General features: G+C 38.6%; 2 protein-coding genes across 3 annotated transcripts; both read left to right on the forward strand.

The window, feature by feature from the left end:
- The first annotated feature begins 48,580 nt into the window (after nucleotides 1-48,580).
- Nucleotides 48,581-50,949, forward strand: LOC122873385. 2 transcript variants are annotated; one of them, XM_044190034.1, is made up of 5 exons: nucleotides 48,581-48,702; nucleotides 48,885-49,277; nucleotides 49,986-50,126; nucleotides 50,207-50,268; nucleotides 50,350-50,949. In XM_044190034.1, exons 1-5 carry the CDS (start codon nucleotides 48,666-48,668, stop codon nucleotides 50,467-50,469), a joined length of 753 nt encoding a protein of 250 aa, XP_044045969.1. In that variant the 5' UTR covers nucleotides 48,581-48,665; the 3' UTR covers nucleotides 50,470-50,949. The 2 variants fall into 2 exon arrangements, with proteins under 2 accessions (XP_044045969.1, XP_044045970.1); XM_044190035.1 differs by having other exon boundaries at nucleotides 50,213-50,268.
- A 4,636-nt stretch (nucleotides 50,950-55,585) lies between these two features.
- LOC122873426 lies at nucleotides 55,586-60,647 on the forward strand. Its single transcript, XM_044190112.1, has 5 exons — nucleotides 55,586-55,648; nucleotides 55,799-56,203; nucleotides 56,675-56,812; nucleotides 57,379-57,440; nucleotides 57,883-60,647. The coding sequence occupies exons 1-5, from the start codon at nucleotides 55,612-55,614 to the stop codon at nucleotides 58,000-58,002; spliced, it is 762 nt and encodes a 253-aa protein (XP_044046047.1). The 5' UTR covers nucleotides 55,586-55,611; the 3' UTR covers nucleotides 58,003-60,647.
- The last annotated feature ends 9,309 nt before the right edge of the window (nucleotides 60,648-69,956 follow it).

A 69,956-nucleotide genomic window follows, 5' to 3' on the forward strand; every position in this document is an offset into this window, starting at 1 on the left:
AAGTGTTTATACACAAAGGCAAACAAGTACTTTCACATCACAGACTCACACACAGATGCACACATCCAAACACACTGCCCCCTCACTCTGCAGGATGACAGATGTACTTTCCCCTTACCCCTGTCTCTCTCTCTCTCTCTCTTAGCTCCCCCACACACACACACACACACACACACACACACACACACACACACACACACACACACATACACACACACACACACACACACACACACATCCCCTGTTAAGGGCTCAGCAGGTACAGTGGCATCTGTACGCCCAACCTGACTCATGGATATTTCATGTTGTGGAGCAACATTGAACCACACCACACAGTTGTAGGTAGGCAGACCAAAGCTGCACAGCTGGAGTCACACCCATGCTGTGCTGATCCACAGTGTACATATATTGGGCTTGCCTGTGTGTTAGCTGCTAGAATTGAGTCATCTGCTCTGCCCTTCCCTGCAGTATACCACTGCACTATACACTACGCCATGACTATAGCCTAGGGGTAGAAGGCTGATGTGAGGAGGAAGGAGTGGGGTTTAGAAATGGTTATGCAGCGGTAAGACAGAAATAAAAGCCGAAGGTGGTAGTGTGATGAGCGCTCCACCAACCAAGGCGCTGAGAAATGAATGAATGAATGATGAAATTCAATTAATTTATGATGCTCCAAGGAGAAATTGATCTTGCAGCACAGCATTTATTTATTTCCAATATATGACATGTACTGTACATACAAACATGAAGCACACATTGAGAGGCACGAGAGGCATGAAGATGAAAGATGGAGATTCGGGAGACAGGGTTTGCATAGACAGGTCAAAAGGGGGAAAAAACAGACCAAGAAATAGATATTAAAACATATTCACCTCTTAATCTTTCTTCTCTTGTTTCCTCAATCCATGGACAAGACCCTGGGAAAAAGAGAGGGAAAGAGATACACGTCTTCTGTCTACCACTTCACATTAAATGGGAGCAGACATGGCCAGTCAAATCCAGATAGCCCCGGGGAGAGAGATTGGTGCAGTGTTTGGGAGACTTTTATTAAATATAGCCACACTGCCATATAGCTATTTGACTGCACTTAAAATAGACCCTCCACTCGCTACTGCAGTGCTCTCACTGGAAATGGGATATTATGAAAGTGTGTGGACCACAAAGCACTAGCGATATTTAAATACTAGTGTTCTATCATAACCTCAGAGACACTGTATGTAGGCAATTTGGAGCAATATAGAAAATAGTATAGTGATTTGATGATAACAAATGATGCATATGAAGTGGAGATTCAGTCCAGGAGTTTATCATAGATGTTATTGCTGGTCATAACCAGCCCTCTTTCATGAAGATTGTATGTGTCAGTTTTCCTTCAGACCTGGTGTGATAACCTTAATTCAGGGCTAAAAGGTTGTGCATAGTCATAGGTATCAATATCCTCATTCAGTATTGATCAGATACTGACCATTGAAGTTGTAGGCTTCCCTCTGATTGTGTTTGAGTGTGTATATGATTGAGGTGAAGGTTTTTTTTTAAACATAGTTTGCATTGGAATGTAAGTACACATTACATAACATAATATAATATATAACATACACTCAATACTGTACCTTTTAGATACTTTACTGGAATATTTAATGCAACTTCATACCTCCACTACATTTCAGAGGCAAACATTATGCTTTTCACTCCGTTGCATTTTTTTGACAGCTTTAGTTACTAGTTACTTTGACAGTATATATTTTACATACAAAACATACTATCAGAAAGTTTTAGATTTAACAACCGAGCAGTATATAAATTAGGGCTGCCCCCTAAATGTCGATGATTCGAATCATTAGTCGAGAAGTGCCCCAAGCCGAATCTCATTTTGCCAGTCGAATCACTGCACTTTTTTTTAGCTGTGTCATTGTAGACAGAACAACGCAGGACTGTAAACGTGTACCGTGTCTTGTCTCAGAATTACCTAAATACAAAACTAACTGTAATGGAAATAGAGAAGGGTGACGGAAACATAAAGCAGCGCGACTCGTTTCTGTTTGCTGGTCTGACACCAATGCTCTCAGCTCCAGTGCTGAATGCAGCAAAGGCAGCTGAACTACTTTTGACCCAGACACTGGCACAACCTCCTCTACTGCCGTACAGTGTGATTGACTCTTCAGCTGACTGACAGTGCTGTCAGGAGCCATGCAGGAGCGATGCTCTGTGATGTGCTAGGATTTTATAACTGAACTGTGACTGGGACACACACTTTTTATCTTTTCTCTGACTGTGTGAAAATGGGATATTTTCATATCACAAATGATGATCAAAGGCATTAAAACATCAGTCTTGTTGGTAAAAACCTGAGACATGTAACTGTTTCATGAGTTTAGTGTGGGGTGTTGTGCTGAACTGGACTGTAAGTGGGCGCAGGCCGTGAATAATATATTTCTCATAATTGTAGGTGTATTGAAGACAAAACATTAGTAATTAAATTGAGTATTTGTAAAAATGGAAATCTACAGATAAGAAAAAGCAGGAGTGTTAGTACATTGTGACATCACTTTTTGGTGTGGTTACAGGTGCAATAAAGCACACTTTGACCAAACCAAACCACTCCTACCATGATGATGCTGGGTGCAATCAGAGGTTCAACACACTGGAAACTTTCATCCAGAGAGGGCAGTGAAAGGCTGCTTTTCAGCCTGTTGTTATGTTACTCTTGAAGTACATTTTTCCGACAGTAATTCCATACTTTTACAGTAACATTTGGAATACAGGACTTTTACTTGTAATGTAATATTTTTACATTGTGGTACTTAAACTGTGGACCAACACCAGCAATACTATAAAGAATAAATTTATTGTGAGATCAACTTTTCGGCTTGTAGCCTTCATGCTGTTTTGACTTCTTCAGGCTTTATCCCTTCTCCTTGCACCTGACGTAAGTGAAGTAGTGCAAGAAATCCCTACAGTATACTTTTACTCAAGTAAAGAATCTGACTACTTCTTTCACATTGTTATGTGCATGCTTATTTAGTCCAGCACTTCAACAATAGGTTATTGAGTATGTATTTAATATATTTGAAATAAGCTAAATGTCCTCAGTGTGAACTTACATAATGTCAGGGAAGTTATTTTTTTAAGAACATCTTTTGATGGAGAGTCGAGACACTGAAAGCATAACAAACAACGCCATCAAAGAACTGACTTTTTAGGGAAACAAGCAAAAGAGAAGAACAGCCAAAGTATCTAAATGTGCTATTCTGTTATTTTTTAATATTGAAGGCAGTGCATGATGGGCCACCCTGGCTTGCTGAAGGGGATAAAACATAAATAACATAAATAAAAGCACTTACAATGCAATTTTGTTGTATTCCCAGAAAGCTACCTGCTATACCTTTTCTTGCTATCCCAGATCTTGACTTACAACATAGAGTTCAGAAGTTCATTAGTATCCATATACAGAGACAGCTCACACAGGGAACATAAGACAACTACTCTGGCTCCTGGAAAAATAAACCAAGGGCATAAAATAAGTCAAGTCACTTACCAACTCATGTGAAAGCACGACAGCACTCACGCTTGTGTCAAAGAAGCACTACTTCAACCAGCAGAAAGTAGAAAGCTGACATATACAAAAAAATATCCTCTTTATATTCCATGCATAAATATGCCATGCGTATAAATCTGCCCTGTATGGACTACATTTACAAGAACACCCCTACATTGTGTGTGGGCTGGGAAATGAGTGTCTCATTTCCAAGCTAGCTGACAATAACACTCAGATGGGCTCAAACACCGAAGGCAGTGATATAGCTCTTCATTACACATATATATAGTACAGTGTGTGATGCACAGCAAATCCATTTAGAGAGGCACTTTGATACAGATGACCATAGTCGAGCGCCTGTTTGGGTGGGCCATACATCAGCTAAGAGATAAAGCTCCTTTCTCACTCCTAAAGAAAAGCTGACAATAGCAAGCTTGATAGAAGTCACAGCTTCAATCGAGGGATGGATGACAATAACATCACTGTGTGTGTAGGTGGGAGATGTGTGTATGGGTGTGTGTAGGAGGGTTGCCATTTGTCAAAGCTATGGGTTAATGGCACAGTCATAGTGGCAGCAAAAATCTCACACATGCATCACCTATAACCTTTATAAGAACAGGCGGATGACACATCAAACATGCAAAAAAAGAAACACACAAACAGATTCAGATGTTGAACAATTCCATATAGTTTTGTACTTAAAAAATAGAACAAACAAATGGTATTTCTCAATGTCAGAAAGTCATCACTGTTTTTTTTTATCAAATTATTTACTCTGGAGTTGAGTATTGCTCACTAGATATGATGGCATCCATCCTCATTTTCTGGGCACATTTTCTGATCCACAGCTATTAGTGGCATAGTGAAACAAGGCTCAGCTGTGAAAAAAAGCTCAAATACACATTTTATGAAAAAGTTGACTTTCCATCTGTTGTTAATGGCGTGGCTCCAGAATGCATCTCAACATTGGCATCCCAAATTGTCAACGTGGCTCTGTTGATTCCAGTGTTGAAAGATGCTAGGTTTTGCAAATATTGGTTAAACTGTTCAATGTCAAAGGAGAAACATGTAAATTGTTGTTATAGTGGTGCAATTTGTATAACCAACCTCCAGCAATTCAGCACTATAAGTGAGGCATTAAAACACCCGACTTCCCACAACTACAGTAGGCATGACACTGAAATGGTTTGCAATTTCAATAAATACTTTAGCTGAGCATAATGTAAAACAGGCTACAAGACATATACAGAGACATATGCAGAGACACACACAAACACAGTCACATGTCAGTTTGGCTCTGATGAATAAAAAAACCCCTCATCAAATGGAGGGAGACATGTCTCATTGGTTAAATGAGCTTTCACAGGTGGTGCACACCAAGGTCTACAAACACAAACACAGACACAAGGACGTGATAACATACTCTAACTAATACTCTAACACACTCACTAATACACATACACAGAGACACTGTAGAGCAATCAGTGATGGTTCAGTCATAGCTCATGCACTCCTAGTTTCTCAGCCAGCCACTGTGGAGATGGCTTTCAATTACTCACTGGAATTATAACTCTTGCTCCATTCTTTTTTCACTCCTTCTCTCTAAAACACCCATTCACTCTGTCCTTTCCTCTTTACTTGCTGACCTCTCGTCTCCTCCCCTCCTACCAAATCCTCCGTCATCGCCTCATCTCTCTTTCCCCATCTTTCAACTCCCTTCTCTCTAAATCCCTCGTTCCCTCTGTCACCTTAACCTGTCTCTGCCCTTCTCTTGCTCTGCCAATCCTCTATTCCCTGTCCCTGTCATTGCAGTGCTGTGAATTTGCATTTAAACACTGTGCCTATTCACTGGGTTACAATAACACCGTCGCTCCCCTGATCTAGTCTGAACAGAACAGCAAACAACCACCCAAAAAAAAAAAAAACACCAAAGAGACGGCATGCACGGCGCATGCGCACACACACATGCAAACACAAAGGCGGGGGAACACACACAGTTTGGCTTTGATTAAATGTGTAAACAGTGATGTAAAAGTGAAACGAGGGAAGAACGATGACAGGCCGGAAGCATTGAGGACACACACATACACAAAGACACAAAGACACATTGAAACATGTGGCGTTTTGCTCAGTGTAGTTGGTAAACAGTGATGTGCATCTGAAAGGGATAGAGTGTCAGCGAGGTGTCAGCACAGCACGGCCGACACGTCAGTCAAAGCAAACAACGGCCCTGAGCAGTGTTAGTGTGTGTGTTGGGTGTGTGAGAGAGGGTATAAGCATGTGTGTGTATGTCCCTGAGCTGTCCCCTTAGGAAGGGATGCCAGTCAGCAGCTAAGCAAAGGAGGAGAGCAAATGAAATATTGATCACTGATAAGACATGAAGTACCGTGTTGACAGCTCTTCTCTGTTTGTGTGTGTTTATGATCTTCTTCAACACACAAATCTGGATAACAAATGTTCATGAGTCATAAATGTAGTCAGTGATAAACAAATGTGACAGGATGCCGAAGGTCTCATGTCTTGGTCATTGTAACACCTGCAGGGATACTAAGGCAAAGTGCCTCATTAGGCTATTGTTTGACAGGAAAGCAGATGTACATTTGCAAGTTAATACGACTGACTTGTTAAGGAATCGTAAACAAGATCAGTTAGCATGAGTTTATTTTGCATTAGATTTGCAAGAGCCTGACTGATACTGGATTTTTGAGGCTGATACCGATTTTGATGTCTTAAAGTACAAAAAAACCCAATAACAATATATCTGTCAATATTTGATTTTTAAACAGTAACACATAAAATAAACACAATTTTAATTACCCCTTAAATTTGGTTATTAAATAACCAAGATGTATACTGAGGAGGACATTTTACAGTTAAAAAATACAGTTTTCAGTGCTCTGTGGTTTATAAACTATGTAAAGGTGACATTGTTTCTAAATTACCTTGAAATAAATACTTGATATTTCTGTACTGCAATTTATTGTTACTCATTAGCCGACACTTACACCGATATTGATATGCTGACAAGACTAGAGTCTCCATGTTAATGGCTCAGTGTAAATGCTAACATCAGCATGATAACATGTTCACAGTGACAATGCTAACATGGTGATGTTTAGCAAATATAATGTCTGCCAAGTTCACCACATTAGTTTAGCATGTTAGCATGCTAACATTTGCTAATTGGCACTAAGCACAAAGTACAGCTGAGGCTGAGAATGTCATTAGTTTTGCAGGCTTCAGCAAGTATCAGAAAAATTAAAACTTTGACCTGATGATGGCGCTAGATGAAATGTTAAGGGATCACCAAAGTTATTACAATTCATCCTGAGGGGGACATGAATGACTGTACCAAATTTCATGGCAATCCATCCAATTCTTGTTGAGATTTCACTCAAAATCTCAAATCTACAAATGTGAACCTCACGGTGGCGCTAGAGTAGTCAGGGGATCACCAAAGTCAATATCATCTGGGAACCAAAAAGGTTTGTACAATATTTTGTCGCAATCCATCTGGTAAATGTTGACCTTCTGGTGGCACTAGAGGAAAAGTCAGGGGATCACCAAAGACAGTAGGCTTCAAACTCTGGGGACCATGTATATGTTTACTAAATTTCATGGCATGCCATTCAGTTGTTGAGACATTTCAGTTGGAACCAAAGTGGTGGACCGACCAACCAACTGATAGACTGACAGAACAATTGCCATTCATAGAGCACATACCAACTAAATGAACGATTAAGTATGCCATTACCAGCAGACTGTTCACACAAGTATACTTAAGCAATACGTCTTCTCTGCATCACATGACTGTATTGATCACAACATTACTGGTCTGAGCTACCGTTGTATGAAAATTGTTGATAACAAATGTAAATCAACATTACCTCTTCCACTCACTGTAATATTTTCCAGCATTATTTTAAGGCAAAATAAAGAAAAAGGGTTATTGTTTGTGGTTCACATTTGATTTAAAGAAGAATTAAGGTAAAATAACTATTAAGATCAAAGATGGACTGGGCAGTGTTAGCAGCTACCATCGGTATGCTTTACTGAAAAGAATAAGAGGAGGCTGCTGAGCTGAGGAGGCGACTGCAAGTGAGAAGAGCCAGGAGGAGGAGGATGGAACGGCATTGTGCTATCTTAGTGTTTGTCTCTGGCAATGTACGTTATCTTGTAAAGTTTACCTAAAGCAGTGCTTAACTAAAAAGAATAATTACGATACAGTAGATAGAAATGTTGCTGAAGCTGTCTGCTGTGTTGGCTGCAGTGGTCTGTGTGACCGTGAGGCAAGAGGGGTCTGTAAGCGTGACTGGCTGGTTGGCTGGCTAGCTAGCTCCGCAGGCGCTCGTGGAGCTTCTCAACTCAAAAAACGTTGGTGAGGATTTTCAATTCGCCATCAATTTTCATAAACTGCCAATATTCAGAATCTACACAGTTGATTCTCACCTCAAAAATTCTCAGAAGTGAATTTAGTGATAAAATAGCATATGAAAATTGTAAAAAAAAACAAAAAAACAAAACTACAGTGTGGAGAACCATCTGCTGGGCAGTCGGTTGGGCAGTCTGAAGAGACACAATGCAATGTGGGGCCATTGAGTATGTGCAATAAGCTCACAGTGTATACTCAGAAATTCTTGCTAATCTAGTATACATCTGGGCATTTCTCACATACACAAAATCCACACATTGTGCAGTTGGAATGCACTACATACTCAATTTGATGTCATACTTAGTATGAATAGTATGTTAGTATGCAATTCCAAACACAGCCAATGTATTAGTTCAGCTTGTACAGTATTCCTTACCACATGATGGAATCAGGAAATTTTTCTTTGTGCTTAAACACATACTCATAAAAACATATTTCCACATAAAACATTTCCACATAAAAAATCTATATTTTAGGCTCTCAACTACTACAAAGCAATCAAAGCCTTGACCTTTAAAGCTCTAAGACCTTCCAAATTCTTCCATCGGAATCTCATTGACCTATTATTTATTGATGTAAATATTCTAAATTAATTAAATGTGGTCTTAGTATTGAAGGGTAAATACGGTAAAACAGAGACAATCTATACTTCTGCATTGGCTCCAGCTGTCCCTCAAGGAAAGGTGACTACCCGTCAGCACTACACGCACACATTCATGTACTGCACATATGCACACATGCAGCTGCGTACACATTGGGATGTAGAAGTTTAAGGAATAAAGTAAAGTAGCAGTTTAAAAATAGTTAGCATAGGCAGCACAGTGTTATGGAACTCTCTGCACTCTGTCTTCTCATCATCACTTCCAGAGGTTAAAGATAGTGTGTGTCAGTTTGTGTGTGTGTACATGTGCATGTGGGTATGCATGTGTGTGTGTGTGTGTGTGTGTGTGTGTGTGTGTGTACAGCCCTCTCACCCAGCTAGCTCATCATCACTTTCAGAGGTTGAAGAGACATTTTGTGAGTGTTTGTGTATGTGTGTGAGACGCAGCTCTGCTCTGTATTCATGTCTCGTGCTGATTGTGCTCTGAGTGAATCTTGCTCCAGCCTGCTGGGTAGAGAGAGAGAGAGTGAGGAGGAAGAGAGAGGACAGAGCAGAGAGGGAAGGAAGGATTAGAGGGGGTGCAGGAGGATTGGAAAAGTGCGTGTGCTGGGGATTTTTCTCCCCCCTCGATCAGGTGCAATGCGGAGAAGGTGTTAAGATCTGCTGAATTTGCTTACCCATAAGCCTTAGCAGGCCGCTGCGAATAGGTCACTGCTAGGAGCAGGAAGGGTAGTTATTGAGAATGATGCCAGATGAAGAAAAAAAAACTTCTAGTTCTTTTAAACCTTTTCATCAGATACAAGCCTATAGGGTGTTTGGAGCGATAACAATTAACAGCTTATGAAGCTGGTAATACTTAGGACAGTACAAACATCTCTGTCTCTTACACATATTAAATCACTGGCAGTCATTTTAAATGTTCCCCTGCAAGCATTTATCTTGTTTGAACCCTTCACAATTTCAAAACTGGATAGTTAAAAAGTGAGTCTTGGTAACTTGCAGTTACAGGTCTAAACTGTATGGTTTCCTGTAGTGCATACAACTGTCCTATATATGAGAAAAACGTTGTTGCATTTGGTGATAGATGATAACCGACAGAATTAAATGTCTCAATTAACAAAATGATTAATGATTACCATTTTTATTTAATAACTGACAGGGAAAACAAGAGACAGCATGTCCTACACCTGACAGTGTGGACTGGACAATGCCGAATTAACATAAAATAAACAAATGTAATCATTTTTTCAAGGCTGTTAACTTAAAGTTAGTAGCTTCGTAGCCCAGTGCCATCAGACTGTATCATGGTTAGGCATCTCTATTTCTATATTATGTCAGGTGGAGAGCTTTTCAGCAGCATTCAGTGCTGTCACTGGTGGCTTTATTACTTCAATAGCACTGAAAGAAAATGGTAGTCTCCTTTGTATATCTTCCAGCCATCTGTGGGAGCAGTGGCGGCACTGCTGCAGAACAGTTCTCTAGCCGGTGAACTAAAAAGACATGGTTTGCATTGATTTTAATCGAAGAGACCTTTCTGGTCGAAGTCATATTTTTTACTTTGCGTTACTTTGTACCCACCTAACATTGTTTTTTCCTTCCTTGTAGGTCACCAAGAAGATTGCCTACCATCTGGTGAATTCTTCCTGTAATCCTAAAAGAACTTGTATGAGCCCCTCCGTGACTAACTTGTCCAAGTTCCAGGAGATAGCGATACAGGACTGTGGTCTAGTTTCCATTCAAATGTAGCACATATTTTACTTCTGTTATGTGAATATTATAAATTGAGCGCATCAAGCTAGCTGGTGGCGCTAATTCTCCAATTGGGTGCCATTAAACTATTGCACAAGAAGAGGGCACAACGAGATGATGTAAATAAAAGAGCGGCAGTCAAACTTCAAATGAATGACAATAATGTGGACAACCTGATGGAAATATGACATTTAGGCTTCAGTCTCCTCATCGCCCCACACAGATCTGATATTTTCCTCTGTCCAATTTTTCATTTTGCTTTTATTAATACACCAATTTTTCCACCTAAGCCACCTTTTTTGTGATATTTTGACTTTTTTAAAAAAATTTCCACTCAGGTTTTTTTTTGTGTCCGTAAATTGAAGATGAAACAGGTGAATGGAAATGCACTTACTAATACGTTGTATGGCGGTCGTGGTTTAGAGCTAGCTTCTTGGTGGATAGAAGCTTAATGGGCTTGAATATTCAGCAGTCACCAGAAACTTCTAAAACCTCCATTCATATATTCAAGATTTTAATTGTCTAAGATATGATGAGATATCTAGATTGGAGGAAGCTTGGATCTGTATAACCTACTTTTTAGTGCTGTAACTGGTATTGTTTCTTGGCATTTGCCTCATTTTAAATGTTAACTGTCATTCTAAAAAAGTCTTAAAAAATTGCATTGAAAAAGGCCAAAGTACATTTTGAAAAGTAAGTGTCTCCAATGGCTACAGTACTTTACATCTAAACACATGCACTCACACAAATCAAACTCATGCCTGCACATGCAAGCTTGACTCAGAGAAGAAAAAGTCTCAAACTGAGAAATAAAATGTCTCAAACAGGTTTCAGAATGAAAAAATCCAGAGACTGACCTTGTCTCACTAGGTGAAATTCAACCACTGTGTACCACACATTGTTCTGTCTGTTCTGAATAAACTCTTCTCTAACAAGAATCACCGATGCCATATATCAGTCAGCTAAACAGCCAGATTCACACAGACGGTGGACTCCAATCCATTTCTCAAGCAGCTGTATCTCATTGGTTCATTCATCAAAGCCCGCTTCCTGTCCTCCGTCTCCCACCGGAACCAATTTGTCCATAACCCCTTGAATTCTGGCACCCTCGCCCCCAGTGCGCTTCCTACATAATTAGTCTGTACCAGGCATTACCGTCACAGTGACAAAAACACGACCTTATCCAGGATGGTCTGTAATTCTGGTCTGCACTGAAGGAAGCACAGAGGGAGATGGGAGCCACACAAAGGGAGATGATAAGGTATGAGCAAAAAATGAGTGAAAGATTAAAAATTTGTTATAATTAGGTTGTGCTGTTAAGGGACCAAGAAGAATGAGTGAGATGGAGAAAAAAATTAAAAGAAAGACAAGACAGGGCAGAATTAAAAAGGAAAAGGACAAAAAACATAATGAAACTGTGAACTGTGTTGTCGTGTGGAACAGTGAATGGAACAGCACGTAAAAGGTACATACTAATAAAAGGGACAGATAGGCAGACAAAAAGACAAAAGAATATGAAACAAAATGTTCATGAAACAACACAGTTGTGTGGGAACAAAACTCAAGACAGATGAGTCTCATCTCCTGAAAGTTTGTGAAACAGGTACACGGTCGGTGCAGAAAATGTGGGAAATATATCGTCCCAGTATGGAGGGATTTGTCTGAAGAAACTGAGACCATAAAAAGGTAAAAGAGGTAACAGTAAAACAGAAATACTTGGATTGTAAGTTGTCGGGGGATCGATTTGCTGTTTCGTTTGCCTTTAAATGTGACAACCAGAGTTTAATTCCCTACTCAAGATGTCTACTTTAAGGAAAAACTTAATTAGAACTTACATTTCTATGTCTATATGCAAAGCATCACATGGTTCTAGAAATTTTTTCACTCATTCAAATGCATTTATTCAACCACATGTAGTCTATATATCACCATGCAGATGTTATGGTAAATGGACTGTACTTGTACAGCGCTTTTCTAGCACTTCACACTACATCACATTCACCCCATTCACACACATTCATACACTGATGGCAGATGCTAACTGCTCATCAGTCCAAAGAAACTAGCTAATCATTCACACACACTCACACACCGAAGGCGCAGCCCTGGGGTGAAATTTGGGGTTCAGCGTCTTGCCCAAGGACACTTCACCATGTGGACTGGGGGAAGCAACTGCAGACCTTCCAATTGATGGAGGACCCACTCTACCACCAAGCCACAGCCGCCCCAAATTTCTAAGTTTATACTTTAAGTTACACACACACAGTGTATATAGTAATAGTTTCACACAGGACACTAACCCTGATCTCCTGGGTGTAAGTCCTGTGTTTAACCCATTCATCCTCCATGACCTCATGATGTTAGTGGGCTTTACTGAGATAAACTGAGCCAGGATCATTCAATCACCTCCTCTCTGGCTTGTTTTTACTTAACCATGACTAAAACATTTATAAGTTACCCTGTGGAATTTTTGGTGCTATGGAGCAATGTTTTTTTTATGATATTTGTGTTTCTTGCTCACATTGTCCTCCCAAGAAAAATGAGAGCAGCATCATTACATCAAGTCCTCTACCAGCCATGGGAATTATAAATCTTGCACGTTGGGAACAAAGGAGGAAATAGCATGATGTTATTACAGAGCCACCAAGTCCACAGAGGGAGGATAGAGGTTTGGTTGGATTTGCCGACAAAACATTGGACTTCAATACAGGAGAGAGCTGTTCATTTTAAGATTTTTACCAACAGTCGACATTGGTTTCTTTTAACTCTGACCATGATTGTTCTCTAAGTACTTATTCTAACCCAAACTAGCTTCCCCTAACCCCAACGGAGTCCTTTTTGCACCTAAACCTTACCAAACCTGAACCATAGCACTTTTAGATCAGAAAATGGTTTTATTCTTGAAACTGTGATTTGTAATGGTTTTGGAAGGCACTGACAAACTTGCAAGTTGATAGGAGAGACAGATCAGACAATGCCTATATGTGTCGTTCTGGAGGGCAGTATCGAACAATGTATTTTGTTGTTTAATTTTAGGACTTGTTTTTACTCTAACGTGCATGAGAATGTGGGTAATACAGGGAGCGGTAATACAAATTAAAAATATGTGACAGTAATGCACCAAGAAAAAAAGCAATGTTCTAGCAAAAGGTTTGGAGGACAAAGACTGCTAGCCAGTGGAAACATTAATATTACACTTAGGACTTATATATACACAGAGCATTTTGGCAAGCAACATTGAATATAAACCTGTGTTTGTTTACAAGAAATCTCCACACTGTACCTTTAATGTCAAGAGAAGCTGCTTTAATTGCCAATCCTTAACCATTATGTAACTTTTTGATTTCAAGAACAGGAAAAACAACATGTCCAAATCATTTGTGCATTGACACATTAAAGGAGGGAAAGCAGACAGTCAATTATACTATATGGACAGTATATATACATAGAGAGAGAGAAACATCAGGGGAAACAACAGAGAGAGATGACAGGCAGATAGAGATGACAGGTGACAGATAGATCATCATAAACATGCACAGAGACAGCCAGGAAAAGAGAGAGAGATACTTACTCATATAGAAACAATTGACAGTATGTGTTATGCAAAGTGTTTGAGGACAGAGTCTGGTGTTAAAATAAGCAGAGTGCTGTACTGGCGGGGCGTGGATTACTGAGGTGAGATCTTGCCCTCCATGATTGCCAGTTGCTCACAAAGAAGTACCGCTTCCGTCCACAATGACAGTAATGACAGGATGGCGCTGAGCAACACCTACCTACCCTCTTATTAAAACCAGCACATTCTCTTTGTCATGGGCTTAAGGTGACACACATGTACACACATATGAGCACATATACATTCTGTAAGTGTGGGCAAAATGCATCCTGCAGCATCATTACGCTTCTCTAAACATCAGTGAAATAAAACTCTAATAAGAAATGAGGGTGGAAAAGGTTAATAACCACCCTTATTAATTTTGGATTAAATACGCTCTAATGAAATCACAGAGCTGTGCTCAATAAACTGTTAAATGTTGCACTTCAGAAGAAGTATGCCACCGCCTTCTGATCTCTTCTTGCAGGTGTTGTGTTATCTGCTGGTGGAGGGCTTTTATTTTGTTTATTTCTTGATTTATTTTTTGTGAAAATGAAGGGTGATTGTCATGTAACCTGAAAGCTGTTAAGCCATTGGTTGATGAAGCTGTTTAATTCCTGTTTAGTGAACTTGAGTTGACTTATTGCCATGGTGACTCACAAAAAAAGCTAAAGTAAAGGTTTTGTGGAAAGGTTTTCAACAACACAAAGTTGTGTCCATCTGCGTGATTGTGTTTATGTGTGTGCCTCACTTGGGATGACTGAGTTTGATTGCGTAAAGTCTATTACTGTGAGACACATTTTGTTGAAAATGCCACCGAGACAGTTTGAAGATCAGTGTTGTCCAATAAATATTTACACAACGTCATTAACAACTCATTTTGTGTAACAACAACAGACTGAATCAGACCCAAATGTTAATGAGTTATGACTGGACCTTTTACCTCGACTTGTCCTTGAAGAGAGCATGCGAGAAGGATGCAGACTAAACGACATTCTCCTGTTATTACAACACTGCTGTGGCTATTTATGGCCTGAGTTTGTTTTCATTATAGATAAAAGTGAAGTATGGCCCAAAAAATCATAAAAAAATTATTCTGGATGCTTTAGCATAATTAATATTTCCATGTATAATCGATCCATATTAGTAGTAAATGGCTCACAGAGTTGTAGACTGATGAGGGAAAAGGAGAGAGAACATTAGATGGATGGAGGTACAGCCTGTGACATTAGATGATCTTAAATGAGCCAGCACCAGAATAAGGCGGGGCCGGGGGCAAGTTATCGGTTTATCAAACCTTTCGTACTTTTTGAACAAAATGTTTCATTCAGTTCACACACTCTGCTGCATTTGCTCTCATCATCATATCTGTTTTGCTTGGTATTCCTGCCTTCATGATGTTGTAGGATCTACCTCCATTATGAATTTGTCATAGCAGTCCTGTGAAAACCATGTATCTCCAAAACCTAAACTTAATTAAAAACTAATTTGGAGACACATGGTTTTGATTGGACAGCGATGTTTTATTGTATGATCTAAGAAAATAGAGGAGATTAAAACTGACTTGAATAAGTTCTGAATGACAAAGACTTAGAAAACTTATTTTCTTTGCTGATAAAATATAACAACTTTTTGTAACTTGTTTATCTTACTGGGCTAACAGAGCCAATTCTTGACATAGTACACTGTAAAAACCTACATTTCTATTTACATTTTCTTAGTTGAAAGAGTCCGTAATGCATTTGACACAAAGAACTATAGCTGCTGTTGGAGCCACTTTGCACCAGAGTGAAAATAAAGACATTAGTTCCTAGTGCCCTTGTTAAACTCTAAATTTATGGGGACTGAATTGGATACTAACCTTCATCATGGTTTGCATTGTTGTCATTACAGTATTATTGAAAAAAAAACAACAACTGTGACTTAATTCAGCATGTATTAAATACACACAGCACACAAAGTTTCCATCATGTCTGTTTTCTTCAAACTATAAAAAAGGAGTCTCTGCAGTTTTAACTCTCAAACAAAGCATGCTGGGAAGTCTGCAAATATGCTGATCATGTTTGATGAGTTCTCTCAGCAGTAATAAAAGGTTACAAGTCAGAAGAACTTATCTGAAAATATCTGAAAATGAAAACTATAAATTTTAAATTGAATTAACTTGAAATGAACAGAATAATTATAAAACTTATATATTTACATGATAAAAGATTAAATGATTCCATTAAATTAATTTAGGATGTTTTACAGACTACAGGCAAATGCTAGGGGCACAGGGTACTGTACTGCAGGGTGCATAATTTACACACTGCTGGTACATTGTGGGCACATTTGTTAATTATTTTAATCCTCTAACACGTCACCAGAATCTGACAGTAATTGACCTTCTGTGCTTTTCTATACACCTAGAAGATGTTCTACACAGATTCCAGGTTTATGCAGTAAGATGATTTGGAGTACAGCCGTTGTACTCAGGATGTGTCCTGAGCTTCATCAAAACCTCTGCCGTGTTAGCAGCAAGTAGAGGCATAATTGTTTTTACATGTAAAAGACTAACTGAATGCAACTTTTTCAGTCAATTAGGTAAAAAAAATATAGACAGTAATAATGGAAACAATTTTTTGTCTTACAAATTTCCTGTACTGAAACCCTATCTGCACAGATACTGTATACAGTAATTGTCTTGCCTTGACTTGTCTGGCAAAGGCACTGACCATAATTTCAATGTCATCTGAAATGCAAATTCAACATTGTCTATGGTTGAAAGCATATTTGGGGCCCTGTGTAATAAATTTAAGGTGGTCTATATTCAACACGTCCTCATACCTAAACGACAGAATAGCTCGATTTTCAATGACTCCCAAAATGAGATATACAACTGTTCGGCAAAACGACATATGACGTTGGAAATTACCAGTGACAGGCGTACCGCTTAGATAGCTTACGTAAGTCACATGACATTAGACACGTGGTTAATGTTGTGAAACTGCTGCAGTTTGGTGAGGTTTGTGCAACATTCATGTAAGTCACATATGTAACATTATTTAACTTAAAACTTTACATAAGTCATTGTTGACTTGGTTTCACACAGGACACGAACACTGGTCTCCTGTGTTTGTTTGACCCATCCACCAACCCCAACCACCTCAAATATGGACTTTGTCACTTGACTTCCTTCTTTTCTCCCATCTTAATTCCTACGGCCACTAGAGGTTGCAGCCTAACAATAAATGTAAATATGGTTCGCAATAACCTGCTTGCGCATTCCACCTATACAGACGTTTTTCTGGTGAGGAACGACAAAAAGTTAAAGATAAAATTTTGGGGTGCTTTATGTTTATATTTGAGTTACTGTATATTTGTCAGCAGGCAGACACAGGACACAGAGGTAAGTACAATGACGAGGGAGTTTATTGTAAAACAAGACAGAATACTGGGTAAAGCAAATACAGTGGAGACGAGGGGCTGGAACTATGAGTCTTATCTGATTATGAGTAGTTTGTTCAGTCCACTGGAGGAGACGGGAAACAGGAGAGCCAGGAGTCGAAGACACACACAAAGGTTGAGTGGAGTCCAAAGTCCTTGGGGAATCTTCAGGAGCCACTGCAGTCAGGTTGAATCTCATAGTAGGTTTGAGACCAGACAGTGAGTGAACCAGGGGAGTGTGACTTTATAGTGTGGGGTTGGTGATTGGTGGCAGGTGTGTGATCAGTACTCTGGACTCTCCTCTCAGCTCACTGTCTTTTAAAGGTGAATCAGAGGGGCTGTTGTGATTGCATTACTGAGGCCAACTCTTACTTCGCTGGCTGTTATGAGCAATATTTGAATCTTTAATAATATTATAACTGTATATAATAAATTATTTAATAAATATGTTTTTTGGCCTAGGATGATGCCCCTCTGCTTATCTGCTCAAAATAACAGATACATTTCCCTTTAAAAGAAATGCAATAGAAGAGCCCTAGCAACAACACACCTGTCTCTCCTACTTGCTGTGGTCTCTGTCGCTGAAAGCAGAGGCTCCACATTTGCCTTTTCGGTCTCTAAGCTAGTCACTTGTGAAAATAGAACAAGAGCTGCAGTGTTAACTTCAGTGTCTTGTTCACCTGGTGTGAAGTTGTCTTACAGTGACACATACACCCAGGCTCTGACAATAACATTTTTAAATGTCGTTCAAATAATGTCAAACCATTTGTTCTGTGCGATTCAGTTTGATTCAACAGTGTTTTTAAGAAAGAAATGGTGCTACCATCTCTCAAATGTTAAACAATTTGGTGTTTAACATAAACTTTACTGTTTAAATTGAAGAATTTAGTTTACTGAGACTAATGTTGTTCACTGAAACTGAAACTGAAACTTTTAAAGTGATAAATCTGGTATTGATTCTTGTGGTTGATTCTATTCATGATAATATAGCATTAGATAAGATATACTCATCCTAATCTGAGATAACACAAATTTAATTAATGTTGATAGCTCTACCACAGAAAGTGCTGTCTAGTGTAAAATATGTCACAATAACATGAAGATTGTCATGAACCTAGAAAGCTAGATGCTCATTCTCAGTCTGTATCTGTTTCTTTCCCTCTCTCCCTATATTTTTCTCTTCATAAGATGACATTCTGTATGTAAAGTAGGCACTCACTTGGCAGCAAACTGTCAATCTAACTAATTCAAACAGACCCAGTCGTCATACTTAAAGGTACCCTGTGGAGTTTTTGACCTCTAGTAGAGCTATGGTTCTACTCTAGTAGAGTGGGCCCACGTTTAGTTTGTCTCGTGCACTCACACGAGGACACACATGCACGGCTAACAGTCCAGCCCGTGGGTTCACACTTTTCCACTGATCTACAGGTGGCGGTAATGTGCCAAGATACACATCAGTGCGCCACCAAAGGCAGTGAAGAAGAAGACTGTTAGCAAGTAAACATGAATGTAAACAATGCAGTAAAATTGGCTTTGCAAATGTTTTATGAGGAAGGAAATGCACTCAGCATGTTTGCAACACCTGAAGGATTCACACAATGCGTTTTGGTGAGAAACCTTGAATGTAAATATAACTTTTGTTTGTTTACAAGAAAACTCCACAGGGCACCTTTAGAGGCAAAATCCACAAATGCTAGTTTTGTCAAGAACTCATATTTACCTGACTGTACCTAGGACAAATAATCTTGTGTTCAGAGTATTTTTTTTCTCTCACTTCATTACTTTGTGATGACTTTTATCTGATATGCTTCTCTTAAGATGTTTCCCATTATGAACAAGAAGACGATAACAGAGACAGTGGATTTGTGACAAATTTGAGCTGAGATCTTAGATTGAGATAAATGTTTTAATACTTTTTGGATGTTTGTCCTTCATTTGATAGTTAGGATGTGAGGAACAGGGTAGGAGAGATATGAACCAAAGATATGGTGTGTATTTATATATGTAATTATTTATTTTTTTAAATGAAAGAGTGAAGCGAAACAAATTGGCAATTTAGTTTAGATTATCAGGCTATTAGCACACCAGCACATCAAAACCACCAAAAATGCTCAAAGGTTTTATTTAATCTAAATGTACCATCTCTGCTGGCTTTTGTCTTTGCAGCAGTATTTCCTGATACACTGAAGAAGGATTAAAATGTCTGTTGACCATGATCGAATGCAGAGCAAATGAATGATTGTCTTATACTGAATGCAGTGTCCTGTACTACCCCAGAATGCCGCTAGACAATACATCAAATGTTTAAATTTATTGAAGATGCTTGTGCTATACATCATGATAAGCTATATGGCTTATCATCATATATAACTACTATCTACACCCCTGCCTGTGGTTGTGATTCTCTCTCTTTCTCAAGTTCAGTACAAGAGGAAAATTCCCCTGTTCTCATTTTAGTGTTAAAACATGCACATTGAACAGTTTCTAGGAATAGTAAAAGGTGTAAATGTAAGATCTCTTTTTGGATTGTGTTTTCTTATAGACTGTTAAATCAGAGCTCACTGGACTTGTGAGGACCCTGGTTGACTACATTTATTCCCAAACCTCCTACCTAATCTTTAAAGTGTGTTTTTGTAAGCGTCTGCCAATTATCTTGGTGGCTCCTTTCCTTTCTGCTTATTTCTGTTGGTGTGTGGATGAAGATATCAAGGCTTGTTTTGTTTCAAAGGAAGGTATGGGGAAAAAATGAATGGCATTCATTTTTGTGCTGTTTGAAAAACAACTTCCACAGACTTGAAAATTGCTCTTGCTTGGTAATCCATCACAATGAACAGGGCACCTTAATTTGGTTTTGTTATAGTTGCTGTGTCATTGGGAATGAAGTTTTTTTCATATTTCTTCACACCTACGCTGTGCTTACTGTCAATCACTTGACAGCCACAGGAAGAAATGGAAGTCTCCACCAGAAAATAATCCCTCAAAAATGTCACCTTTTAAACTTGGTGTCAACTCCTTATCTTTTTATTTGGGGCAGTTGGCTTAGGTAGGACAATCAGTATGTTTTGATAGCCTAAAATATGTTTTTTAAATACATGCTGAATTAAAAAAAGAAAACAGATTAGGAAGATATAAGCTATTATTCAAAGTGATGGTTATATTGTGCTTTTCTACTAGATGCCAAAACATAACACCGAACTTGACCTTAACTCAATGTTTTGTTCACTAAAAGTTCTTCCTGCTTTGGAAATACTTGCCACATACTGTCACTCAGTAGGCGATTTGAGGGGGGACGAGGGGGGGTGCCATCATCCTTGTTGGCAAAATGACCAAAATCCATCCCCTATGCTTTGTCTTGTAGTGGCGCTTCACATTGCCACTTTTAATAATCGCCACGATCTTGGAACATATGAGACATACTGGATTTGAACTGCCTGTAGGAAGACTGAACATGTAAGAGTCTGTCCATTCATGATTAAAAGCTTTGTTTCCGCTGTCTACTTTTCTCTTTTTAGAGCACGCCGTGTGATATTATTTCTCCGACTTGTCTTGTCTCTACTCTCCCTGTGTGCGTACCTCATAGGGGTAGATGAATCGATACCAAACTATTTGATCTACAGATACTACATCTTGTTTTGAATATCGATTCTAGCGTCAATAGGATCGATACCAAAAAAGGGATCCGTTTTTCTCTTGTATTTCATCAAAGAGTAGAACTGTCTGTGCAAACAACGTTCAGTTGTCATGAATACATCTTAGTGCATGGAATCTTTGCTTGTCCTCTGCTGTTGTCGTGATGTGTGCACTCTAACAACATACACGCTGCGCACCTGCAGTGTGCCCTGACTAGTCTAATCTGACACATAATTGCAATGATAGCTGAATGAAAGACGATCATTGTTTGGAGCTATTACACAGCTGTGAATGAAAACGTTGCTAACTGCAATTTATGTATCAAACCCAGCTCTCACAGGTGGCAGGTAGAAATTCTACCACTCAGCTAACCTTACAATTATTGATATCGGTGATTCTGGCCCTGTATTACTTGGCATTAGATCGAAACCAAATTTTGTGGTATTGCCAACCCCTAGTACCTCACTCACTGACTTGACTTGCGTGTGCCGTAAAGCCTAGAAAAGATGTGCTGATTAAAATAGAAACGCTCCGTCAAAATTGAATCATTCCCAACAATTGACTGATATTCTCTACAGCAGACGGGGGGGAAGAGAAAGTGCAGCAGCAGCATGACAGGGGCCGGGTCAGAAAATAACAGAGCTTGGACCAAAAGTGCCCTTGAATGCTCATAAACTTTTTTTTTCTCACTTGTTATTTTTTCAAATAAAACAAATCTTTGTGCGGCAAATTGACTGTTTATTTGACAATATAACTTAATAATTATACATTATTTTTAGAGTTTAGTAAATGCCCCTAAAAATCAGTTAAAGGGGCAAAAAATACTTTTTTAATGGGGGGGGGGCAATACCATTAGGCCATCCCCCCCGTTGAATGAACAAATCGCCTACTGCTGTCACTCAGCATGTGTAACCGATCTACAGGCATCATTGTATGCTCTCATTGTTCTATGAGTTGAATCCCCCCAAAAAATGTTAATTTCGTTACATCCTCAGGGAATATGGTCTTCATTAAAATAGAAATGCAAGTAAACACACACAGAGGCAAAAACTTGTACTGTATATACTATATGTGGGCAAAAAGGTAAACAACAGAAAACATTTATATATAGTATTTGGGTGAATGGTTGTGTCAAACACACGCTCATAAACACACACATAGACAGATTTTCTACCTCCCACTGGAACTTCCCTAAACATACCAAATTTTTAGCTCTGACAATACTTTCTCTCCACCGACACAAAAGGTTGATGACACCGCGGCTGACTCAGCCAGACGGTAGAAATCTTCATTGTGCTAATTAGATCCTCCGCTGTCTGTTTAAAGACTTTTATCTCTCCCACATCTCCATGCCCATCTAATCTGGCCTTATCTGCAGGATCCATCTCAAGGTGATTGCTGAGATAGTTTCTGCCACGGAGTTAAAAGGAACACTATTGTCTGAGTGAGCAGAAATAGTATCTCATTTCCCCTCAGTCAAACTTGTCCAAAGTCAGGCTTTGCATTAGTGTTTGCGTGTGCAAGTGTGTGTGTGTGTGTGCATATGGGTCTTTTTGAATGTGTGTGTGTATTGTCGCCATCACCCTGGGGAAAATTCTCTGAATTGGTACGAAATGTCATTTTGTCACTACAGGCCATCATGCAGCAAACAAAACCAGACACTCACATGGAGGCGCACACATTAAAGTTAAATAAAAACACAGCTGGCTTGTTCAAACCCCAGACAATTGGTTTTGTTGCAGGATAAACATTTTTATTCAATGCCGGTACCAGCTGTGTTCAGGCCGTTGTCATAGTGTTTATATACTTTTCTCTTCACATTTGGTTTGTTACATTAGGAGCACCTCAGGGACTCAAACTCCTGCTTTCTGTTCAAGCAAACATTTCTGTGAAAAAGGCTCCAGATGACTTGGATGAGGCAGTTTGACTGTGTGTTGACACTCCATTTCAGACAGCTGAACACATGAGACAAGCTCAAAAGCGGCCATGGATCGCCTGTTTGTAGGCGAGGGAAAGATGCCTGCAGCTTTATTTGTGGCCAACATTTTGGCAGGAACAACACATATAAAATCTGCCTGCTGCTACATCATCACCACTGGCACTTCAGGTAGCAAGTTCATAATCATTACATTACCTCAATCAAGTTCTGCAAAGTGGCTGGTAGTGATCTGAATACTCAATGTGATCTGGACTCCCTGTAGGAGTCGAAACGAAATATGTCTTTACTTCCTTGGTGTAAAACATGTAGAACAAAAATTAGGCTGTGTTTAGACTCAATTTGAGTCTCTACAATTCTCACACAAGATTGATAGACTCACATGTCTTTCCGGGGGGGAAATAAAAACAAGACGAGATAGCAAATGTTGTTAATTCAACACTGAGTTATTATTAGAAAGGTTGCTATATGGTTGACCTAATATCAACTCAAAATAAAACATTTCTACAGCAGTCACAGGTTATAAAAAAAAAACTACTTCTACTACTGCCATCTTTCCTGGCAAATGAAGGTATTAATTTATTTTAAATTAAATGAGGACTGGGGTGCCACCACTTTAGGGGGTGTGGGACACATGTACTTTAAATAAAGCACTTCCTCACTATGATCCTTGTTTGGTTTTAGATGACAAAGAAAACAAACTAATTTATATGTAAAGATATGTAAAGATTTATATGAAAAGATCTAAAAGTCACTTTTTGAGGGAAATGGTAGAGAGGGGAAGAATTAAAATGAAGAATGAAAAAATGCTATATTCAACTGCTCCAAATGCCCAACTGCTTTTTTTAAAAAGATTTTTTATTTCTTCTTCAGGACCAGAGTGGTGGACCGAGATTTTTATTGCTAGCGTGGCTAAAAATAACAAACTTTGGACAGAGTTATACACAGTGATGCATCTTCTCAAAAACTCCCAAGCTGTCTGTTACATTTAATGTGTTTTTATGTTGTTATTGCTTAAATTCACAATGCAGTTATTTTTGCATCTGTGGGCAAAGATACACAGACCATTTAAGACAAATATCTCACATTTGGCTGTGAAGTTTCCATTACCCACTATCAATCTGTGTTTATGATGCCCCAGCCCCATGTGCACTGAATGCAGGACATTACATTGACATGGTGGCATCTGTCTGTGTATAAAGACATGAACACAGTAGCTCAAGAGCGATACAGAATAGATGGAAATAGAAACTTCACCACTGCCTGCATCAATTGATCTTATTAGATTTTGAAGCACCTAGTAGCATAAATTTGCATGTTAGTCAGTTTAATTGATTTATTGAAACTACTATGTCTCCACAGGGTTCCCATTCAGGTTGCATGTGAGTTTGTTAACATATTAATATGTGCTAATTAATGCTTTAACTTGATTAATGGCCTCAGCAGAACTGACTATCTTTACTACACTATATCATAGCAATTATTGCAGGATATACTATATTCTAGACTTTTAATATTTAAACACCTGCTGCAGAAATGTTTCTTCAGATGTGTCTCTATTATGAATGCATTCCCGTGAGCGTGATATGTACATATATTTTCTTGCACCTGGCTCCATGAGGCAGTTCACAGTTACACAGAGGTAACTACATAAAGAGAACTTTACTTTTCTTTCCACAACACTACTTCTTATCTTTCTGCAAGCCTTTTAATGATAAAACTGCCATCTGAGATGTATTCAATGCCGCTGCCATCTGAGATCCCCATTACCAATCTGTAAAGCATTTTGAATGCAAAATGTGAGGAATAGTATGCTGTCAAAGACCTGCCATTGTACACAGTGGTTAATAATAAAGTGCACTGCAGTTTTATTTATTGACTTTAGGTTTGGGTAAGGTATATAGTGTATAATGTCAATATTGATTAAAAAAAAGTAAGAGTGTAAGTTTATAGTTTACAGTTATATACTGTATATAGACAATATATTTTATCCATAATGAACAAGAACACACAAGCACAAGACAATAGCCAGCCTGAATTGTTTGGTGGAGTGGGCACACACACATACACACACATTACCAAAACACCAGACTATTACAGTGGTGCCCCGAACACCCTGGGAAAGAGACGGATCTAAAGTGAGTTTATCACACAGATTTAAACATTAATATCAAAAGCACAGTTGTGAGTCTAAGTATACAATACACACACACACACACTTACACAAACACATGCACACAAAGACACACACATGTCACAGCTTTTGAAACATTCAGGGTTTAATTATTAAGAACCAACACATTTTATTATATAATTTTCTTCCTCTCTCCTACTTTACTTTGATATGGCATTCTAAAATGACAATATACTTGCAGAGTAAGCAGATATCGTGACAAATTCAAAGACTGTGGTTGTGTGGGAACGTCAGAATCAGAATCAGAAATACTTTATTGATCCCCTAGGGGAAACTCTTTTGTTACAGCAGCTCACTATCACGTTAGTGCACACAGGGATAGAAGTTCTAAGCAAATCTGAATATAATACACTATAATACAGGTAAGATAAATTAAGTACAAAGTGGATATAAGTATAAAATTAAAATAAGTGTAAAGTACAAAGTGGATTTACCGGTTGATGATAAGTATGTACGGTCTAATAATACAATGTAATAATACAAGTAATAAGTAATAGTGGATGTACTATCAAGTTAAGTGTAGCTTATTAAGATGATTATGAGACGGTGGATATTGCACAGCAGTAACAGAAGTATGAATAAATATCAATAAATAGTGAATTTTAAACTGAAAAGAGTATATTGCACAGCAGTATTAACACAGAATATTGCACAATTATTATTATTTCAAGTATTGCAGTGATGTTAATGATCAATGTCCAGTTCATTGACTTAGGATATAGACTATAGACTAACACTTAGAGGGAGGAGTTAAAGAGTTTGATGGCCACAGGCAGGAATGACTTCCTGTGGCGCTCTGTGGTGCTTTTTGGGGGGATGAGTCTTCCGCTGAAGGTACTCCTTTGTTTGACCAGCACGTCATGGAGTGGGTGGGAGATGCTGTCCAAGATGGCATGTAGTTTGGCCAGCATCCTCCTCTCTGACACCACCGACAGAGTGTCCAGCTCCACCCCCACAATGTCACTGGTCTTACGGATACAGCATACAGGATAGCACTGGCCACCACAGACTCATAAAACATCCTCAGCATTGTCTGGCAGATGTTGAAGGACCTCAGCCTTCTCAGAAAATAGAGGCCGCTCTGGTCCTTCCTGTAAAGAAAGAGAACGTGCACATGTGCATGCGTGCTTTGCAATGAGTTCTAGTGTTTTTCAACGTATCTTTAGCAACACCATTTTACAAACAAGTTTATAATATCTTGCAATTTAAATACTTTGAATAAAGACAACCACTGTGGCTCAGGATGTACAGCAGGTTGTATCTCTGGGTTGGCCGTTCGATGTCCGCATGTCGAAGTGTCCTTTGTGTGCTAGTCGTGCTTTATAAGTTCAGTCCATTTACCATTTGCTGTTGCTACAGTAACTGCTGTCATTATTTAACTTAATTTCTCAAGTTTTGGCTTTGAGTTTATCCAATTTAGAATGTTTACTTCTGTTAATTAATTCTAAGTTAAAGTAAAAGCCAGTTCAGACCAAAGATTTGCGACAAGACGAGTTGAAACTGCAACATTCTGAAATCTGCCAGTTTACACCAATGCGACTAGACGAGACGGTGTATCGTCTCCAGAGCAATGACTCTCTGTACTTCCTTTCTTAAAATATGAATGAGGATAGCAATAGTGAATTACTTGCTACAGTTGCATTTCTAGTATTGATGAAACATTGGCGAAAACAAACAAACAAAAAAAAATACAGATATGACCGGTACTCAGACAAATTGATGAGGTGATCCTCTCTTTCCTCCATCCAAAACTCGGCCATTTTGACCAGCTGACAGTTTAGTGACTTGACCAGCTGACTTTGCTACGAGCTGACTGGCTATTGAAACAGGTGACATGCCTTACGTTCTTAAACCAGGCGCAGGCGACACCATCAGCTGGCTTGAGTCAAGCTGAGACGGGCCGGTTTACACCACTGCAACTTTTCCCTGCAACGTTCTAAAATGGTTTCGTCTTGTCATGAATCTTTGGTCGGAACTGGCCAGTCTTTAAGCTTTATTCACTTTAAATTTTCAGTTTATAAATGAGCTTGGTTTCCTTTTTTTTTTTTTTCATTTTATGATTTATTGTATATTATAAGTTTCATCCCTCATGGACAGCAGTTTCTACAGCTTTTGTTGTTCTGCTAGCATTCATGATTCATAACCCACAGCAGGGAGTGGCTGAAGTGCATACCTATCTTCATCATAGTTTGCATTGTTTTCACTTTGATCAGAAAGAAGACCATCTGACTCCTCTGAGACACATATAAAAAGGGATAACAGCCTAATCTTCATGTAACTTTCTTCATATTTGAAAAAGGACATCTTGACAAATTTAACCTTAATGCAATGCATTCTGGGCATTATATGTTAATAAGATAACAATGTTTCTAAATAGCATAATTTGATGAGTTAAGTAAGCGATCAATTGAACATTTTGTCAACTTATTATTTATTTACAAGACTTAACTCATGATTATATGTTCTGAAAGTCTACTTGACTTGAATTTAAACTTGAAAATGATATCTAATTAATTATATTGTTACCCTCACTTAATACTAAAAGAAGAGTTTATTTAATATAACTGATTCGGAGTCTTTACAGTGCAAAAGAGTCTGATATAATGTAAACAGTGAGTGAACTCTGAAAATTGGCTTTCCTGCATTCCACAACTAAAGAACACAAGTTAACAGAACTTTCTTACTTTGTAATGAATCACAGATTAAGACTATAGATTATCCAAGCTCTCACTTTTGTTGAAGCAAGAGACTAGCTCGAATTACTGGCACAATTTCAGTTTTTACTTTAATTGTTGTTTATGCCAAAGAATATAAGTAATCATTTTTACAATGTACTACTACCACCACCACAGCTGGTCTTGTCGATAGTCCAAAAAGTCATTTTAGTAGTACATAATGCAATATTCAACTTTCAGAAGGTGTGTATATCTGATATCTGTCTGTAGTCTGGTTCCCCAGCTCTCCACAAACACCTTTATTCTCTATGCTTCCTTACCTTTTAGAGGTGGTAGCAGTGATGGTTCATTTTACTTGTTGAGGTTTATGCTTCTGCTCGTGTTATTTACATTAGGTAGCTTCAGTTAGCAAAAAGATTTGCTCGCCACATCAGATGCTAGTGCCAACAACCAAGTCTGTAATTCTTGATAGCTGCAAGCAAAGAAAATGGCTCGGCACTGACTTGTCTCTAAGAGTCTAGATGCATGGGGATAACCGCTTCACTTCACAAGCTAAGTATTTGCTGCTTGTGCTAATGTGCATATTGTGAGTCAATGTCTTGGCTCTGTTCAGTCGGTGGTTGTGTGCTACAGTAAGCAAACAAAATCAGGAAGCTATGACAATGTCTCAGCATCTGCTCTTCTTCTGCCATCACCTACTGATGTGATGTTAATCATGAATAATGTTGCAGTGGCTTTTCATTTCTTAGTTGTTGTATGACATGTGCATTGTGATGCTTTAATACTGTTGATTTATGTAGTAGTGAAATAAAACCGGCTTTAGGTATGTAAACATGCTTCACATAAGACAGACACAACCAAACTTTCTCCACTCCACTTCTTATAAACCTATAAATTAGAGAAATATTAAAACAAAAGCAATGGATTTGTAGTCTTCATATGAATCACATTCAAACTGCTGAGCTCCGGTTTTACACTCGGCCATACTTGCAATTAAGCTTATATCCATGTACTAATGGTCATCATCATCTTGTCACACTACATAACATTTGATAAGAGACTGTCTTCTCCAAGCAAATATGTGATTTTAATATGTACGTCAGTGAATAATTATCTGCTGTGCCGAGCTTAATGTATTCTTGCAGGGAGTGATGATGTCAGAGCCTAGATGCCAAATATCAACTCTTTGCCTCTTTGCATAGTGTCAGTTCATATAATAATGCGTTCGATGTGACTTGGCTGACTGAAGTTGCTTTATTTTTCTTTGGCTTTGATTTTCTCTTCCCTGTTCTCTTTTCCATCCCCCATTCTCCTCTGACTCAGATCCACACACACACACACACACACACACACACAGGCACTCAGCAGTGGGCGAGACATTATTTTACAACGATTCAAATGTGTTCCCAAACATGCATTGTGGGAACACTTTGGATTTTGTAACAGAGAGACAGAGTTATAATGGAAACCTCTGTGTGCAGTAAATGTGGAGCTGGACTTCTGGTGAAAGGAGAAAACTCTAATATCTTATTATCAATACACAATCAATTGTAATAAAATGAATGCTGACTTCAGACTGAAATAACTGGGCAGTGAGTATTTATGTACTAATAACCAAATAAACAGAATAGCTGCATCAAAGCTAGATCAGATCTAGAGCATTAATTGTAGTTCAAACATGACAGCTAATATTTGAACAAAATCATGACAGAATAAATAAAAATCACAAAAAAATCACATTTAATCCAGATTAATCTTCGACTCGCCTACAGGCTTATGGACTGACAGTTTATTGCAGATATTTCTACCTGGTGCAAATTGGGACATGGTCCAGTGATGTCCTGGTTACTTAAGTTATTTTCCTAGGAGACAACTCTTACTCACCATTGGAAGATGATCCGTTGCATGTGTCCTCCTCGCCTGCCCACCACACATCAGTCAAACTGGGCACCTCTCCATGTCTCTCCATCACTCAGTTTGCACAGTAATACTGAGGTCTGCATTCATATACTAACATTATCACCCAAATAACAATATGATATAGTTAATGTTATCAATTAAACAAACTGTGGATTTTTGGCTTCTTGATGGCAGTTTTTATGTTAACTGAAAGCTCTGTGATGCACACTGGTCGATTATGTTGCTGGAGTTTGGTTATGTGAACATTTACACTTATATACTTTTTCCCACTGTGAAAAGTTCAAGTATCACTTTAAAGGTTCAGTTCAGCACCCAAATAAAGCAAACAAACAAAAACAATAACATGTTCCCACTTACCTCTAGTTATATATAGCCACGCAGATCATTTTGTTTCAATTTATTCAGAGAAGTCTCCACCCGAGTAAAATGGAGGTGAATGGCATTTTGTTTGTGGTGCTCACACCATGGCTTAACAACTTTGTCCATAAACACCGAAAGCACTGAATATCTTGTAAGTAGTTCATTTTAAAAACTGTTTACAGTGAGGACTTATTCTGAAAAGAGATGTTGCTATTGAATTTTTTTAATGTAATTTTTCAATGCTGTGAACATCAAAAACAAAATTCAGTTCACCTCTAACTGTATTGGGGTGGATGTAGAATCTCACATATCTCAAACCATGTGCACATAAAACCAGAACTATCTCCTGGCCAGATACCACTAGAGGTAAGTAGGAAAATATGCCCATGCCAATAATGCATAGGGTTGGGAATCTGCTGTCCAGTCTGGCTTGCCTATCGGGCCAGTAGTAATTTCATAGATTGGAGCTTCATGCCGTTCATGTACTGTATCTAAGAAAAGACATGCTGTATAAAGCTACTTGCAGGATCGCTCTCCACCAAACACTTAAATAAATACACATGATGGAGAGGACCTGGATAGGATTTCTGAGCTGCATTCACAGTCTCAGTTTGCTATGCTAGGCCAGTGTAGGACCTACAGCATATGGTCACCACGTTTGATAGATTAAGTATTTTTGTAAATCAGCCTCACATATATGACCTAGGTCCTGTTTTGAGATATAAACTGTTGTTGAAAGTTGTTTTGCAGGGTCTATTGTTGTACTGGAGATAGACCATAATGTATTAAAAGACACCATTATTCAAACTGGATCTATTATCCACTGAGAAGCTTAAATTTTGCATGTACTTATAAGCAAAAAGAACATAATTTATAGCCACAGAGAATGAGGCAATAATGTCGCAGCCATTAAATAGGGTTTTAAGAGATGAAATTAGTTTTCCTGCAATTATGAGTCTCCACTAATTTTTGACACACAGGCACATGAAGAGGGGGAGGTGCTGTGCATCACCATGGGGACACACACACACGAATCTCCACGCGTTCACAGACACGCACACACATAGATACAGACATGCACTTGGGCAAACACTCTTCCTCAGGCATGATTGAGTGCTGTTGGTTGTTAGTACCTTGTCATCACAGGAAAATGTTGTTAATTAAAAGTGGATGTGATGTTTATTAAGATTGCTCGCAAGGCATCCGCCCACACTTCCTCAAACATCTTTCTTAACTTCATTAGCTCGATCCAACACTCACAGCTCCACAAACACACTGTAGATGATTGCTTTCTCACTAGCCGTGTGTCGGTGCACTTTTATACAACCTTGCAGGGGAGGGATTTTGAAATGTATGAAATTGATCTTATTCTCATTACTTGAAATTTTGTACTGTATGTGTGCATCGTTGTGTATGTTTGTGTGGGCCCAGGTGCGTGTGTGTCTGTGAGCAGTATGCAGACACATGGGCTTGTGCGTCTGCATGCGTAAGTGTGAAGGTTCTTTGATTGAGCATGTCAAAGGTGGCTGCCCACGCAGCAATTAGAGGTGCTGAGAGAGTGTGTGAGTGTGTATGTATGTAATGTGATTGTGGTTTCTCTGAAGGAATTTTTAATAGAGGTGCAGAGAGACATGGCACGCATTCATAAAAGCATGATAGGTTAAGACATCTCAAAAGCTCCTCTTCCTATCTGTCCATCCCTCTCAATCAGACTTTCTCCAGCCTTTCTTTTCTCACCTGACACAAAGCCTCAATAATCAATGCATTCAGTTATGACACAAGATCCGCAACTGCTATACGGGCCTTGACATTGACATTTTCTCTTTTGCTGGAAGGAAGCACCATAATCAGATACTCTAGTATAGTAATATCCACACAAAACACACAAACCCCACTTCAACCCAAAATAGGTTTCAGTTTTAAATGTATTCACTGTTTGGAGAGGGATATCACTTGCACAAGGGACGCTGTGTAGAAACTCTAATGCAGTCCAGAACCATAATACCTCAATTGGGGAGTTGAAATATTAAAACTACCATTCTGCCATGAAAAAAAACTTATGAAAACTCCTGAAATATATGGGATTTTGTCCATTGCCACCAGCCCAGCCCACCCCTGTGCTCCAATATCCTTTCAGAAAAGATTGAAAAGTCTCTCAGAGTCTTCCGTCTCATTTCTACGCCTGTCAAAGATCTCTATGGTGAAAAAAAGGAGAAGAGTGCTAAGAAGGGTGCGTATAGATCAAACACTTTATAATGTAGTCCAATGAAGCTGGGAACGCCAAACGCCATTACCCGCAATGACACGCTGCCAAATCACCATCAGAACCTCCCTGTCAGCTTTTAAGGAAATAGACTTCTTTTTTCTTTTTTTTTTTTAGAAAAAAACGAGGGCTTTTGACAGTTAAGGGGTGTGGTGGAAGAAAAGGAGACTGCTGAGGAATAAAGTGATAGAGAAAAGGAGAAAGAGAGAGAGAATGGGAGAAGGAGGCTCGAGATATGATGAGAAGATGAGAGGTAATTGCCTCTATTATAGAAAAAAGGGGAAAGATGAGGAGAGGAGAGTAGGTTGGGGTGGGGGTGAGATATTAAAGTCACACCATCCGGCTTTAAAAGGTCACCTGTGATGTGCTTGTTCGTTATGAATGCACACACACACACACACACACACACACAGGCTGAAAGATTTTTTGCTTGCTACAGTGGTTTTGTCAACCAGTGTCTGTTCTATTATATTGTATTTGCTATATATACAATGTTCACATAGTTTTACCCACACATCTGTGAATGCCAAATGTGAGCCTGGTGTTATTGCCCTTGCACCCTGAAAACATATGCAATTTTCTCTCTAAATGGAGAGAACAAAAGTGAATAGAGCATCAGCCTTGGTGGTAACAGTTGCCTCTGACCTATCTGTATCTCTCCACTCTATCGGTCTTGTATCTCTGATGCCTGAATGCATAAGTGGCTAACCTGTCTTCACATCTGTCTTGCTTGTTCAGCTGCCTTCCCTCTCCCCTTCCACCCCTCCTTTCACTCACAAGACCCAAAGGAGGTTTATCAGCTTGTCTTTTCTCTGTTTTCTTATCTGCCTTCACTCTGCGCTTCCTGTTAAGATCTCCCATGTTACAGGACTTTTTCTTTTTATTCACAGTCATCAACATTTCTCCATCACCTTTGTGTTTTTGGCATCACTCTCCTTAATTCATCAACCTTTTGCCTCTTTTATTGGCCTTATTTCTTCCCTACTATCCTGCTCCTTCCCTGTCCTCTTTCCCATTATATTTCTCTGCATTTCATTCCTTCTCACATCTTTCCTTCTCTCTGTCCACTTCACCCCATGCCATCCTTCTAAACCCCCCCATTTCCTTCTTAAATCTCTCCTTTCATTACTCATTTAATACCGCTCAAATCCTCCTTTTTCTCCCTCAGCTTCATCTTTCCCTCTGCTCTTCTGTACTTTCCAAACTTTGCCCTCCTTTTCCTGTCTTCGCTCTTTAGTTGCCCCCCCTCCCGTTATCTTCAGTCACTCATACCCTCCCTTGCCACCTTTCTCATTGCCCCCTCCCATGCCCTGTTCTCGACTAGCTATTTCTCCGTCCCCTTGCTCACTCTCTTTCACCTGCCGCAGTGCCACCAGTGAGGCTGTCTGTAAGATAAGCAGCCCCAGTGTAGAGCCATCAGGTTCCTGACAAGATACAGCCCCACGTGTTCAGGCATGACCCACAGCCAGGCAGCCATTGAACTTGTCAGAGAGAAACTGGCGGCTCAGGGCACAAGATGGCTGCTGGCGGACAATGCAGGACTCACAGAGGGGACCGTTTAAAGTATGAATTGTTGTTTAGACACACTGGAGAGGTTTGACCTTGTCCACCTCGAGCATGCTGTCAAGAGTTGTAGACTGGATAAGGTTGAGCAGGGGGCAGACAGAGAAAGTCTTGGGCAGTAACAAAACCACAGTCCTAGATTCAGTTGTACTAACACGCTCACTTATATACACACAGACAAGAAAGAAAAATCACCAAATTATACTCTAGTAAAAGGATATGACAGATAATAGCCCACAACCAGAGACATGACAAGGCTTACACGTTTGTACAATATAATCATACATACATTTTGTATTAGAAAAAGTCATCATCATTCTCACAGTGAACACATCCGCCCATACACATCCAATTCTGAATACCTAATCAGTTGTTTACTTAAAATCACACACATAGATGCACACACACCAGAGTCCCTGTGGGCCTGATGGCACTGCGTTTGTCTTGTAGTAGGGCCTGTGGCTCTTACCAATTAGCAGAGCAGAAGAGAGAGATTTAAAACACGATGACACCATAGTGCTTTTTATCCCACAGGCCACTGAGGCCCCAAAAGCACAGATCACAAGTGATCAGATCACATCAAAGTGCTAACACAAGCCAGATGACAAACACACATACTGTACTTACCTCTACAAACACACACATGCAGTCAGTACACTCACACTTTGGAGTACAATAATGCACACAGGCATTGTGGAAAAGCATTTGCATGTGCTTGCAATAGACTGTAAAGGGTGCCTGCAAACCAAACAGATTAATGGATATGTAGTATGTCTAGTACAATACATCCTTAACAATTAATATCAAACAAAACCTTTTAAAAATCTGCACTTTAAAAAATATCAGTTTAATTACTTAAAAAGCCGTACGCATGTGGATGAGAGGCCAAAACGTAGTGGAAAATGTTCATTTTGCAAAATATCCGTATACGTGTGGACAAGGCCTTAATTAGCACAAAGCACATGACACAAATTAGTTACAGGTGTGTGGACAGAAGCTGAGAGGAAGGAGGAGCTACAGAACTCACACAGTAGATCAATGAGGAGGCACTATGAAAACCTACCCAATACAGGCTGCCTATTTGTCTTCACAATGAAATGTATATGGAGCAAGCATAAAAATACTATCCCATGCACAAATAAATAGGGCACTCAAAGTCCTGAGAAAACAAGTGTCTACAGAGGGGGAAAACTTGAAAAAGGTAAACTGTTCAAAGCTTTGGGATGGCTACTGTAAATACGCAATCACCCTTACCCCTTAGCCTCGAACGCAAGACAGACATTTTTTAAATTTTAAATTGCAAACTTGGCTCTACAGATAACTTTTGCTATTTTAAAAGTAATTTAAAAGACAGAAGAGGCATTCTGTCAAAAAATTTATTTTAGTGGTAATTAAAAAGTTAAAGTAAAAAAAGCCACATGGCTAATTCTAATGATTATCATCTCTTGAAGTTTGAAGAGGTTAAAGGTTGACAGAATTTGGTTTGATGAAAAAATGTTTTTGTGTTTGGATGAAGGCTGTGAGCACAGTGATAAGATAAGATGGAACTTGATTGATCCCAAAGGAAATTCTTGGTCCTGTTGGGTATACACATTTGCACATTTGCTCAGTTTCTCTGCATATTAGATACTATTTATCATCGTGTTCTGAGATTTGTTAGGAAAGAAAAGGCAAAAACACAAAAACCCCCAGAACTGTACACACGTATTTTTTGTCCATGTTAATGCTCAGTCACTGTGGTATCTTATATTTATTCATGAATCCATTCTGTCTCTACTCCCCTTATTTATGTATTTAGATTACAGAAAACTGTAGATGTGGCTACAGCAGGAGTTCCCAAGATTCCCTTCTGCTGACTGTCCCAAAAGCTTTGTCAACAAATATGGACTAGAAATCTATCTCGATGTCTGCCCTCACAGTGAGGAACAGCCTGCAGGAAGATTTCAGATTTAAAGAACGAACTCTTCTCGCTGAGTTCACAGCAGTTGGTACAACTATGAAAGATGATTCTGTTGGGAGTTGTTAAGGCTTTGAATTAGTTTCTGTCTGTATAGCATTTAGACTGTACTACCCCCCATCTCTCTCTCACTTTCTCTCACTCTGTCTTTCACATGCTCGCTCTCCCTCACTTTCATCATCCATTCATTTCTGTATTGTCTTTCCAGACGTATTGTATGGCTTTACATGGTCTGTATGTCCTGCTATGTTCTCAACTTGGCTTTCCTCCTATCTCAGTGGGAATACCATGCTAAAATAAAGGCTACAAGCTTACACTGTGTGTGTCTGACCTTGTAAAGTGCTCCATATGTGATCCGATCATAAGTTAAAAGGGTCCTGTTGAACTTGTGAACAGTATATGTGTGTGTGTCGTGCTTGAAGGCAAAGTGCCCTAAGGGGGGTCGCTGTGGAACCACTCAGAGGAAGGATAAATAACCTCGATCTTCAATCATTACCCCTCTGTTGTCTTTCTTTACCTCGATCTCTCCATGATTCAGGAAGGAAGGCTTTCCATTCATCTATTTTTCATGCCTCTTGTGTAGTTTTCATCTGTGAAAAGGGTGCAGTCCAGGCTCTCTGCTTCCCTTCTCCCCCCTAAAAATAAGACACCCTTAATATCATCCACTACCTGCAATCCTCCATCAACTCATCTCCCCTCTCTCTGCCTCAGGAGGGGTGTATGTAAGTGTGTAAGGGTGTGTTTGAGCAATGTGTTTGAATGTGTGTGTCTATGTAGGAAAAACAACTCATCTCCTCCCGGAACAAATGCTTCCTGAGTGTATTTTGCTTTCAGAGGCGCAATCTCCCCTCCAACAATAGTGCTCCCTTTTAAAGATACCAAAAACAACGCTCTAGTACACACACACACAATCCACACACACATAAACATAAACATCCATACTGGCCTTCTGCTTGCCCTAGTTAAGAGGACACGATGTTCACTGCTACTCAACATGTATGAGGAGGAAAAAACATTGGTGTCATGTCAAGAATGACATTAGTGGAGCAGTGGAGTAGAAGGAGGGCAAGAAAGGCAAGGCACTGCGTGTTGGGTTGTGTGTATATGTGTCTGGTGGTGGGGGAACAAGATTTTTATGGGTGAATGAGTTTTCTGTGTTTCTCTCTTTCAATGAAGATGACCATATGTGATCTGCTTGTGTGTGTGCTTGTGTTTTTATTGTGTGTGAGCTGTGAGCTTTCCCTCTATGTGTCGACAATAAACATACTGCATTTCAATACAATCTATGAATTGTTTTGCTGATTTTGCTACTTTAAGCGTATAAATATAAGCCAATGACTATTATATATTTCATTTTGTTGCGAATTAATATGTGTTTAAAACAATGGTGAAATGGCTGTCCTGGTAGCCTAGTGGTTAAGACATACAACATTGCAATGTCCAAGATCAATTCAAACCTCTGTTGCACGTCATCCCCAGCTCTCTCCCTTGATAAGGACAGGGAACGACATGATATTGAAAGGGAGGATAGTGTGCATATGTGTATGTGTGTTTAGCGGAGGGGGGAGTGTAGTTAAGTAGAGGATGAGATGGATGGGGGTAGGTGGGTGAGGTTGAGGGGGTAAGGAGCTTAGGGGGGTGTTTGGTAGAGTCAATGAGGACTTGAAAAACAGGCCGGTAACAAGGCTGTTTATGGCATGCGCTGTAACCATTCGGCTACCAAGGCACTCCAAAAGGTTGTTTTCTGTCTTCTGTCTCTATCAATAAAGGCAAAATGTTGATTCTTATTTTATTTACTTATAATTTATTGATTTTATTTTAAGTTTCTCTATTTATATGTTCATATATGTTGTTTTTTGCTGCTGTTACACCCGAATTCCCCCCTGGGGGATCAATAAAAGATTATCTTATCTTGTCTTGTGTTTCTTTCATATCTTGTCTTAATGCCATTTTATGTCTAATGTACATCACTTTGAATGGTATTCGCATTGAAAGATGCTATACAAATAAACTTGCTTTTCCTTATGTAGATATGGATGGGTGTCAAATTAAAGGAAAAACCAATATATTACAAACAACATACAATACAAGTGTTGCCACCACCTAAAGCTGCAGAAACAGCTTCAGTGCTCCTTGGCATTGATTCTACAAGTCTGTGGAACTCAACTGGAGGGATGAGCACCGTTCATCCAGATGATATTCCTCATTTGACTGTGATTGTGGTGGAGAGCACTGTAAAACATGTTTGTTAAAAATGTTCCACAGGTGTTTAACTGGGTTGAGATCTGGTGGCTGCAAGGCCATAGCATATGAGTCACATCTGCATTTGTTATGTTTCTCCACTCATATATACAGGTTTTTCCTAAAATGTTTTGCCTTTCTATAGAAGTAGTTATAGATACAGGCTGTAGGCATTTGAATGCAGCGCTGTAAATACTGTTTGTATGCAAACTGTTTTCAACCATCACAGCCATATTTTTTGTAAATAAAATGTGCTCTAAGTGTATGAGTGCGTGTCCATGATTTAGTGGATCAAAGCGGCCTTCCTGCGGAGTCGGCCTGGTCATACTGCCATTGAGCCAGCTAAGATGCCCCATAGGTCATGCCTTGTCTCTTCTTGTCAGCGCATGCAGGTAACATCATGTAATGTATCCCTCCTCTCACTATTACCTCATGGCCTGGGGTTCTGGCACAACTTCTGACCGGTGTGTGCAGCAGTGCACGGGCCATCCTCCCTCCTAATTGAATTATCGGACTGCAAAAACAGGCATCAGACAGGATTCATGTCAGACTTGCCCCTGAGCATACAGCCAGCCAGCCAGCTAGGCAGGCAGGCAGACATTCTCTGGTTTTTCAAAGACAAGCACAGTGTGTGTTGATGCATGTGAGTCCATGTGCTAAGGGCAGGAATGTGTGTATGTGTGCAAGTCCGAGGCTTTGCGCATGTGTGTGTGAGTGTGTGTGCCATGCGGCTCCAAAGAGAGCACTCTAATTTCCGTCTCAGAGGAAAGTGTGATTGAACACAAACCCTTTCGCCAGCGGGTCGAAACAGTCACACGCTGCAACAACACAAGAGGAGATAAAAAAGGAGAAGTCTTATTTTGTCCTTTATTTTCCCTCTGCTCTGTCTTTATACTGCCCTTTCTCTGTTATTTCTTCTCTTTCATCTTTCATTTTCCCTTTTCCAATTAATTATATTTTAGCCTTTTCTTGTATTTTCTTTCTTTTCTATTTCCACCAATTTGCTGGTAGTGTAAAAGTAATATGGTGCGTTGAGAGGTTTAGCAAATTTACTGTATTTCAGATTGCTTTCCTGTGAGAATTTGCTTCTGGGCATCCTTGTGCATGAATGTGTGTGTGTGTGTGTGTGTGTGTGTGTGTGTGTGCGTGTTGTGGACCATCTGGTCATGGACAGACCTGACTATGGATACAATCACAACAGATTAGAATGAGGTGGAGGGGAAAGCTCCTCTTCTCTCCTTCATTTAACTCGTCCCTCCTTGTCTCCCTCGCTTCATTTAACCTGCTCCACTTCTTCACTTTGTGTCTGCGTGCGTGGGTGTTTGTGCGTGTGCACGCATTTGAGCATCTGTGTGTGTGTGTGTGTGTGTGTGTGTGTTCCATGCTGAGCTTCTTTCTGAAATGTCACTAAGTGTGATTATCTTGTATTGGTCAGTAATTGAGAACAAGTCACCTATTGGCTGCTAATGGGACGTGTTTAGCTTTTGAGGCTGTGGTTGACATCATGTCTAACCTGCTGAATGTTAATCCCCACTGGGTCGGCATGAGGGTAACCCTGATGTTAACGAGTGTGAACACTCCGCTGATTAAAAAGATTAATAAGGCTAATGGGTGAAAAACAGCGTCAGTTTAGGCTGAAGGACTGAGACAAACAGACGTGAGGGGGCACACACAAAGGGAGGCAGTGATAGAGAGAGAAGAGAGTGTGTGTTTGGGCTCCCCTCATCTCTTCATCTGCTCAAGTCTGTTTGGCACTCATTCGCCACGAGTGGCTGTGACCCCAGTTTTGGCATGCGGCGAGAGTAAGCTGTATGAGTGAGTGAGTGTTTATATGTGTGTGTGTGGGTGGATGCTTGCGTGCGTTGCATGGATCTATGGCTCTTTGTATGTGTCATTGTATGTGTGTGTGTGTTTGATCAAAATTGGCTCTGCGTGAAAGAAGCTAAATGGGAGTCACCCAGAGAATGATTTTGGGCAATTTGTCTCATGTGTCTGCAGCTCCACAGTGACGTACGTTGCTGCTGCAGAGCCGTTTTGTCCTCTTCTCCTGACCGCCGAGCGGGCGGGCTATGAGGACCGAATGTGTCTTACTGACAGACGGATTCCCCGCTGTTAAAATGTGTATTCACGAGATGAGGCGTGCAGTGCACTTGAGGCGAGTTGAGAAAGCTCCACAAATTGACCTTGATGGGATGTCGTGGTGAGAAGAGTGGCTTTTGGCCCTTTTCTTTATCTTTCCCCCTGGAGTAGTGCTTGCCGCTGTTATACATTTAATTCTTGAAGTTTTACTTATTCCTGTTGGTGGATATTGTAATGATGTGTTCTACAGCTTTTAGCAGTTCTCATACAGTGTATTTCCTATAGTAGTTTCTGCAACAGTGTTAGTCCTTAACCCTGTCTCCTGTACGTTAGCATACAACTGATTTGCAATAGCAAATATGTTTTGAAGGAAACGTAATTCCAACCGGATTACGTTTCTAGTATCACAAGGAAATTTTAATTTACGTATCTGGCAAGTACTGAACATATCACTAAATTGTTCACTGACAATGTATTTGATTTGTTTTGCACCAAAATTTCTTATCTTGGAATACAATATCTGCTTGTAGTGACTACAGCCTCATTAAGGGTTTTTTATATTTATGTTTTGGCACACAGCAACAGTTTAAACAGTTTAAAACAGAAAAAGTCCGTAGTAACTTGAATCACGAGACACACGGTGATTATTAACATGTAACCGAAACTACAAACTTTTCTTTATCCTTAACCAAAGTGCTTTGGTTGCCTAATTCGGGTGATTCTAGGGTCAGTAGAGATGTTGGGTTTAGCCCTGAAATCTTTGAATGACTGATCGATAAATATTGCAATATCAAAAAGTGCTATATAAATAAACTAAACAAACACAAACTGTCAAAGCACAGCTTTTGTCTTCTTTGACATTTATGAAACAAATTAAAACATTGCTATAATTAAAACAATGTATGAGTAATTCATCCTAGCCTGTAATCTGACTGAATTGGTATTTTATTTCACTTCACTGATTTATTGTATGGAACAATAAATTCAATAAGAAAAATTTACATAATTTAAAAAAGCCACCAAGGCCCACATTAGAAAAAGTAAAAATTAGCAGCTGCCAAATTTTATGGCAAACAAAACAAAATGCTCCATCCACTTTTGAACAAATATTCCAGCCACTCTGTATTTGAAATAAGAGCTAATAAATGAAGGGTTATTATCAGCTGCCACTGAAAGAACAAACTAGATAACGTTATGTATTAAGGCACACCTTCGAGGCTCTGTCACCAGCGGCATTTGTTTTTTCGGATCAGTCAGGCAGTCTGCAGGTTGGACTCAAACCGGGCAGAAAAAACTGTTGGGGGGAGGACTTCAACACTAGCATCATCTTTGCCATCATTACCAGGAACATATCTTATGTCGTTTAGCTTTCTAAGGCATTTTAACATCCAGGACCTGCTCTCTAATATAATGTTTACGTATTATAATCAGTCTGCACATTCATGTAGACACATAACACACAATGCCACGTTGTGTTTACTTCACTTGCTTCATTTTAGTGGCCTGACTGTCAGGGCTTGAAAGATGGTCACTGGGAACCCTCCCAACTGGTGCTCCCAATACCACTGTGGGGCTGAGCAAAAAGACTACATGGGGGAGGGGTAAGGGCTCTGTATTTCGTTCCATCAGTGCTTCGCTCTGACCATTCCTTTTAAAACACAATGGTTCCTATGCAGCTATGATATGGGCTCTGTACAAAAAATGCCACGCAGGATAAACAGTAAAGATTTGGGGCTTTGGCCCCAGAAGCCCAGCCCTGGGGCCTCACTCCAAAAAATTATGCCTCTGAACATAATCCAGGCAGCGATTATGTCAGCATAACGTAATTGGGAAAACAATTTAGTAATGTATTAACATAATTTCTAGGAGACAGGGTTGTAGCCATAGAGGGGTTAATGCAGGTCACTAAACTTTAATTTGCTGCAGCTCCTTTTTCATCCATTAGGTGGCACCTTTACCTGCAAACTAGGGACAATTAAAGATATCCTGTTAGGGGCCACTTAAACTCAGTGTTGTAGCCTGATGTGGCAGCCCAGTCCCTAATTGACGCTGGGGTGGAAATAAATTGTTGTAGATAATATAGGCATCTTATTAGGTGCTAATACATTGATGAATTGTTGTGTCAAACGATCAAACCAATCAGGAAACACTGCTCAGTCCTTTAGTATCTTCCGCAAGCTAAACCATCTTATGCCACAGATACTTAAGCAGAGATGCACAAAAAGTGATTGATTTCTATTTAAAATTGCAAACTAAATAAGAGAGTGTTAAGTCATGTCAGTAAAAAAAAAGAAAAGTATGATACAAAATAAACATAGAGAACTTGAACAGAAGTGATGGACCGATGACTTTTTTTTGTCATTGATTCAGCCCTTTGTGTTTAATATACAAAATGAAATGGTTGGTTGGTTTCAAGCGTAGTAACTTGGAATGCCATCGCCAAACCATGCACGCAAAATTGAATGATATTTATCCACTTGGGAGTAACCTCAGGTGCATCAAAACCAAGCAGCATTCTGCTTTGCTTTGTGAGTAGCAAAATTCATCTTCAGAACAACCTCCACCTCAAAGCATTTAACTGAGGCTTCTATTGAGATTGCATGGATCTTGCAAGGACAAAGAACCATTTTCTGAAGCAAAGGCTGTTTTTTAAGCTACAATAGACATACTGAATGGAGACCTTGATAACAAAAATGCATTGTTTGATTCAACCATAGTGAAGCAGATAGAAGACATCAGTGAAGACATAAGTAACCAGTTAACAGCATATTTGTCCATCAAGATTTACTTCAGAATCGTAGTAAATGAAAGCACAAATGTGACTGATGCTCCCCAGCTGTGTGTTTTGCTTAGGTTGCTGAAAGATTGGTGAGGTGAGGATATTATAAATACACCTCTTTAATGAGAAAAAAACTTGTTGGGGCAAGTGTGTGCACAGATGACATCTCCAGCATGCAAAGAAAACAGGAGGGACTTGTGGGTCACAAGAACTCCAACTTTGCAGCTTTTCACTGCAACATAAAACCAGAAATCACTCAAAACACACACACACAAAAAACACTTTCAAAAGTTAGAAATAATAATATGCAGTGACACAGTATGGTGACTTGGTGATGCATAGTGAGGTGATCACTAAAATTTAGAAACAACGAAATTCATCAATTGAGCTGACCGTGCATGTTTACCTGAACACGTTGGAGCCACTGTGACTTTAGTCATCAAAATATTTCATTGATTTTGCACAACAGTGCAGAAAACATTTGAGGCTGAGAGAGGCAGAGAGGAGGAAGAGAGAAGAGACAGTAAATTATATCTGGAATGACAAGACTTCTATGATATTTTTGGCAGCGCATACTTTATATTTCAGTATTGTAACAGATTGCCTTGTGATCATATGAAGACATTGGCTAACCGAGCTGCCTCAATCGGTCAGCCTTTTTGTTGATGTTCAAAAGTTCCTTGAATTTATCGAAGATGATTAACCGGCTAACATTGACATGGGTTTTCATTAATTACTAATATGTAATGAGAGATGACATGAAAGATATGTCTGCTAATATACAATAATAATAGTTTAGAAAATAATCCATCACTTCGGATTTACTTTAATTAGGAAGGAATAACCCGTTTACGGCCAGATAGTTTCAGTTTCTAACAAATATTTTCCCCCCACAGGCTGTTTCTGCCTGAACTGTGTGTTCGGGAAACAAACAGCGGTCTACTGTGTTGAAATCCAATGTTTTGTTGGCCCATCTATCCACCCCGACCCCCTACACAGACTTAGTTGCTCTATAATAATGTCACCTTACTTCTACTTTTCTCCTGTCATAATAGACGAAGCAGACATTGTGGCATGACTTACTGGGACGCTTAATGGAACTGAGCTATCATTAACAAACTGTATTTAACCTGTGCTTTACTTGCTATGACAAGTCAAAATGTCTGCTGTGAAAAAGGTCTATTCAAACCAATGGTCATTTCTAAAGCCGGAGCTTATGATGTTGATCATGTTGTATTGTAAAGGGTTCCAGTTCTTTTGTCTCCATTTAGAGCCCTTGGAGACAACACCTCTAAAACAAAAACTGGATGATTAAAGCTTTAGAAATTGCAGTGCATTGTACAGGTGTGCATGCCATTATGTTCACCCCTGGTATTTAACATGTCATTCTAACCCAAGATGTATTCTTTTGGATGTGTTTCGAGGTGCATTACTATATAAGCATGTGGAACTTTGACAGTTTCCCAAACAATTGACAATCTTAATACTGCACTGACATCTGGGCAAGTTGGTCACATTGTTAGTCATTACATATGTTTCTTTATCACAGATAATGGGATAAATGGGATGGTTTCTATGTCTACTATAATTGAAGAGGTGAATATTACCATTTAGATATGTGTTTGTGTGAGGTGTTCGTAATATTACTGCTAGTGCCCTATTTTCCACTGTCTGAATGATCTCAATTCTCAGTGTATCACAAGACAAGAGAGACATAGAGTATGTGTAATCACAAAGTAGAAAATACGAAGTGAAGGCTATAATCAAGCCTGCCTTTTTTGCCATAATGCGGTGAAAATCACTGAGTGTTATTCTTATACCACCCTGAAATACTTGCATTTTTCTTGTTGCACAAAACTAATATTCACCACTCAAATACAAAAAATATACACCAATGGCTATAGGGCTGCAAATAAAACTGTGCTTTGCTAAATGGAGATGAGCACAGTGAGTCTATATGTACTAAACAGGCAGTTTGTCTCTAATGGCCTCTATAAGCAGCCACATCGCCATCTAGTGACACTGAAAGGAAACACAAGCTTGAAATCTGGCAGTTGAAGGTACATTAGCAGCTGCTTTAGTGCAGGATAGTGCTGACCTTGTGTATGTCATTGGGGGTATAAACATCCATTCAGGTATTCTGCACACAGGAAAGGTGTACAAACACATGCACAAATCACACACACACACACACACACACACACACACACACACACACACAGATTCCACATATTCACATAAAAGGGAGTCAGTGCAAGTAATGCAAAGTAATGCAGCTTGTCCATAAAATCGTACTTACAAAGACAAATACTCAAATGTTACTTGCAGACTCATACAGCATATTGACTAATGGATTTATATTTAAAATTTCAAAGTGTTGTTTTACATTTGAAAATATGTGCTGACCTTATATATGCAGACAAATCCACATGTGTTACTTCTTCATTTATAAGGGTATTCCTTAGCACCATTCATAATATCTCTCCTCATATGTACTTACACCACCGGCAGACTACAGCTTGCGCTCTCAGGTCTCCCTTGCCTTGTCTGTACCAGCTCCATTTTCTTTGAGTGAACTGCAAAAAATGTGATTACGGACACTAGTGACCTTATATGCTTTTAAATAACCTCATAGACTTTTTCTAATAACTGAAATGGGCAAGTGCTTTGTTTTATCAATATTTTTAATGAATAGTTTAATAAGTGTAAATGTTGGTTCATGGGTTCATAGTCAATGTTGGTTGGTTTGTCCAAGACTCTCTCAAAAAACAATGATTGCAGTCTCAAGAGACCATCCTGGTTAAAGGTCAAATAAGATAAATAAATAAAGGGCATAATAATAAAGCCTACATCACACTGACAAGACAGTCATTCTGTCTGTAATGATTTGCATGTCACAAACAAATGTCTAAATGTTCACACTGCCCTGGAGGCCTTAATACACTGTTTCCTGCGTAGTTGCAGATGCAAATGCAAAACACATACACATGTACAGACACACACACATATAGTATGTGCCTAGACTAACACAGGGCTACAGTGGGTGACCAAGCAGTTGACATTTGACAAGTGGATGGAAACAGTTGTGGTTTCTGCAGGCCCAGTCCCAGACGCCTTCCTTGACGCTGCACCAACACGCATAGCAACAGTATTGTGAAAATAAATGCATATACACTGAGAAATATAAGCAGTTTTGAAAAGCTTCCTTTCCAGCCTGCATTGCATTTTAGCTGTGTTAATTCTTCAGCCCAGTTTAGTTCATTTTAATCAGCATCATCTAATAAATCTCCAGGCACATCTCTGTCACACACCATTTCTGTTTACGACTCTCCTTGGACTGCAGTTCAAGTCTCATTTTTTGGAGATATTGTCTGCATGATGATACTTACAAATCTTAATGTGACTCAAGGAACATTCAAAATTTCAGATATAGCTCAGATATCCACATATTATTTTAGCCTTAAACAATTCTGTGAGCACGACACAAACAGTGTGATCATAGTGGGGCTTTTCTGGTGGCAGAGGTGGAGTTGTACTAAAATTTTGGATCGAGCTTCCATGACTGAACAGCTACAAACAACCTTTAAAAGGTCTATTTTCATCGCGACAAAATGAGACGAATAATTTGGTTTCAGTTTCCCAGCAGGCAATGCAGGGCATTGTGTTTTAGAGAGCAAAAAGGAAGAGATAGTCTTAGGTTTTAACTGATCCATTTGCTTTTTTTCACCATGCTTTATTGCAGGGAGACCAGGTGTAAGCAAAAGTCAACTGCCAAGTCAGTAAGTAAGTTGCCAAGTCAACTGTTTTGGACTTGGCTGCTTTGGTTTTTTTGGTAGAACTGCACCATATTGACTCCATGTGTGAATGTGAATCCATATACCCTGTTGTGTTAACACTGAGCTTCATTAAAATGCATTTGTGTCTGGAGTGTGGCCAATGGTGTCATCTGTGTGTCCCAGTTTTGTAAGGCGTCAATGTTTGGTCAGTGGATATATTTGAATCAAAGCCACTAACGTAGATCTAGTAGACTAGTAGACTAGTAGACTCTATGAATGATAAAATAGTAGGATTGTGGATTTAGAATTTAGTCAATCAAAACCAATTTTTGTTAAGGGAATGAGGTGACCTTTGCCTGTAAGGTAGGGATCCATAATCACAGCACAACACATGTTGTACATGCTGCACCTTTATTGGCTGTTAATATACGACTAAAGGATTTTACGTAGTATGTTTTGGGGAAAACGTAATTTCTGAATGGTTTACGGTTCTTATACTGCATAAAAAACACAGTGTTGTCCTAAATCCCTTGTGTGATAAGATTTTGGTTTAGACATGAACACAGCATTAACCAAGACCATGATCTTTCCCTAACAGTAACCAACTATTTTTCCAATCAACTGAGTTGCTGAAACATATCCATAAACATGTTAATCATGCTTTAGTTGCAACAAGTAAATATTGTCACACAAAATGACAGTATATAACATCTAGACATGATTTTTCCATGTTGTAAAAAATGTTTATATATTGCGAATATTTAAACACAAGTAGACTTTCTTTATTTATTGTCATTATCAGGACGAGTGCAAAAACGGGTACTCCTCAAAACACAAAAACTGGTTAATATTTTGTAGTATGATTGGTTGCAGACTCACAATATTCTTTGTCAGTGAAATCAGATTGTCTACCTATAGCTGAAGCTCTTCAGCTGTTTTCATGATTCTACCCTAAATTTATGTGTTCAACAACTTACTGATTTAGCCTTTAACCTGGACATTTTCCACTCAAACTCAACAAAGGCTTCTGAATGGAGGTAAAAGCCTCTCGTTACAGTTTGTGATTGTAGATCTCAGATGGAAAAACTGATTTGGTTCTTCCAAAGAAGGGATTAACACATCTTCAAAATTAATTTCTGAAGTGGAGTTAAAATCAATAATTAATTATTTCTTGTTTAATATACTTGCTTAGCTCACAGCCCATTCTGTGTAGATGATCTAGTCACTGAGGTCTAGAAAGTGTCATAGTTTGTCAAACTGTGGCAGCAGGCTGACCTGGAAACAAAAGTAAAATATGTTATATTGCACATAATTAAATTTACCTTCACCAAGGGCAGGTTTTGTTCTCATTTAGACACACTTAACCTAATGCCCATGTGATTATTACTGTTAACAACACTCTCTCTTGTCTCACCTTTTACAACAGCTGCTACTGAAAACTACTCCTGTTCCATCTTTGAAAATGGCAACAGGCTGCAACATTTGACAATTTACAGTCTAACAACATTACAGTTATACAGTGGACACCATCTTTGAAGTCTTCGGTCAGATTGCAAGACAAGAATGCCGCTCTACAATCATACATTTTATCACACACGTGACTAATTGGAGGATTGTCTTCTTCTGGGACATATGCATCAGATTCTCCATGTCTATAACAACCCTGACCAAATATGCTGTAAGGCCTACAAAGGCACTACAGCAAGAATTTCCAGGCTAAACTCTTTGTACTGAAAGTGGTAACACCTCATCTGATTGTACATGTTATCAAGAGTTCACAGAGGAAACATAAATGCTCAGAACATCACAAAACATTACAATAATAGAAAACAACCACAGAAGAAAATGTTCCACTTCACTGGCCAATCACTGCTTATACTTCCTTTAAAGGAAAAGTTTGCGCAGTCATGATGTCTGTGAGTAAGACCTGTCTTTTAACTCTTGGTCATTGTCACACATGGACTGGCTGCACATTTTTCTGGTCGTTCTCTTAGGTGATTATTTTGATTTAAAAAATTCTTTAATTACAATTGTTAGGTTCCATTTTGGGAATAATTCATAACTTTATTGTTATTGTGTTGAGCAGGAACCTGCACTTGTAATGTGTAATGTGAAATCCTGAGAAACACTGAGTTACACATTTCACTCTGCTTTTACGATTGTGTTTGCATTCCAGGAGTTGTTTCCTGCAGTCAGGATTGGATCTCTGGATCAGTGTTGGAGAGGACAGTCAGACCAGGAGACAACATCACTCTCTACTGTGACTGCAAAACATCATCTGGAGTATACATAGTGTGGTACAGGAACTGCTCTCATGAGAACCAGCCTTCTCTTGTCCTAAATGCAGCTCAAAGCAGGGGTGCTACAGGCTTTCTGAATCTCCCCCCTCGTTTCCACTTTGTGTGGAACAATTCCTCTAAATCCTATGACCTGCTGATCCGGAACACCACTGACTCTGATGAGGGCCTCTACTTCTGTGGAACTCAAGAGTTAAAGGTGTACGATAAAGAATACATTACTCACAGATATGATTACAGATATGGCAACATCACAACAAAGATCATATTAGGTAAGTGTTCTGGTCTGACTTTGTGCCTGAAAGATCTGTGTGACTGGATTCAGTAAATGTAATTGTTTGAATAAATGATCAGCGTACAGGAAAAATACGCCTGGATATTGTGCACTATTAACGATCAAAAAGGTGAACCATGATGAAGTCTGCGCACATAAAACATATACTGTATGTGAAGATTATGTGCATCAATAGCCCCTGATCTGGAGTGAAATAGTGTATAATAGTTTTTACAAATAAGTCTTGCCTCTCTGGGTATCTGTATCTGTATCTGTCCTGTATCTGTAACATCTGAGAGAACAGGCTCAAACAGGATTAAAGGTTGCACATTGCACTTATTGCTGGAATGAGCTGAAAATCTAATTTACCAGATCAATTATTCAAATGAGAATGGATATTTCAACAAGGTAGGGTCAACGCACTGTGAAGAAAACTGAGCATGGGTCTTGGCAGAACAAATAATAATGCAGTATCATTTTTTTTTTGCTCAATGAAAACTTGAGTTGTCCACAAACTCCTCCGAATTTAATTTAAATCCAACAGTGTATTTATTTTTGGAAATATCTGGGTTTCATGGTTCATGGGGTCACAGAACAACTACTACACTTATGTCGACATACACGCAAAACTTTACATTTTGACGTTTTTGTGAGATCAGAGTTTAATGAAGCTAATCAGTACAACTTTGTTTTGGGGACCTTTCAGACTCCAGTAAGTCTCATCACCATGAGACTCAACAAGACTGCAGTATGTGCTGGATGCTGCTGTTCTCTCTGTGTCCAGCTTTTGCCGTTCTCTCCTCTCTCCTCTCCTCCCTTGTGATTTATCACCTCTCTAAGAAAAAAGGTAACTATTCACAAAGAAACCTGGATTCAGTTCAGTTTTGGGTGTGCCATGCTGTAGTGATGCTGTATTTATTTCTGCAGCTAAAGAACCTCAAGTTGATCAGCAAAGACCTGATACTCAAGGTCAAACAAGACTGAATCAGGTAGGTGTATTAGAAAATACTGAATCATGGCATTAAATCAGTACATGATCATGATTCTAAACAACAAATATCAAATCTTAGAATGAAGACGTGTGTTATGCTGCCCTGGAAATCCGGCAGGCATCACAGAGACCAAAGAAGAAGAAAACCCAGAGTTCTGACTTCAGCACCTATTCTGCCATCAATACTTCTAGGATGTAGAGGGCCTAAAACAAAAGAACAAACAAAATTAATTTTATAATTATGATTAATAATATATAGTATAATTCATTTGTAGGGATACATATAGACCATTATGTCACTTATCGTCCACATTTAAAGCTGAGCTTTGTTTGTTTGAAGGTGAAAATCAATTTTCGAAAAGTTGATACTAAACTCTACCTCTTTATGTCAGCTCTCATCTGAGGATAAATTGTTGTTGTAAAGAGTTTTAGATTTCGATTTGTTACTTTTCCTACATACAGCACTTACAATGTTGTTAATTCTACTTCTACTTCCACTGTTTTTAATTGTTTTAGACTATACAACCTGTTAGTGGCATGAACCGCAGTGTATGAATTCATTCATTCTTCACAGAATGTATGCATTGTGTGCATTTTATTTCCTCACACCACTTAAATAACATATTAAAAATTGATGATGAGCTGTAAAAATTAAAAAATATATTATAAATATGGAAAACTTGTCTGTTATTGTTGAGTTGTTGTAGCACCTTGTTATCAGTAAGGCTCACAGGAAACACACAGTGACAAACAGCCCCTCATACGACTGCGTAACTCAACGTGACTACAGGTTAGTGCCCAGCTTCACTGTCCAAAGTTCAATGTACATGTTGAGAATACAGATTATACTTTAAAAAGACACAAACACACACAAACACAGGTGTTAAAGCATATAAGTCGACAACAAAGTCAGACTTTATCAGCTCTGCAGCCACAACAACTAGGACATTTGGATGTACAGTGTATTTCTGACTCTACAACATACAGTGTCTGTGACCACAACACAACTTTGTGAGATCAGTGACCATCTGCACTGTTTACATACACACATATGCCATTGTTGGTGAGGTGATAATAAAAGATACACTCTTTCTTTTCCATCCTTATATCTAAATAACAAACATCTTGTGGATGTTTTGTGGATGGATTACTTTTTTTGTTAAACAAAATTAAAATATAAATGAAGTATTTGTTGACAACAGCTAATTTCAAAGACACTTAGGATTTGATATATTTGGGAGCACTTGAGGCTGTATTGAAACAAGTACAGTATGTAACATTTAAGATGAATTAGAACTTTGTTTTGTTTATTGTTGTTTCATGTTGTCATACGGAGTAATTTGTAGGTTAGCCTGTTGAACTTGGCCTTAGCATGTTGCACAGCTAATGTGGCTAGCAGGCTGGGGCGATGTTTGACTAAAGTTGTAATATTGAGTGACAGTCAAGAGAAACTGTGTGAACATTAAGCCTCATTTGAAGCTAACTAGCTAAATAATCCTCTGTTAACTTGTGCACACACAGGTTACACATACTGTAGGTTAAATCATGTTTACCAGTTAATTAAACTTACACTCCAGCTGCTTTTAATTGTTTCAGATTGTTTCAGACTATCCCCGCTGTTAGTGAACCACAGTGTGTATGAATTCATTCACTCTTCACAGACAAGATGTGTGTTTTATTTCACTCCACCTCTTAAATAAGTTTAGAAATTGATCAGATGTGCACATTAACCTCTAGATAGAAAACCTGTTTGATGTTGTTGATTGCAATTCATCTTCAGGTTCACATTTTTGATTGAAATCGATATGTAACATTTCATAATGGTAGAGATGATTGTGTTTCTGTAACAAGACACGAAAGCTGTTTTCAGGCAATTTCCTGTTTGTATCTCAAGTTAGCCACAAGCCCCCACCCTTCAAAAGTAGTCTAATACAATTCCAAATATGAGCAGTAAGGCTCACAGGAAACCCACAGTGACACGCAGCCCCTCATAGGACAGCAGAGCTCAACGGGCAGGCTGCTGAAGGTGTTGGTGGAATTAAGTTTAATTCAAGAAAATGTTTTAGTTTATTGTAAAAATTACAAACGGTTCACATTGTAGGAATCTCAACTGGCTTGTTGGTGGTCACAGTCAACAGTGGTCAGTTGTTTGGTTAGATATTGTTAATCATACGTAACTACAGTCAAGCCAAACCCTGGTAAGAATTCAGCAGCTCTGCAGCCACAGTTTATTTCTGAATCTACATCATATCAGTGACCATATCCTAACTTTGTGAGATCAAATCAGGTTAGCTCTGGTTGCACTTTGTGTGAGTGTGATGTGTTTGCAGATGCAGAGTGTGGTTTCATACACATATACCATAGTCTGTGGGGTTATTTTCAAGATACGCTGTTCGTCTGCATTGTAGTATATAAATGACATCTTGTGACATTTTTGAGTGGATGATTGTTTGCTGAACAAAATACATAACTTAAAATACATGACTTATTCTAATATTCATATTTATTTTGATGTTTTACCCATATACAAATATTAATATAAAATTTACAATAACTCGCAGTGAGGATTGGCATATTGGAAAACACTTGAACTTGAAATGTTGTTCGGGGAACAACAGAAACAGGCGAAGAGATGCTGATGGTGTAATCTGGTTAGCCATTCCAGCTCCAGGTGAAACTCCTCTGACCTCTAGTGGAGATGTTAAGTAGTAAAGCAAAAAGGGGCCTCGAGAAGAATTTTGACTGTCGGCAGACAGATGCAGTTTGTGCTTTTATACGCAGATACCAATGTGTATCAGTCAGTGAAGTCACATTACAGGGTATCCACCTTTTACTCTTCTCTCCTCCTTCATCTCCTTTATTTTTGTTTGTCACCTCTGTCAGAAGACAGGTAATGTACTACACCCCAGTCTCAAACTTAAAACTTTTTCATATATTACTCCGGTGATGCTTTCCCCCCAAGCGAATCCTGTCTAATCTCGTGTTATAGTAATTTAAGGAAACTGGCATCAGATTAGTAATTTTGGAAAGGTATTGTGTGCAGTCATGTGCTCATGTGTAATGGTTTTGTATTCATTTACGCAAATAATCAGAATCAGAAATACTTAATATTATTATATTATTATATTAATAACGGACCTCAAGTTCATCAGAAGAGACCTGACACCAGAGGCCAAGCAAGACACAATCAGGTAACCAACAATAAGATTTTTTTGGCTTCATATCTCTGAATCTGCATTTGATTTTTCACTTACATCATCGCTCTTCTTATTTGCTTAATGATGCCACAATAAAAGCGCCTGTCCGGCATGTTTTACAGTCACACAGCTTTCTAAGTAAGTAACTACAACAGCAGAAGTCACATAATAATGATTCTAAATGGCAAATGTCAAATTTTCTCTCAGGGTGAAGATGTGTTTTTAACACGAGTTGTGTTCCGGGCTCAGGATGGATAAACACACCAGCAGGCAGAGGCTGGACGGAACAAACACATTTGCTTTATTCAAGTATAAATTAAATAACTTTTTTTATGATATATATTTTATTAACCCTCTATATTCCATAATGATGTCTCTGGCTAATCTTATTCCCTGAATTATGTCTTTATTTGTTTTATTTTGTTTTATCTTGTTTTATCATTTTTCTGGGGATGCCTTTGTAACAATGAGTTTTCCTTTTGCTTTGTTTATTGAGATTTCAATTTGTTACCATGAAGCGCTTTGTAACCCGGATTTTGAAAAGTGCTCTATAAAGATTTTTATCATTGTCATTATTATCATGTGTGTCTGTAACTGATTCAGGCAGTTTTCCTGTTTTCATCTCAAATTAACTATCAACCCATCTATCCTTCACCAGTAGATTATTGTGCAATTCCACACATCAGTTATGTTGCAGTCGATTCTTTTATGGAGAATTAGACACAAAGTAATAAATGTTTTTTATGCAAATATCACACAAAACTTTCAACTGCTTAGAAATCTTTCTTAGCTTATTTATTTTTGTTTATTTTTGTATTATTTATTTGCTGAATGCTCCTGCCACCCAATTTGCCAGAAGTTACAGCACAATATAGCGTTGACAAGTAAGTTTACCTCAACCGTCATGTACTGCAGTCTACAGACTGAACATGTAGACCAGTGGCCAGTTGAAACTTATCTCGGCTGTGGCGATTTACACATCCAGCAGATGCAGAGTAACGTTAGACACTCATTTGAGTTGTGTTTCTGTCCACCTGATGAATAAGTCCTAGTTAGTTGCTCTCCGTCTAGCTTTGGTCTGGGTTCAGGACTGGTTATGACCATGGCCATGCAGTCAATAAGGTCTATTTATTTAAAGCCCAGTGGTTCCTCCAAACAAATGCCATGCCAAGCCATTTCTTCAACAAAAGAACAGGCCTTTGTAGTAAACAAAAGGTTTAGGTAGCTTCACAAAGAACGTGTCAGCACATGAGTTAACTTCCCGTGGCGAGTGGAGTGTTTTTAAAACAACAGAGCAATAGTGGTTGCCAAGCAGATCACACCTTCTATGTTTGTATGTGCATACATTTGTCGTGCACACACTCGGGTACACACTGAATCAGTAGTAATTTAAAGTTATCTCCATGAAGGTTTGACACCAGAAGTTTCATTTCACATGAATCAGGCAGATATCCTCTGAGGTGAAATGTGTCAGAGACTAAAAGTCAAGACAAGGGTGCAGTGTTCATATTGTGGTCTCACATGTCCAAAATGTGAACTTGGCAGGAGTAGAGAAAAACAGCCTATGTTTCTGATCGATTGGTTTAAAAAGGTTTCTTCAAGGATTCAACACATTTCTGAACAGAAGGTCTAAAATGAGACAAAATCTGTATTATTTTACAGCCACTGTGGCATTACCCAAAAACTTCTTCATACAGACATTAAGTTTGCCAGACTTTCTACTAAATATGCTCAATTTAATGATTTTGTAGACAATATATCTTTGCTCCTTCTAGTGGACCATCTCCCCATTGGCGCAAACTTGTCTTCTTCTCGTCTCACACTGTCTACGACAGCTACCAGTCTAGTCTTTTATCTTTCAAAATGGCGACTTGCTGAAGTTGTATCTGTGCAATTATACTATACAGTGTACAAAAGCACTGTGATTCAGTCCCCAGTTGGTAGTTAAAGCTTTGTCATCGGAAGACATCTTGTTTGATCTTTACATGTAGACCATCACACCAATAGAGAACAACCACAGAAGAAAGTGTTCCATTTAACGAGCCAATCACATCTTACATTTCCTTTAATGGAAACATCTGCGCAGGTCATGACACCCAGTAAGACCTGTTTCTTTGTCTTTCAACACCGGGTCATCATCACACATGGACAGGCTGCGGACGTTTCTGGTCATTCTCCTAGGTAATTTTTAGTAAACTTATTGAGGACTAACACATTTTATCAACATCTCAGTGTTTCTGTATTGATCAGTAACCTGCATTTAGTGTAATGTGACACACCATTACACTCATCACATTTCAATTGGTTTTTGTGATTTCTTTTATTTTCCAGGAGTTGTTTCCTGCAGTCAGGATTGGATCTCTGGATCAGTGTTGGAGATGACAGTCAGACCAGGAGACAACATCACTCTCTACTGTGACTGCAAAACATCATCTGGAGTACACATAGTGTGGTACAGGAACTGCTCTCATGAGAACCAGCCTTCTCTTGTCCTAAAACAAACTCCTGATTCATGGAGTCAAAGCAGGGATGCTACAGGCTTTCTGAATCTCCCCCCTCGTTTCCACTTTGTGTGGAACAATTCCTCTAAATCCTATGACCTGCTGATCCTGAACATCACTGACTCTGATGAGGGCCTCTACTTCTGTGGAACTGAACAGTTAAAGGTGGACGATGAACAATACATTACTCACAGATATGATTACAGATATGGCAACATCACAAGGATCATATTCAGTAAGTATTGTGGTCTGACATCTCTTTGTGCATTAATTCCACTACATGGCCATAAGTATATGGACACCCGAATAGTACACTCGTATGTGTTATTAAACATCTCATTCCCTCAACATGGGCATTAATATTATAACAGCCTCCACAACATTTTGGAACCTGACTGCAGGAATTTTTCCCATTCAACAATAGTGAGCTCAGATAGTAATGGAAATGCAGCACCAGTTAATTCTTGCCAAATGAAAGCCTCAAGTCCTCCATCAAAAATCAACAGAATTATCTTATCTGTATTCTCTTATTGACATGTATTTATTCCTGGAATTTCTTGGGTTACTGGACTTGAGGCAAAACTAATTCCCATATTACCTTATTGAAGTAAAATAAAACTCTTTTCATTGTCTTTACATTTTTATGAGATCAGAGTTACAACAATACACTTGCAGAGTTAATTCACACAACTTTGTGTTTTAACAGACTCCAGCGAGCCTCAACACCTGATTACACAAGACTGTGGTGTCTGCTGGATGCTGCTGTTCTGTCTGTGTCCAGCTTTTGCTGTTCTCTCCTCTCTCCTCTCATCTCTTCTGGTTTATCACCTCTGTCAGAAAACAGGTAACTACTGTATATGTCACTTTTATCCACTCAGTCCTTCTTTCTTCAGTTCATTGTATTACTTTGGTGACCAGAATATCTTCTGTTTCTGTTCTCTTTTTGAGATTAATTTGTTATCCAGTGCTTCTTTTAAAGGTCCAGTGCAGTGTGTAGCATTTAGCGGTGAAATTACAGTTTGCAACAATTTGAACACCTCTCGCATCACCCTCTCCTTTCAAGCGTGTAGGAGAAACTATGGTGGCCGTGAAACTCATGAAAAACACGAACGGCCCTATATAGAGCCAGTGATTGGTTTGTCCGTCCTGGGCTACGGGAGAAACATGGCAGTGCCACATGGTGACCTCCATGAAAGTGGAACCGCTCCCTATGTAGAAAAAAACGGCTTATTCAAAGATAATGAAAACACAACAATTCTTATTTTCAGGGGATTATACACTAATGAAAACATACTAAATATTATATTCCATTTCTGCTAATAGATCCTCCTAAATGTTACATACTGGACCTTTAAGGTATTGTGGAATGTTGGGTGTTATAGTGTAATGATGCTTTATTGATGTCTGCAGCTAAGAAACCTAAAGCTGATAAGAAAAGACCTGACAGCAGAGGCCAAACAAGGGGGAATAAGGTAATTCACAACCGGAGGTTGTATCATTCTTCATATGCATAGACCTTTTTCATGGCAGACATTTTGAATTATTAGACAAAAGTGTAACTAATAATATTCATAATTTGCTGCTTTGCATGTGGTGTTCTAGGGGTAGGACCCGCTGGCATAGCTTACTGGCACACTTAAATGTATAGTAACTGAGTCATGATTAATGTTATGAGTAACACCTGTGCTTTTCCTCGACAAAATGTTGATCATGGGAAATGTCTGTTGGTTGCCATGTTTTCATTTATCTCTTACTATAGTCATCTTTCCATCTTTGCAGCTTCACACATACCGCACAAATTAGACACATTACTCATTTAATAAAAATGTTTAATAGTGCATTTTAGTAAATCATAGTATAACATCAATACATGTTTATGATTCAGAATATGTCAATGTATATGTCAAATCTTAGAATGAAGATCTGTGTTATGCTGCCCTGGAAATCCGTCAGACATCACAGAGACCGAAGAAGAAGAAAACCCAGAGTTCTGACTTCAGCACCTATTCTGCCATCAATACTAATAGGATGTAAAGGGGTCATTTACATCCTACATAAGAAATTGTAAAATTAATTCATTAGAACTGATATTTCTGTAATTTAGTTTCCCTTGCAAACCAGAGGAGCAATCAATGCCATTCATGACATATACAGTGTGAAAATGTGTGGAATACAGGCTTTTATTTTTCTGAAGTTCAAAAGGCAATGCTGTGTCTGAAAAGTTGATAATAAACTCTTTTCTCTGTGTCAATTTTCCTCTAAGAATAAATGTACATGTTATGGTATTTAGTAGTTCATGAAGCCATCAGTGCTACCAGTGTGTAAAGAGAAAAAAGATAGAGTGGCAAACAAAAGGCAAAGAGAGGATTTGATTTGGAGTGTGCGTGTGTGTGTGGGTGTGTGTGTGTGTGTGTGTTTAAACTTCTTCCTTCAAGACGTTACAACACAATACAGAGTGACAATGAAGTTTACCTCAACCACATTGTGTCGCCCATGTGATCAGGCCCACAGGAAACCCATGCTGAAAAACAGCCCCTCATGCAGGCGGACTGCAGTTGCAGATTTGTGGTCTGTTGAAGGTGCATGGCTTCACTATGTTCACTGTTGAAATTTTTGAAAACAATCTAGTGATGCAAACACAAGGCATACTTTAACAACACACACACACACACATTATTTTACAGACATCAGAGTAAAGTCCTGTGCCCTGTTTTCCAAACATGGCAGGCTAACATTACATTAGCCAGCTAAAATGATCATGTTAGTTCTTATACAGCCAACTCGGTTCTTGTAGCTGTGCAGCTGGAGAAGTGATTGGTTAATCTTGGATGAAGTTATCTTAAATAATAGTGCACTTTTATTTTGAAATAAAGACAATACAAGTAGAGTGTTGAGAGCGCTCATACGATGACTGGCTGATTGCTGACCACATGATGTGACATGAATGACAGAGAATCTTCACAGACATATTGGTGCGCATTTTGGGAACACCATTAGAATGGTCCAGTAATACAGGACAACCAGACAACTTGCAGATTGTAGAAATCACCTATGCTTTAAGTTGAGTTGCTGACAACATCCCTAACACCTTATGCTTTGGATCAGGGAGCTTAGCCAACTACAGAAGGAAGTCTTAGCCAGGGTTTACATTTTGCCAAAGCAAAACAACATTTGGCAGTGGTGGACTGTATCATTTGACACAGAGTCAGCCATTAGAAATAACAACTTACTAGAAACAGAGGCAGAACAACTCAGTGTGAAAGTCGTAGTTGCTCTTTCCAGCAGTGATATCACTGAGGGAGGACCAGAATATCACCTTCTTGCTGACTAATTAAGGGAGTTGCACAGTTGTGCTCAAGCAGACTTACAGCAGAATACCACTCCAAAGTGACCACACTACTCTGTGATACAAATACAGATGAAACACTGATGTGAGTTGCCACCAACACCTATAAGAAAAAGGTCTTGGCTGCCTATAACGGCTGGAGAAAAACAATGATCAGTCCCTTTATCATTGCCTTTACACAGAGAAGCCACCCCATGCCTTCCCAAGATACACAGGAAAGGGGCCATTATCAGGCCCATTATCAACAGCATCAACCTGAGCTCCGTCAATGAAACAACATGTAGCCATTCAAAATCAAAAATATAAGCCAGAGAAGTGTGAGCCTTTACAGCTCAGCTCAGTAGACAGCAACATCAAGTTCACATGGGAAGACATCAGAGACAATAGACTGGCTTTCTCAGTCAGTGCAATGCACATCAAAGAGGACAAAAGCCATGATACTGCAGTTTACAGGAAACCCACTCACAACGATCAGTATTAACTTTATGGCTCTCATCAACAAAGAGAACACAAGCTGCGGTTATCAGAACCCTTCACCACAGGGCCCAGACTGTGCCGACAACTACTGAGGTGAATGAGGAAGAGAACAAACACCTTACGGAAGCTCTAAAAGCTTGTGGCTACCCAAACTGTACCTCTGTAAAAACAGCTACAAGAAAATAGGCACAACAAGATAAAGCATCCCTGTGTTTTTCAAACTGAGGACCACACGGAGGCAAACGCTTGTCCACCATCAAGACCATACACCCAAACATAAGCTAAGTAATACACACAGTCCAATGCAGAGATATTTGCACAGACCTACACATTGGGAAGTCGAACCAACTGCTGAGCAAGAGCGTGGCCCGATGCAGCTCAATACTCAACAGTTGAGGACAACAAATTATTCATACTTATCAGGGCGGGAGACGGGGATACAGGAGAGCTGAACAGGAGGCGCTGTGGGAGAGACTTGAGGCAAAGATACCGCAAGAGGTCAATTGGGCAATTTGAGTCAGAAATGGTACTCCTTCGCTGAGTCAAAGCTCAGTTGAATCTGAACACACAGAAACATATTTTTAGATTCAGTGTGACCTACACTTCTTGAGGTTATTATTATTTCCATTGTCTATTGCAAATAAACCATAGGCTATAAATCAGCTTAGAAATAATAGAAAAAAGACACTCCTTATAACTCCAAAACTTGCCTGAGAATCATCACATTTTTAAGTTTTCTTATTCAGTGATAGTTGTCAATGCATCCATGGGTACATTGCAAATAGGAACTATAGGAACTTTTCCTCGACAAAATGTTGATTTATCTCTTACTATAGTCATCTTTCCATCTTTGCAGCTTCACACATACCGCACAAATTAGACACATTACTTATTTAATAAAAATGTTTAATAGTGCATTTTAGTAAATCATAGTATAACATATGTATATGTATATGTCAAATCTTAGAATGAAGATCTGTGTTATCCTCCCCTGGAAATCCGTCAGACATCACAGAGACCGAAGAAGAAGAAAACCCAGAGTTCTGACTTCAGCACCTATTCTGCCATCAATACTAATAGGATGCAAAGGGGTCATTTACATCCTACATAAGAAATTGTAAAATTAATTCATTAGAACTGATATTTCTGTAATTTAGTTTCCCTTGCAAACCAGAGGAGCAAACAATACCATTCGTGACAAGTTCAAAAGGCAATGCTGTGTTTGAAAAGTTGATAATAAACTCTTTTCTCTGTCAGTTTTCCTCTAAGAATAAATGAACATGTTACCGTATTTAGTAGTTCATGAACCCATCAGTGCTACCAGTGTGTGAAGTTTGTTATTTAAAGTGTTATATTTAACAAATGAACAAGACTAAGAGTCTACAGCCATGGTAGAGGCTATGTGAGGTTGTACTTAGGCACAGCTGTGCTTTGAGAGAAATGCTAACATAAGCATGTTCACATGCTCACAATGACACTGCTAACATGCAGATGGTTAGCAGTTAAAATGTTTACCATGTTCACCATCTTAGTTTAGCGTGTTAGCATGCGAACATTGGCTAAATATCACTAAACACAAGGTACAACTGATGGGAATGTCACTAGTTTTGCACGTTTTTTGTCAAAAACCAAAGTACTGGCCAAGTTTAAATTTTAACCTGATGATGGCCCTAGAGGATGTTAGAGGATCACCAAATATATTACAATTCATCCTGAGGGGGATATGAATGTCTGTACCAGATTTTATAGCAATCCATCCAATAATTGTGTTGGGAATTAGGTAGGGCAGGTTTGGTTATTTGCACATATTAAACATATTTATTAATATTACTAAAATTATTAATAAAGATTAAAAATTACAACGCACCACCCTGGAATCAGGGACCAATAACCAAATGTGAAAAACAGTCTCAAAAAGGGGTTTGTCTACTGAGAAATGCCAATATTTAAAATGCTATTTTTCATAAATAAGATTGACAGTGAAGTGTGAATCCGAGCACAGACCATCACAACCAGCTGTTATTGCAACACATACACAAATAACCACAGGCAACTGCTCTTTAAAGGTACAATAGAGTTTATTTGTCTTTAGCACTGATCAATTATCAATAAACTCCAGCCCCTGTGTATACTATCTATACACAGGGGAGTGCACTTTATTTGCTGAGAGATGCAGCATGTGGTCGAGATACCTAGTCAGTGAGGTCATATGCTGTTCGTCTGCATCCTCATATCTGAAGCACAAACAGATTCTGGTTATTTTTCAACGTCTTTGTCCTTTTGTGTAAAATAAAAAAATAATTTGTCTTCCAACTTAGAAAATAAAATTAGAATTCATCTGTTAACATCATGTTCTTTCAGAGACATTAGTATCAGCATATTTGAGGGCCCTTGAAAATGTTTGCTGGGACAAACAAGGTGAAGTGTTTCATAAAGCAAGATTAAACCAGGTTTACTTCAGTAAGTCAGGCTTAAAAAAACTGAAGGTCTTTAAACAGTATTTCCACCAGGCTGTTATGTAACTACAAACCAGGTAGCAAAATCCAACTGACAGATAGCTTCTTTCTTTAGCTTTTTAAGTTGTGTCATGCTTTGTTGTATCTTACACATCTACACATTAATTTAAGCATTTCTGCATATTAAGTTCCCGTTACTCACACAGGACTTAAACCCATGAAGGCACGATTACAAGCAGAGAGCTGCAACAGACTGAGCTAACAGAGTTCAATAGAGTTGAGTTCAATTCTACCTGTGTCAGAGTCTGAGTTTTCTGATGACAACATCCTGCCAAAAGTTCTGTTCTCTCTATTCATTGCACTGGTTTTGTTAGCTTCTAAATTCACTGTAGCTGCAGGAACATTATGACTATAATTATAGTAATAATGTAAAAATATTTATGCCAGACTGGTCAGAAGTAAGTGTAGTATTTCTGTCACAGACTAATGATCTTGTCAATTAAGTCTAGAAAGTGTCATATGTGTAAAATAACTGCTTTTAACCAGACCAAAAACAGAAACAAAACCACCTTTTTGTTTATCGAAGACATGTTTTGCTCTCATTCAGACAGCAAACCTCTGTGTTTCACAGAACAGTGTGGTGAGCAGAGAGCTATTTTAAAACAACAGAGAGTCGGTGGTTTCCCAGCAAATCACACCTCAAACATAGACACAAACATGCATATGAATACTCATGCACACACACAGGAACAGGCTGCATCAGTGGTATCATGGTGTGTTCATGTCCAACTGAAAATGAAAAAGTACTGTGCTTGTTGCAAGCTTGTTACAAAATAAACTGTCCACAATTTTAATTTATATGTAACTTTAGCAGTGTACCACTAATTGACAGGCAGTTGATGTTAAAACTGAGGTTGATATAATGCATTTTTATCAGAACGCATATCCTGATCTTACCTGAGCTGTTTATTTTATTGTTTTTTATCATTCCCTGTGGTATTTTATTTCTCTCTCCGTGAAGCCCTTTGTACATTGTTTTGATAAGTGCTGTATAAATACAGTTTTATTATTATTAATATATTATTTCCTGTCAAATATTCCCTTCTGACACAGAGAGCTGCTCTGTGGTAAATTCAAATATCACATATGAGGGAATTTCTGATGCTTCTGAAAGCATCAGAAAAACCTGCAGCATGTTTAGAAAAATATCATTCCTTTGCTGACCATTAGCATTTAATAGAAGAAAAGGTTTCAGTCGTAGTCATCTGGACACTGTTTTCAGAATCAAGACGTTTCGGCTCCCATCTGGAAGTCATTCTCAATTGTGAAAATGGTCTGAGAACTCAGACATTTAAGCTACTCCGTGTTGCTTAGGCCATGCCCTCAGGGAGGAGTCTTCCTGAGTGTCTGCTGTTTACCTTGCCTAGTTTCACCTGAAACTGACCTTTTGTTTCCATGATGGCCCAGTAATCAGGCCTATTGTTTTCTGGCTGCACCTTCCTCATCACTGTTAAGTACCTGATTAGCATATGATTGGCTTGACCATGGTGTTAATTCACTGTGGTAAATGGTTGGCAAGTTGAATCTCAGAACACCATTTCTGTTTCAAGAGGGGTTTTCTTTTTTCACAAAAATTGCTTCTTTGACTCCTCTTTCAAACCAACTCTTCTCTCTACTTAGAGTCTTCACCTCACTGTCTTCAAATGTGTGGTTTGTAGATTTAAGATGCAAATGCACGGCACTCTGCAATCCGGAGTTAGCGTGTCTTTTGTGAAGTGGCTGTTTAGCCTCACCTATGTACCGTTCTTTGCAGTTTTCCTCACTGCATTGAATTGAATAAACTACATTGCTCTGTTTTTGTGTGGGCATCTTGTCCTTAGGATGAACGAGTTTCTGTCTTAAAGTGTTGCCTGGTTTAATGCCCACACAAAAACAGTTGTGTCTGAGTTCTCAGACCATTTTCACAATTGAGGATGACTTACAGATGGGAGCCGAAACGTCTTGATTCTGAAAGCAGTGTCCAGACTACGACTGAAACCTTTTCTACGATGGAACACTCCTGGACGATTGAGGGACTACACCGTCATTTGATAGAAGCTTTTACTCACAGCCAACAATGAATGATGCAGGGGAGTATCTTACTCACTGCTGAATCAAATAAGACAGCAGGCATCAGATATCATGCCATTGGGATTTTCTGTCGCTTAGCCAACCACACTGCATAAAAATTACATCACATTTGTTAAAAACAAATGTTTTTCAGCTTTAGAGAACTTTGGAAATGTGTTTGTTGTTGATTATAATTTGTTGCAGATTCTTATTCATTGTTTGTCTTGGTTGTCATTAAATGTCTAGAACTTTTATCTCATATTTGTAATTTCATATCAGTTGTGTTGAAGCTGACTCTCCTATTGAGATACAGCCTCGAAGTAATGAGGGTGTTCTATAAAACCTAAGAGAGCTTAAACTCTTCCATAGCCCCTTTTAGTTTTTGTTTATTATCTATTTATATTCAGTTTCCAAGAATACATGACACAATTACAATAAAGTTAACCTCAACCACATCATGCAGACATGTGATCAGTAAGGCTCACAGGAAACCCAAACTTGGCCTCTCATATGAGTGCAGAGCTCAACATGTTGTTAATTCTTGATTATTTCATCATATTTGAGTATTTTTATTATATTTGAACATTGGGTTTTGGTGGTGGTGGAAATGTTTGGATGGTTTTGTGAGCACAGACCACAGAGAGAGCTGGTATATTCTTATATTCTTGTATTCTTATATTCTTATTTGTATGTGTCGTACAAGCTACTGGATGCCTAAATTTCCCTCGCAATCAATAAGTATCCACATCTATTTTTATTTATATTTATCTATCTACAAAGGTGGTTTGGTTTCATTCACAGATACTAATATCTGTGAGGTTGTATTAAAGATAGACATTGAAGATATGCCATTCATCTGCATCTTTATATCTGAATCACAAACATCTTATGGACATTTATTTTCTTTTTTCTTGTTACTGCTGCCATATAACAGATGATAATTTGTCAAATTTGCTAGAAATATTTAAGTCATACAACTTGAAATGAATGTCTATTCTTTGTTTTAATTCTCACGCATTCATAGATCAACTGTTATTAGCAACTTCTTTCCGAGACGCCTAGGATATGCAAGAGAACTGAACTTGAAAAAGTTGCTGGGAGGCTGAGAGGTGAGTGGAGAGATGCTGATAGTGTAAGCTCTGAACAGTTAGACTTACTAGCTCAAATTAAATCTCTCATGACCTCTAGTGGAGGTGATAAGTAATAACCCAAATAGAACACAAGAAAAGTTTTGACCCCAAGCTTCCCCAACAGTCAAAATAAAATTATCTTGTGCTATCTTACATAAAAAAAATCTGTATCTTCTGTATCTAACATTATGATCAATAACTATTACTTCTGATCAACAAAATGGCAAGGCCAGAAGACTCCTAAAGGTCTTTGGTTGTATTTACACAGCATTAGATTCATTAAAATTAAACAAAATGTGACATCTCCTCATGTGACCATCAAGTCCAAACGTATTCCAAAGTTATAATCACCCATCAATGCATCATATGATTTTCAATAGATGTCCTCAAGCTTGAGCACAATTACAGAAAAAAATAACAAGCAATTTATTCAAAGCAAGGAAACAACTCCAAGTCAAGCAAATTATTCAAAAAGCCAGACTGAAGGTAAACATAAAGTCTGAATAACAGTAATAAACTAAGGTATTGGGTCAAAAAACATCTTCCCCATTACACAGACGGTGTCCTATAAATTCATTTCTAATGCAAAATGTAAATTTGTGAATTTCTTTGAATGCTATCTGAAACATGGTCCAAGGGCTGATAATGACTATTCTTGTCACAGACCAGATGATGTTGTCAGTAAGGTCTAGAAAGGGTTACAATGTGCCAATGTGGCAACAGACTGACCTGGAAACAAGACATTTTACATTGTATGTTATTATGACAATACCTCTTAACCATAGTCATGTGTTCTGTGTGTTTTATATTCTAATTCAGACACAAACCTCTGTCTCACACTGATTACTCTAGTTGAGATAAGGCATCATGATTGTTACATTAGCAAAGTAGTAGTTTACTGTGACACTGCCCAAAAATGATTCATCATCAGTTACTGTTTAGGACTTTACATATATCTGTGAAGTCTTTTATCAGAGTCTCAGAAAAGGATGCTGCTTTACTCTGTACAAACATGCATTTTGCTCATACATTTGCCTAATTGGAGGATTGTCTACTTCTGGTTTATATGTATGGGAATATCCATGTCTCTAACTGCCCAAAAAATGCACTGTACAATCTACAAATGCACTCTTGTAAGTATGCGAGTACAAAGGCTTTGGCTTCTTGGTTGGATGTTGGATGAGCAGTGAGTGGGTGAACCCCAGGCCATCATCACACATGGACCGACTGAATATTTTTCTCATTACTTTTTTTGGTAAAAGTTTTGAAGATTAAATTTAACTTGTTAGGTTCTACTTAAAAAAAACCTCATACCTTCATTCTCTTTCTTTTTCATTTGAGTAAGCTGCATTTGCGGGAATGTGAAATCATGTAACATTGGACACATTTCAACCTTTTTTGTGACTGTGTTTGTATTCCAGGAGTTGACCAGGAGACTTAATCTCACTCTCTACTGTGACGGCAAAACATTACCTGGAGTATACATTGTGTGGTACAGGAACTGCTCTCATGTGAACCAGCCTTCACTTGTTCTGGGAACAAGGTACCCACATGAGGAATTGTTGGAAAACAATCACAATGAAGACATTCTGAATCCTTTGTCTCATTTTCATTTGGTGAGAAACCAGTCGTCTGAATCCTATGACCTGCTGATCCTGAACATCACTGACTCTGATGGGGGCCTCTACTTCTGTGGAACTGAACAGATCAAGGTGGAGGATGAGACAAAACTCGCAAATATGTTTACAGATATGGTAATATTACAAGGATGAAATTCAGTAAGTATTCTGATCTGACTTCTCTTTGTGTGTTTGTTATTTATGCAGTGAACTGTGAACTGATAACCACACAGTGGGACAATGTGGTCTTTGCTAAGTTCAACAAACAACATTGCAAAGTACATTGTATTGTATTTGAAAATGTACTGTATACTGCAGGTGAAGTTAAATCCAGAGAAAAATAACCACTAGTGTAAAATTAATGTAAATATTGCAAAAATTAATTACGTCTGGGTTGTGGGTCTATTTTAAAGAGCACCCAATATTTACTATATCAATGTTTAGTGCATAGTCAATTTTGGGATAATTGTTCATTTGAGAACTCAAAAAACAGGCTCTTGCAGGGAAAAACGTTCCACATTTCACCGATTGGTGGAATATTATCAAACACAGGTCAGAAACCCTGGAGGGGTCCCAACATAAATCTGAGGGGTCTCAAGATAATTGAAGCAATACGGATGAAAACATATTTCTCCTACACAAAATTAAGTCAATTCTCATGACTTTTAAAATCCTTTTTGTTTTTTTCTATTGAAATAGTGGATACATTTATTCCTTTACGTTGTAAAAACAACTTAACTTTCATAACTGTTGTCCAGACTAAGGCTATAATCTGTGACGAAGGGTCACAAGTAGACATTGCTTCATTTTAAGGAGCCACAAGCCAAAACGTTTTTAAACTATTGGAGTGGAGGATGAAGATCATTTATATAATTTATGTTAACCAACATTATATTATTTATGTTAACCTTTTTTTTCTTTTTGAGGAACTTTGAATTTTGGAACTAATATACATATGATATCCAATATACTGTATTAGAGAATGGAAAACATTTTAAAGCATTTTGCTTACAGCAGGAAAAAAGCAAAGAAAGAAAAACTAAATATATCTTAAAGATCTAATCCACACTACATACCTGACCCAGACTCCAGTGACTCCAGTCTATGTCACGTTGTGCATGTTGCATGTTGGATAATGATGTTCACTCCAGCCTTAACTGTTCTCTCCTCCTTCCTCTCCTTGATTTTTGATCACTTCACTTTGATCACTTCAGTCAGAAAGCAGGGACCTATATTGCAATCCTCATTTACTCCCTATATCAGTATAGTAAATGTTGATTTTGCAAAATCTTAAATATGTTTTTTTCCCCATAATTAATCCAGTATTCAATAATTTAAGGAAACCATCATTGGGTCAGCATTTTTGTAAATGTACTGTGTGCAGCTGGTTTATCACAAAAGACCTGACACCAGAGATTCTAGCACTGAAGAACCTTTAAAACCATATTTGTCCTTTCTAAGAATTCTCAAATGTTCTGTCAGTCATTTGGCTAACTGCTAACATGGGACTATTCATAATCCATTGGGACTATGTTCATTTTTTAAGATGCAATTTAACATTTCACATTTCTTTCACAAAGGATTTAAATAATTTACGTGCTGGCAATGTTCTTTATTGTAGAACAATGCCCAATATTTCCTAATTTCATCACCTTGTTTATTTCCTCTATTATCAGTTGTTAATAAACTATCAGATAACAACAGCCTATGACCTCTGAATTTTACAATTCAGTGCTTGTCCTTGTTTGAAACAAGGGAAAATATTTTATTCATATATTCCTTACACTTAACACTGAAACTGAAAGAAATTAATGAAAAAACTTATTCCAATAAGCAATTTAAAATCTATATTTCTGAATCATCTGAATTCAAATAAGCTACTTAAGGTACTGACTTTATGCCTGTAAACAATAAAAGAAACATAAATCCTGCATGAACAATTCAAGCATTCAAAATATGCATTTAAATGGACACATTTCGAAAAAAAAATGAAATAAACAGCTTGCAAGCAAACTGTTAATGGGCATTTGGCAAATCAAAGCAGAACATTTTTAATAAAACCTGGGTTGTCCTGAGATCCTTTTTTAAATTAGTCAGTCTTGGCTTTGTTAAGGCTGACCCATTTCCAAACCTGTGGGCTATGTTTGTTCCTGGTACACCAATTGTCAAAAATGCCCCACTGCAATGAAAACACTACCACAATGCTGTGACTGAGGTACCCACGAGTGAATGGTAGCGTGCACAAAATAAATTAAAAGCAGCCAATATGTTCAACTATGACAGCATGTGCATCAGGGAACAATTTATTTTGTGTCTATTTCAGCAACATTTTGCAGATGAACCACACCTTAAAAGTGCTGATGTTGATTGGAAATGGCATTTGAACTTTTGATCATTCTGGAGATAAAAGAGGCTGTGTAAACTTTTTCCAAAGCCTCCTTCTACAACAGATCCACACTGACACACCTCTTTCTATAAATATATACAAAACGTTATTGGACAATCTATTAAAAATATGATATGAAAGCATTAAAAGGATTTTTTTTGTTATAAAATGAATTATTCTTTGCTGCGGGCTATATTTTCCTAGTGCAGACCTATCTAGCTGTCAAACATATTTAAGGCTCCTGAAAACTTGGTTTCAAATTCATATTCAATCCTGAGTAACAATAAATAGTCAAGACTCAATAAGCAACACTCAAATGTAAAGTTAAGAAAAACATGCATCTTTAGCTATTATTTATCAAGAGTCTGAACTCAGCTAATTTGCTTCATCAGGACTGTGTAGGTGTGGCTTGATAATATGATGATCGACCCCCCCCCCCCATCATCAGATTCTGATTGAAATATT

This window comes from Siniperca chuatsi, linkage group LG3 (genome assembly GCF_020085105.1).
Source record: "Siniperca chuatsi isolate FFG_IHB_CAS linkage group LG3, ASM2008510v1, whole genome shotgun sequence".
Classification (NCBI taxonomy): domain Eukaryota; kingdom Metazoa; phylum Chordata; class Actinopteri; order Centrarchiformes; family Sinipercidae; genus Siniperca; species Siniperca chuatsi.

Coding starts and splice junctions, on each gene's coding strand:
- LOC122873385 (XM_044190034.1), top strand. CDS start 48,666: ATGGACTGGCTGCACATTTTTCTGGTCGTTCTCTTAG. Junction 48,703..48,884: donor TTTTCTGGTCGTTCTCTTAG/GTGATTATTTTG, acceptor TTTGCATTCCAG/GAGTTGTTTCCTGCAGTCAG. Junction 50,127..50,206: donor TCACCTCTCTAAGAAAAAAG/GTAACTATTCAC, acceptor TTATTTCTGCAG/CTAAAGAACCTCAAGTTGAT.
- LOC122873426 (XM_044190112.1), top strand. CDS start 55,612: ATGGACAGGCTGCGGACGTTTCTGGTCATTCTCCTAG. Junction 56,813..57,378: donor TCACCTCTGTCAGAAAACAG/GTAACTACTGTA, acceptor TGATGTCTGCAG/CTAAGAAACCTAAAGCTGAT. Junction 57,441..57,882: donor GCCAAACAAGGGGGAATAAG/GTAATTCACAAC, acceptor GTCAAATCTTAG/AATGAAGATCTGTGTTATGC.